This window comes from Schistocerca serialis, chromosome 2 (genome assembly GCF_023864345.2).
Source record: "Schistocerca serialis cubense isolate TAMUIC-IGC-003099 chromosome 2, iqSchSeri2.2, whole genome shotgun sequence".
In the NCBI taxonomy this organism is placed as follows: Eukaryota; Metazoa; Arthropoda; class Insecta; order Orthoptera; family Acrididae; genus Schistocerca; species Schistocerca serialis.
The window spans coordinates 1,054,518,488-1,054,590,576 of NC_064639.1; the positions used below are offsets into that span (position 1 = coordinate 1,054,518,488).

Below are 72,089 nucleotides of genomic sequence, written 5' to 3' on the forward strand. Positions count from 1 at the left end.
GTGTACAGCTGTGACTCCTGCAATGGCGGAGCTTGCGAACACACTCGTTCGAGATGATCGACGGATCACCATCAAACAACTCAGTGCTCAACTTGACATCTCTGTTGGTAGTGCTGTCACAATTGTTCACCAGTTGGGATATTCAAAGGTTTGTTCCCGCTGGGTCCCTCGTTGTCTAACCGAACACCATAAAGAGCAAAGGAGAACCATCTGTGCGGAATTGCTTGCTCGTCATGTGGCTGAGGGTGACAATTTCTTGTCAAAGATTGTTACAGGCGATGAAACATGGCTTCATCACTTCGAACCTGAAACAAAACGGCAATCAATGGAGTGGCGCCACACCCACTCCCCTACCAAGAAAAAGTTTAAAGCAATACCCTCAGCCGGTAAAGTCATGGTTACAGTCTTCTGGGACGCTGAAGGGGCTATTCTGTTCGATGTCCTTCCCCATGGTCAAACGATCAACTCTGAAGTGTATTGTGCTACTCTTCAGAAATTGAAGAAACGACTTCAGCGTGTTCGTAGGCACAAAAATCAAAACGAAGTTCTCCTTCTTCATGACAACGCAAGACCTCACACAAGTCTTCGCACCCGAGAGGAGCTCACAAAACTTCAGTGGACTGTTCTTCCTCATGCACCCTACAGCCCCGATCTCGCACCGTCGGATTTCCATATGTTTGGCCCAATGAAGGACGCAATCCGTGGGACGCACTACGTGGATGATGAAGAAGTTATTGATGCAGTACGACGTTGGCTCCGACATCGACCAGTGGAATGGTACCGTGCAGGCATACAGGCCCTCATTTCAAGGTGGCGTAAGGCCGTAGCATTGAATGGAGATTACGTTGAAAAATAGTGTTGTGTAGCTAAAAGATTGGGGAATAACCTGGTGTATTTCAATGCTGAATAAAACAACCCCTGTTTCAGAAAAAAATGTGTTGCATTACTTATTGAACTGCCCTCGTAGAAATATCGTAAAGTCTACATCCTACTTCGACAGAAAAGTAGCTACTAGTGGTCATAATCTATGTGGTTTTGTCAAATCCGGGTGGGTTTTGCACCTTCCCTCTGTTCAGGGACATGGGCGGTTTCCGACCGTCACGGCGATCAGCCAGTCCAAGCCCTGGCGGAATGGGATAAGTGCGAGGAATATCACGCCAACTCCTACCAATTACTAGTTCTTCCTTCTGTATTCTCGCAGGACTTTTGATGTGACCTCGCTGACGAGACTATCGATGATTCTGAAAGTGTTTCGCTCTCTAATCAGGTGATAAGTGTCCTTGTTTGGCAATTGCTGTCTAAGTTCGACGGCTACATCGTCAATCAGCGGACACTCGTAGATCACGTGGTCTGGAGGGCCTTCTTCGGCGCCACAGTCACACTAGGGGGCAGCCCTCTTCATAAAACGACAAGATATGTTGAATACGGTCCATGCCCCGTGAGGAAGTGGCCGTAAATATTACTTAAATTTACTTGGTTTGAAATATGAGAGTCTTAATCGTTCATTGATGTTAGGCAGCAGCTAGTAAGTCCTTCGTGCAGTATATTCGCTATCCCAATACTCTTGCCATAGTTTTTCCCGCCATCTTTTAATTGCAATATTATCCCCTACGCGAACCTGTAGAATTTGTTTGGTCTTTTGGAATTTGCCTTTCTTGACCCAATACCAAGCTGTCTGTTCCCTTATTTTTACGTCCAAGGGACAAAGCCCCATGAGCACCAGCAGTGCCCCACCTGGGAGTTGTTCTGTAAGCATACACTGCACTCTCCTCACGGCCATGGTAGGCATGACCCTCGTGAGCCTGTGTGCCCAGACTCCAGACCCGTAACCCACGATGGAGGTTAGAATAGTGTTATGGTATAGCTTAATTGAGTCTGTGGGCAGGTAGAACCTTTTATGCCCAATCACAATTAAGTTATTTAATACTTCTAACTACTTCTGGGTCACTACATCGATGTGCTGGGCAAAACTCCGTTTTTCATCTATGACAACACCCAAATATCGGGCCTCTCGGTGCCGAATAAGCGGTGAGCCCTCAATCTGTGCTGTTGAATTCCTAGCCAATTGGCCTTTTAAAAATAACAAGTATGTTGAATTGTTAGGTGCTATTTTATTTTAGTTGTTTGGCACCATTGTGTCAAGATGGTCATTACCCTTTCTACCTTAGGCCCTAGATCTTCATGGCTTTGGCCGCCCGCCAACAGGAGGAGGTCGTCCACGTAAGCTATCGCCTCTAGCATATCTCTACTGCTCTCCAGGCTGTCCAGGAGAGGCTCCATGTTTATATCCCAAAAGAGTGGCCTCAGGCCTTTTGCCAACACTCCCACTAGGGGACGATAACCAGACCTCCCTTCCCATACAATAGCTCCTCAGACAGCCATATAGCGACCCTGGACAATCTTTCTCCCACAAGCAGGAGAAGAGTGAAAGCCACCACAGGTTCTCAAAGGCTCCACTGAGGACATCCATGATGTCAACTACGTACTTGTGTGGGGACGACCCACACACCTCGGCCGCCAGGGCAATTGCATCAGATACAGATTGCTGATAGCCGAATTGCCTGTCGCTCAACCCATACAGTACTTGCTGTGCCGTCAGTCTGTCAGCCAGTAATCACTCTAGCACTTTGCGGAACAGGTCCAACAGACAAATCGGCCTGTAGGATTTAGCTTCTTTCTGGTCTTTGTCCTGGCTTTTCTTAATGATGACAACATTGGAGTCAAACAAATAACACACCTTACATTGACTTCCTGAAACAATTCTCGTTAAATCCATATGTCACATGAAATTGCAAGAATTTTACTGATATGCAGATTTAATAAATAAGCCAGCATTTTGTGAATATAAACAGCTAACACTCACACTAGCAATTGCATGCAAGTAATTCCTCCAACCCAAGCTACGAGACGCATTTCTGAGGGAAGGAGAATTTTGCGACAGCACAGACGTCCCACGGAACTGAAACCTCACAGTGGGACACCTAGCTGACACAGTGAGACGCCATTGTCACTGCGTAGGCCACCAGGAAGCATCCCTCGTTCCTGCTTTTAACAACAACCCTTCGGAAAGCCTTTCTACGGGGACACGGCCGGAGAATGCAGACAAAACGTCCCGAGTAACCCAATTCAAAACATTCATGACTCACCATAGCCATCTGTGTTAAAACTGGCACGAAAGAAAAAGCTGTTTATATCAGTGTCACATAGCAGAAGTTAAACTCTGCCCTATGAAACAAACAACGCCCGTGAAATGCTACAAAAACTCTAGTGGGTGGAGTTATAAGAAGTACAAAGACTCTGATTGGCCAGAAAGAAAACATGTGACCACCAGCTATGATATTGGCAAATTACAGACAGAGTAATTCGCTTCTTCTCTTGTAGAAAATGGTCGAGTGTTTGTGCAAGGCGTCTTGTACTGCGCTGAGACGACTGCGAGAGTCATTATGTGAACACGTATTCACAACAGGCTCGTCTTAACTCATGAGGAGCTAAACTGCAAAGTCTCCTAGTATAGAGAATAGCACCGAGCACTTACAGTTAACGCCTGCAAGCCGTTTTAGGGCAAAGACGTACGCACTATTACAGCCAAATAGCGGGTACCATGCCAATTAACTTATCTAGGGAATAACTAGGAGTCTCGGCTTCACCGAACATGTAGGAAATGTATCCGACTGGTGTATAACAGTCGAGAGAGATTTGGCACAGATTCTCAGGTTCACAGCTCGCGGCGACAGCCGCTACTGCCACCGCCGATCGAAGGTAAACATGTGTACTCGCGCTACGCTAGCAACTGATATTCAATTGACACTCAGAACTGCAGTCCTCTCCGTTTCTCGTATTTTTCCGTAGTTTCAGCCACCAATTGAGATGCAAAGCATCATCATCGACTATGGTAGAAAAGGCACGCGGAAGTAACACCGTGGTCGTGAAAGCGTATTATAGGAACGACGTTCAGATGTGTTACTTATTTGTAGCAATGAATATGATCTCGACAGGCTAGGAACAGCTTCATTCTAATTGCTGTATTAATTAATATTGGTCATTTATTCACTGAGCATCTTCAATACCAGCATGTGTTTGAATACTGCTGTCGGCACCGACGGAAAACATAATGAAGTATAGTCGACTACCGATTTGTACTGATATGTTGCTAGCAGGCCTTGGGGACAAGGCGACACAGCTACGGTGACAGACCGCATTGACAAAGTCTTTGGTCGACGTCGATGTAATGTTTGTGCTTGAATATGTAGCAGTGCTGTCCTTCAAAGCAACCACTGTTACTACTCGGGCCTGACTTGCAGCGCATTCCGAAGGGCAGAATCTGCAAATTTTTTCAGTGGGATCTCCATTTATAATCTTTGGGTCTGTCACATCGTTACTGCTGGTAAGGTTTTGTGCGTCTACGTGTAAGATGACACGGTAATTAGGAGTAAATGTCGTTGTGTTGGCGGGGTGAGCCGCAGAAACAAACTTCAAGGGCCTCGAGTTTGACATCCTTGCCTTAAGAGCAGGTTCTTCAAATGTTTCTATATTTTCCTTAAATGCTTCAAAGTGGAAGACATTAAAGTTCCGGAACAATTCTAGACTCCTGTGGATAATGCCAGAGAAATTACTGGCTTAGGTTTCCAACAACAATAGTTGCAGAGGTATCCTGGGACAAACGCTATGTCGTCCGCGACCCTCGTAAGTCTGAGTCCACGTAAGCGTAACCGTACCTACATCTGAAACGTCCCCTTCGAAAAATTAGGAATGACTGTTCTGGTAAGCCTCTTACGTTATTTGATTTTCAAACAGCTGAGCAAAACTGAACGCACTCAGACATTTCTCTCTTTACTTATTCTGATCATCACTAAACTGACACACAATATTTTTAGCGCAACGCAATGTGACTTTCAATAATCCTTAAAAAGAATGGCCCTGACTAACAATAACCTATACCTTTCAAGAATCACATACCTCACAAAAATCTTTGCAATACAGCGAGCGCCAATACTGCCAGCTAAATAAATGATTCTAACTACGGAAGGCACTTACTACTGGTAGGCATAGTTAACAAATGAACGATTTTGATAGAGAACAAACAATGTATTTACCTTAATAATGTTCAAAAGTCATCATATATATATCAGTTCATGATATCCAGTCTTACAAATTTCCTTTCTGACGAACACATGTCCAGACCGTCTGCTCTCAAAACTCTGGCATCTCTGTCTCCACATCCACCACTGCTGGCGGCTCACCTCCAACTGCGCAACGCTGCGCGCTGTTCACATCCAACTGCCCATCACTACAATAGCGAATATTCCAACAATGCGTCCAACCAGCCACAGACTGCACACAGCACAGTTGGTGATTTTCATACAGAGCGCTACGTGGCATTACCAACACAAAAACCTGAGCAGCCTACTTACACATCCTACATACAACAATCATTAGAGATCTCCCTCTGCTCATAAAACTGGTAGCGGATCCCAAGAGGGTTCCTGTGTGAGGACAGTTTTGTCTACTATTTGAAAAACAATGACTGTGAGTTCGTGTATTGCATACATCGTATTATTCATGCGAAAATGAAATGGACTTGGTATAGTGACTAACTTTAATTAACGTCATTTGCGTTGTAACTACATATTTACAATATCAAAAAAGTCTGCTCTTAGATGTGAAATCATCTGTAATATAATGACAGGGGACTGAAAATCCCTTTATAACTCTTGAAGCGTATGGGAAAATGCCTTAAAGTACTAGTCATCCAAACTCTACCGAATAATTTGGAGGTTTTCATTTGGATGTGATTCGTTAGTATTAATTGCTGATTTTAACAGTATCCATGCGGCTCATTTTTGCTGTGGTACAGCAATTTAAAGCGCCCTGAAGGACGAATCAACTGTAAAGATGGCTCTATTATTCCTGGAAAAACAGCTTCCGTCCTTCAACCACATAATACCATACAATAGTCAATTAACGGAGGGAACGTAATGAGCGGATGTTTTCTTTCTGGTTGCCCGCTGTTTCTGACTGGAGTGTTAATTAAGAAAGACAGCACAAACTCGTAAAGAAGGCTTATTCAAGAACGTGAAGGCCACGTCTTTGCATTTACGCAAATGACTAGCCTTGTTCCTTCCAGGAATTGGTTGTGGTTTATTTACCTTTATTTTGGAGAGAAGAAACGTCATATTACATTCTTCGTATCATTATATTACACTACGAAGTGGACATATCTGCAAGTAAAGAAATGAAAATGAGTTACTTCTCACTGATATAGGAAGAAAACACTTCTAATTTCTAAAAGTTCTTGTCAGTCTGAATCTATGAGTGACAGCTCTCATACTTCCTGAAGGAAAAGTTCCATTGTATGCGAAGAAAGAAAGCGTTTCCATTTAGATGGTAGAACCTACTCCGAAGGATATCCCAACCTTCTACGTTATTTCCCACTTTTGGTTGAGCCTTACAATTACTGTGTACCTTTGCAGAGATATTAATAGGTCCATTGAATAATATCACGAACAGAATGTAAACTTATTGTTAAGATTAGCACAGCGCCATCTATGCATAAAAATATGTAAATATTAAGCTTCACTGTTCTGTTATTTTAAAAGTATACCAAGTATTGTAAATATTGATCGTTAAGTTAACAAAATAAGTTAAAACTGTCTTTATTTCATTGTTGATGTTGTCAGAGAACGGGAGATATTTTTTCATTACTCTATTGTCGCTTACGCTCGAGTATAGACTCATGTTTACACTGCGGCTCTTAAATGTGTTAATTTATGGAATGTAGACTGTAATAAAACAAAGTTCTACTAATGTTGACTGACTTTCAGAATGATGCCAATAAATGTGGTTATTTGCTTAGTAATTCCGTGTGTAGCTGTTTTGATGATCAACTGCGGCATTTCAACAAGTAACACCCTCAAGCTAAATTAATTACATGAGGCGGCTGCCGACGGAAGAGAATGGCATCCTACACACATGCTAAGTGACATTACAGTTACAGTAATGAATATCAGAAAATTACTGTTATGTATTTGTGTTGTAAGAGAAATATCTAAAGGCGTCGACAGACGCAACTATCCACATCAACAGCTGCAAAACAAATGAGTGAACCTAATTATGCATCAATGTTTCAAGTAACCTCTATGTATGAGTTTTGATCCCTAAAATAGTCTGTAATGTGCAAGTCTCTTAATCTCTTTACAAGTACTGCGACCTACATTCGTGTTAATCCTCCATTCAAGCTTTGCTCTTTCACTACAAGCTTAACTCCTGCCCCCACACTTTCTGCAATTAACGCGTTAAGCGTTACCAGATGTCTCGGGATGAGTTCCGTCAACATTGATCGTCTTTTAAATAAACTTGTCTCCTATACTCGATCAATAGTTCTGTATTAGTTAGCTAGCCTTCCCATCCTTTTATTTTATTTTATTTACTTATTTATTTATTTTTTGGGGGAACACCTTATTTCAAAAGCTTCTATTCTCTTTTTGCCTACATTGTTCATCGTCTACGTTCCATTTCCATATAATGCTACACTCTAAAGATCTTTAGAAGACACTTAATAAAAGTTACTTTCGTTGTCAACAAATATCTCTTAAGCAAACAATCTTTTATTACTGTTTATATGTCTAAGCAGCTAAAGTCATTAACGACGTTTAGCATCCGAGTTCCAGATTTATTTGCCACAAAGTCATGTAACTTAATTCAAATAGACGTCATTATTCTTATTTTGCTTTTTTAAAAATGTAAATGTCGTGTGACTAGAGCCTCCTGTCGGAAAGACCGTTCTTTCGATTTTACGCCACTTCGGCGACTTGCGCGTCGATGAGGGATGAAACGATGATGATTAGGACAACACAACACCCAGTCCCTGAGCGGAGAAAATCCCCGACCCATCCCGGAATCGACCCCGGGCCCTTAGGATGGACATGTTGTCGCGCTGACCACGCAGCTACCGGGTTCGGACTGCTTTTTTTGATTGATCTTACATCTGTTTTCAGGGCATTACATGTTCTGTTCCACTGGTATTCCAAGTCTTTTGATGCTTCTGACGGATTATTATGTCACCAGGAAGCCTTAAAGAGTGCTGTATTAATGCTGCTACAAAAAAAAGTTATGAAAATTATAGATAAATCGTTAGTCAAAAATGAGCTGTGAAAACTGGTTCAGTTTCAGCAGAACTACACTAGTCTACACGCTGAACGTAGTCAAGAAAAGAATGCATTCTTCCAGAACAGGACATCGGAAACATTAGAGAATTACAGGGCGTGGCATAAGAAGGGGCTATCTTGTTTAGTCTCTGAAAGTGGAGTGGTATTATTGGCAGCACTGCATGTTTGAAATATCTTTCCAGTACGTACGTCTTTTGCTGAGATGCTGCGCTGGAGCTGGCCTGGATGTCTATGAAGGTGTTTTACAAAAACGGTGACTGTATAAGCTGCTATTAGACAGCAGTTCCGTCGTCATTTCAAACCTAGGAGGACTGATCCAGTACCTTTGGCACATGCACTCAGGTAATCGGTGAACATTTCTGAAGCTTCAGGAAGTGATCTTAAGCTGAAATCGCCGATAAGACCCAAAAGTTGTCGCTCATAGGACGAAATAGAGAACGTTATTATAGTCCAAACCGTTCTGTGAAACTAATAGTGGCAGTAGTGGTAATATGTAGTCGTAGTGTACACAGAACTTTACGGAATGATTTAAAGTTGCAACTGTACAGGATATAGCTTGCGCAACAGTTAAATTACGGTTGTTATGTTATATATAACAATTGTATATATTTTATTTTTTATTTATAATTTATCATGCGAATTTTTCTTCTATTAGAGCATGATTCTTTCTCTCAGGGATATTATCTCTACTTATCACTTTTACTTACGTGCATAAGTAAATATGAAACGGGTTCTTGAAGGGCCGCTGTTATTCATGTACCAACTTTAGATTTTGAACGTGGTGACTAAAATGTAGTTGCCGTTAACTGAACTGAATGTAATTTTGTTAATTTATTTATTGATTGCAAAGCAAGGCTGAGAGAATTTCGATTGTTGCCGTTGAGCGGCCAAGATAAAACTTACTGAACTCATGGAATCTGTATAATTTAAAAAATGAACTTTAACGTAAAGTATCTGTTGCAATTTAGAAAGGTTCTTACAACGAAAACTCTCGCATTTACAGTTACTGTTAACACTTTGAAAAATAAATTAGTAGTTCGGCGCGTAATGGCCGACCAGAGGCTGCAACGGAAGATGAGCTTTGTAACATTATGTGATTGCCTTATCATTTTAAATCATTCACTAATCGAGCAGTCGCTCGGCAACAGCTACAGTTAGCAAATAATGTTGCGAGAATGTAAAAGGTGAACGACCTGTGACGTAACTTGTTTATTGTCGAAGCGCCGTCAGAGATGCAGTGAGTTATTGACTTTGAAAACCGCGGCGCGAAAAACGGGGAGAAGAAGAACACTTTTACACATTTTTTCTTATGTACGAGATATTCTCGATGAACTCATTCTTCTCTTGTCTCTTGTAACTTTAGTGTAGAATCTATGTCTCACTCCTTCATGAAGTTATTTAGTTTTCTTTATGTTTCTGTCAAATAGAGAGTTCACAGTCACGAATTCTTTCGTCGAAATCGGACGGAAGTTGTATGCGGCGAAATATTTTCTCCGCGCCATATTCTACTGGTAAATGCATGATAAACTACGGTCCCTTAGGAAATTCATGTTGAGCTATCCAAAATAGCTATATTTTGAATAGGCATTTACTCTCCTCTGCAATGCAACTTCCGACTGATCAAACGATCCAACAAGAAACAGCGCACACGGTCGGTGTTCGCAAATATATTTCCACCGATGATTATAGCTATATGTTACAGCACAAAAGTAAACATATTGTTATAATTAGCGACTAAAACTGGGACATTTATAACTGTATGTTTATGTATACACATTACGTAAACATATCGTTATAGCTTCCCGCAGCGCAAATTACTGAAAAAAATACTTATTAAAAATAGTTAACCGCTGAGACCATTTCAGGTGACAACTATTACAAAGAAATTCATTTTGTGATAACAATAATTAGTTTATTTTAGCAGAATACCGAATAATTTACATAAAATGTGTGTAGCTGCTCAATGGCTGCCTTCCGTATCGCGAAACAAAACAGTGTGAGTACCATAAAGTACGTCCTTCATCCTCGGCCGTACAGTCGCGTCTCTTCACGATCCCTTTTTATTTTCATAGACATGTTTTAAATAAAGATGCTACTTTTAAACTATCGCTGCATATCAGTTGTTTCAAGATCATTAACTGTATCTTTTATACTAATTATGTTAATCAAGTACGCTAAGTGTTTACAAAAAATGTTTAGTTCACCCTTAACACTTCACAATATTGTTCGTTGTTTACAACCGATAAAAATGTCAATATTTATGTGACCTACCGTCACACGGTGATCACGAAAAGCGAATGATTCTCTCTGTCCAACTGTTGACTAAAATTAGGGACAATGACAGTTTCGTAAATTTGCTATGGATGAGTGACGAGCGTATTTTCGTCTGTGTGGTTATGTCATAAAACAAAACTGCTGTTACTCGTACGAGACTAATCCTCACGAACTACATCAAGCGCCCCTTACATAGCCACAAAGTCACAATGTAATGCGCTCTCTCTTCAGTGGACATAATCAGACCTTTCTTTTTTGCGAACGAACATGGACGAGCGACCACAGTCGCATCTCAGCGGTATGGTTGAGACATTCCTCGTACCTGAACTTGAACAACTTCCTGTAAATGAGTATTGGTATCAGTAAGATGGTGCCACGTCTCACTGTGATCGAATTTATCCGGCAGCAGTGCGCTGTGTGTTAGGTAAACACATCACTTCAAGGAATGGGGACATTTTCTGGCCTTTCAGATCCCCCAACTTACCGGTTTGTGATTAATTCGTTTGGGGTTTCTTGAAACACAGGATGTATGCCAGACATCCATCCATAATTGGAAAACTGAAAGACATCATTCGTGCAGAAATCGGAAACATTTCTATACAGATGCTTCAACGTGCCGTGAACAATTTACATCGCAGGTTTTCTGCCAACGGAACAATGGTATTTTCAAAACCAAACAGTGCGTGAAAAGACTACAGGCGAGGATTTCGTTGTTGCGATTGAAAATGTTTTACGATATAATCCACGGCCTGTTTCTCTATATACAGATCAGTCCGTTTTTCGACCACACCCTGTATTTCAAATGCAGGGTGTTTCAAAATGAACATACCGGTTTTAAGGCATTGCAGCACTTATTACGTTCAACTTACAATTGTAGATAATGCACCAAATGAAAGAGCAGCTCAAACAGTTTTGTTTGTATACCTGTGCTCAATGGGAAGAGTACGGAATGACAAAGAGTGACTGAAAAACGTGTTGAACGAGTGCGAGTCTTTGAGCTTAGCCCCAAGAAATATCCCCGCGGAAAATTTATGGGCCTTCCTTTTTCGGCGAATCGACGGTAACTGATGTTTCTTATCTAGTTGTGCTACAGCTACGGCCCGTGCCACAATGGGAAGAAGCTGAAAACACATGTTTATTTGGGAGCAAGATGGTGTGCCATCTCACTGCCATAACTCAGCACGCGACTGGTTAAACGACGTCGTATCCGGCCGGTGGATTGGGCGCAAGGGGCCGGTTGACACAGTATTTTATGCCTGACCTCCACGTCCACACACGATCTGACGCGATCATGTGCATGTGCCTCGATACCTGCTGATCTATCCGACTTCAGAAACAGTATTATTCCAACAGTTACTACTGCCACATTGATCAAGGTTTCGGAACAAATCGCCATCGACTCGATGTGTGATAGGTGTTCACACTGAATAATTGTAAGACGAACTGTTTGTGTTTTTCTCTAATTTGGTGTATTATTTATAGTTGTAAGGTGAATGTAATAGGTTCTACAAAGCCTTAAAACCCGTATATTCATTTTGAAACGCCCTGTATAAGCACTCTTTGACTGTGATTTTCTCCACTACTACATAACACTATATACACTCCTGGAAATGGAAAAAAGAACACATTGACACCGGTGTGTCAGACCCACCATACTTGCTTCAGACACTGCGAGAGGGCTGTACAAGCAATGATCACACGCACGGCACAGCGGACACACCAGGAACCGCGGTGTTGGCCGTCGAATGGCGCTAGCTGCGCAGCATTTGTGCACCGCCGCCGTCAGTGTCAGCCAGTTTGCCGTGGCATACGGAGCTCCATCGGAGTCTTTAACACTGGTAGCATGCCGCGACAGCGTGGACGTGAACCGTATGTGCAGTTGACGGACTTTGAGCGAGGGCGTATAGTGGGCATGCGGGAGGCCGGGTGGACGTACCGCCGAATTGCTCAACACGTAGTGCGTGAGGTCTCCACAGTACATCGATGTTGTCGCCAGTGATCGGCGGAAGGTGCACGTGCCCGTCGACCTGGGACCGGACCGCAGCGACGCACGGATGCACGCCAAGACCGTAGGATCCTACGCAGTGCCGTAGGGGACCGCACCGCCACTTCCCAGCAAATTAGGGACACTGTTGCTCCTGGGGTATCGGCGAGGACCATTCGCAACCGTCTCCATGAAGCTGGGCTACGGTCCCGCACACCGTTAGGCCGTCTTCCGCTCACGCCCCAACATCGTGCAGCCCGCCTCCAGTGGTGTCGCGACAGGCGTCAATGGAGGGACGAATGGAGCCGTGTCGTCTTCAGCGATGAGAGTCGCTTCTGCCTTGGTGCCAATGATGGTCGTATGCGTGTTTGGCGCCGTGCAGGTGAGCGCCACAATCAGGACTGCATACGACCGAGGCACACAGGGCCAACACCCGGCATCATGGTGTGGGGAGCGATCTCCTACACTGGCCGTACACCACTGGTGATCGTCTAGGGGACACTGAATAGTGCACGGTACATCCAAACCGTCATATAACCCATCGTTCTACCATTCGTAGACCGGCAAGGGAACTTGCTGTTCCAACAGGACAATGCACGTCCGCATGTATCCCGTGCCACCCAACGTGCTCTAGAAGGTGTAAGTCAACTACCCTGGCCAGCAAGATCTCCGGATCTGTCCCCCATTGAGCATGTTTGGGACTGGATGAAGCGTCGTCTCACGCGGTCTGCACGTCCAGCACGAACGCTGGTCCAACTGAGGCGCCAGGTGGAAATGGCATGGCAAGCCGTTCCACAGGACTACATCCAGCATCTCTACGATCGTCTCCATGGGAGAATAGCAGCCTGCATTGCTGCGAAAGGTGGATATAGATTGTACTAGTGCCGACATTGTGCATGCTCTGTTGCCTGTGTCTATGTGCCTGTGGTTCTGTCAGTGTGATCATGTGATGTATCTGACCCCAGGAATGTGTCAACAAAGTTTCCCCTTCCTGGGACAATGAATTCACGGTGTTCTTATTTCAATTTCCAGGAGTGTACTTTTAGTAGTAGACGTTGAACGCAACATTCATTTGATGTAGCCTGTAACTCATTAATGTTTGTGTCTATTTATGTATACATTGACGCAAATTTAAAGAAACTGCAATGTAAGTGTACCTCTCAAGTTTTATTTGATTTGCGTGTAACATTGGTGAAAATTTGTCTTTGTAATTTTTATTAAGATTGAAAGGTGGCTACACTGAGCCACAGCGCCAGAAATTGCGCCAAAGGGTATTATTCCGCCGCCTCCACTGGCAGTGCTTTTTGAGAAGTAGCAGTAGGCAGTGTTGGTTGAGATGTGGTAGTGGAGAGTGCTTGCTGGGAAGTCGTAGTGGAGAGTGCTTGTTGAGAAGTAGCAGTAGGCAGTGCTTGTTGAGATGTGGTAGTGAAGAGTCGTTGTAGAGAAGTTCCCATGGAGAGTGCATGTTCAGATGTTGTCATATTGTTTTGATGGGCTAGACACCAGATATTGTTGGATTGGGGATGCTGTAATGATCAGAGTGTGCTTTTCGTCAATATATATGAAGGTAAAAAATTCCTTTTTTTTTTTCATTATTTCAATGTCTTACACAATAATGCCTCTTGGTCACAGGTTCAGTCAACAAAGCATCTGGCTCGTGTTCTTGTATTAGACTGTATTTCTGGTTTCTATGTGCAATTATAGTATTTCTGTTTATTTTTTTTATTACTTCAGTATAAATGGTATTTAAAATATCTTGTCGTATTGAGGAAGAACCGTGCCAGATGTGTACGTTGAATCACACTTCCACACACAGAACAGCGACACTTGTGCCTTGTTGTTTCGTAGCTTTCATAGTTGCTGGGGACTTAATTAATTAATTGTGTTAACGGAAATTTCGTTTCATTCTTTGTTGTTGTTCTATGCAGTCAGATTGCGTACAAATACTAGTCAGGACCAACCGTTTACGAGACTGCGTAACCGGACAGTCGGCTACTAAAATTAAAAATATTTGCATTTTATATTTAATTAAGCCCCCATGCAAGATGGAAGGGACAATTGAAGATTGGTAGTTGAAGATAGGCAGCTGTGTTGTAAAGGCAGACAGAGAAGACGAGACAGATTAGTAATGTTGAAAAGAGTGATGTTTTGTGGAGAGAAGCCATTTACTTGTGGTAATAATTGGAAGATATAATATGGAGAATTAAGTCGAAGTAATAAAACAGCGGACTCAGTTTTCAGAGTCCAGAGCCGAGGGGGCATGAAGAAGGGCGCTCTTCACGGCATCATTATCGCAATGAATCACCCAGTTTTAAATAGACACATCGAGATCTGAAAATGCACTGTGGATAAGAGGGCCTGGAGAGAGGAGACGCACGACAAAAGTTCCAAGAACCAAAGATTTACCAACAAGTTCCACGCAAATGACAACAGAAAGTCAAAGATTACAAGATGGCGGAAAGCAGAAAAGCGTGGGCGGTTTTGGGCACTAAATGCGAGTATAGGGTGTTTTAACAGAGACTGTGTAGAAAACAGCTATTCTGGGGAAGAAAAAGGGAGAAACTGTGAACTACAATGGAGATGTGGACTCAGTTATAGAAAGTTACTGTCTGCCGACGTTCTGTGTTTAGAGAAAATGGACTGTCAACTGGTTTGAGTCATCAGTCTTCTGACTGGTTTTATGCGGCCCTCCACGAATTCCTCTCTGGCACCAACCTCTTCATCTCAGAGTAGCTCTTGTAACCTACGTCCTCAATTACTTGCTGGATGGTGAATGTATCCCAGTCTGTGTTCCTCTACAGTTTTTATCCTCTAGCGCTCTCTTTACTACCATATAAATTATTCAGTGATGTCTTAACAGATGTCCTATCATCCTGTCTCTTCTTATTATCAGTGTTTCCCATATTCCTTTCCTCACCGATTCTGCAGAGAACCTCCTCACTCCTTACCTTATCAGTCTACCTACTTTTTCAACATTCTTCTGTAGCCCCACATCTCCAATGCCTCTGTTCTCTTCTGTTCCAAAAAAAATTGTTCAAATGGCTCTGAGCACTATGGGACTCAACCTCTGAGGTCATCAGTCCCCTAAAACTTAGAACTACTTAAATCTAACTAACCTAAGGACATCACACACATCCATGCCCGAGGCAGGATTCGAACCTGCGACCGTAGCGGTCGTGCGGTTCCTGACTGTAGCGCCTAGAACAGCTTGGCCACCCCGGCCGGCTCTTCTGTTCCAGTTTTCCCATGGTCCATATCTCATTGTCTTAAAATGCTGTTCTCCAAACGTACACTCTCAGAAATTTCTTCCTCAGATTAAGGCCTGTGTTTGATACTAGTAGACTTCTCTTGGCCAAGAATGCTTTTTTCCAGGGGTAGTGTGCTTTTTGTTCTCCTTGCTACGTCCGTCGTCGGTTATTTTGCTGCCTGGGTAGCAGAATTCCTTAATTTCGTCTATTTCGTGGTCACCGGTTATGATATGTTTATTACTGTCATCATTTCTGCTAAGTGTCATTACTTTTGTCTTTCTTCGATCTACTCTCAATCCATATTCTGTTCTCATTAGACTGTTCATTCCATTCAACAGATCCTGTAATTCTTTCTTCACTTTCACTGAGGAGAGCAATGTCACCAGCGAATCTTAACACTGGTCTCCTTGTGAATGGATCAACTGTAACACTTATAGTGAAGACCAAAGCATAGGTGTAGACGGATAGCGAGAGTTTTAAATACATTAAAAGCCGTGCCAGTCCAGCATTTTATTCGGTCCATTGTTGTATTAGAAAACAATGTGTCTGTGAATCACTTAAGTCAGTTCCATGTATATATCTTTTTTAAAAGTTTGAAAAGAGGATTTGACAATAAGATGGTGGTGTGAGGCGGCAGCTGGAGTTATTAGCATTTTGCAATTAAGTTTTGTATTAACAAGGTAGCCGCCCAGCGGCATTTTTACAAGTTTTCTGTTACATCAGAACATTTGCCGAGGCTGCGGTGTCACAGATTTAAGTCTTCTCTGGCCAACGCAGTCACTGCAGACTCAGGTGATAAAGAAAGAAATCGCGGTGACACATCTTTGGAGGTGGCCATTAAGGTGGCCATTACTTCTCCACAAGTCAATGGATGCTTTCATTGAAATTTAACATTAGCTATGGACGTTACTTAGACATAGCTAACAGTAGAAGGACGTCGTTATCAGGAGAAAGAAAACTGGCGTTCTACGGATCGGAGCGTGGAATGTCAGATCCCTTAATCGGGCAGGTAGGTTAGAAAATTTAAAAAGGGAAATGGATAGGTTAAAGTTAGATATAGTGGGAATTAGTGAAGTTCGGTGGCAGGAGGATCAAGACTTTTGGTCAGGTGAATACAGGGTTATAAATACAAAATCAATTAGGGGTAATGCAGGAGTAGGTTTAATAATGAATAAAAAAATAGGAGTGCGGGTAAGCTACTACCAACAGCATAGTGAACGCATTATTGTGGCCAAGATAGAGACGAAGTCCATGCCTACTACAGTAGCACAAGTTTATATGCCAACTAGCTCTGCAGATGATGAAGAAATTGATGAAATGTTTGATGAGATAAAAGAAATTATTCAGATAGTGAAGGGAGGCGAAAATTTAATAGTCATGGGTGATTGGAATTCGAGAGTGGGAGAAGGGAGAGAAGGAAACATAGTGGGTGAATATGGATCGGGGGAGAAAAATGAAAGAGGAAGCCGTCTGGTGGAATTTTGCACAGAGCATAACTTAATCATAGCTAACACTTGGTTCAAGAATCATAAAAGAAGGTTGTATACATGGAAAAATCCTGGAGATACTAGAGGGTATCAGATAGATTATATAATGGTAAGACAGAGATTTAGGAACCAGATTTTAAATTGTAAGACATTTCCAGGGGCAGATGTGGACTCTGACCACAATCTATTGGTTATGAACTGTAGATTCAAACTGAAGAAACTGCAAAAAGGTGGGAATTCAAGGAGATGGGACCTGGATAAACTGAAAGAAATAGAGGTTGTACAGAGTTTCAGGGACAGCATAAGGGGACAATTGACAGGAATGAGGGAAATAAATACAGTAGAAGAAGAATGGGTAGCTCTGAGGGATGAAGTAGTGAAGGCAGCAGACGATCAAGTAGGTAAAAAGACAAGAGCTAGTAGAAATCCTTGGGTAACAGAAGAAATATTGAATTTAATTGATGAAAGGAGAAAATATATATAAACGCAGTAAATGAAGCAGGCAAAAAGGAATACAAACGTCTCAAAAATGAGATCGACAGGAAGTGCAAAATGGCTAAGCAGGAATGACTAGAGGACAAATGTAAGGATGTAGAGGCTTATCTCACTGGGGGTAAGATAGATACTGCCTACAGGAAAATGAAAGAGACCTTTGGAGAAAAGAGAACCACTTGTATGAATATCAAGAGCTCAGATGGAAACCCAGTTCCAAGCAAAGAAGGGAAAGCAGAAAGGTGGAAGGAGCATATAGAGGGTCTATACAAGGGCGACGTACTTGAGGACAATATTATGGAAATAGAAGAGGATGTAGATGAAGATGAAATGGGAGATACGATAGTGCGTGAAGAGTTTGACAGAGTACTGAAAGACCTGAGTCGAAACAAGGCCCCGGGAGTATACAACACTCCATTGGAACTACTGACGGCCTTGGGAGAGCCAGTCCTGAGAAAACTCTACCATCTGGTGAGCAAGATGTATGAGAGAGGCGAAATACCCTCAGACTTCAAGAAGAATATAATAATTCCAATCCCAAAGAAAGCAGGTGTTGACAGATGTGAAAATTACCGAGCTATCAGTTTAATAAGTCACAGCTGCAAAATACTAACGCGAATTCTTTACAGACGAATGGAAAAACTGGTAGACGCCGATCTCGGCTAAGTTCAGTTTGGATTCCGCAGAAATGTTGGAACATGTGAGGCAATACTAACCCTACGACTTATCTTAGAAAACAGATTAAGGAAAGGCAAACCTACATTTCTAGCATTTGTAGACTTAGAGAAAGCTTTTGACAATGTTGACTGGAATACTCTCTTTCAAATTCTAAAGGTGGCAGGGCTAAAATACAGGGTTCGAAAGGCAATTTACAATTTGTACAGAAACCAGATGGCAGTTATAACAGTCGAGGGGCATGAAAGGGAAGCAGCAGTTGGGAAGGGAGTGAGACAGGGTTGTAGCCTCTCCCCGATGTTATTCAATCTGTATATTGAGCAAGCAGTAAAGGAAACAAAATAAAAATTCGGATTAGGTATTAAAGTCCATGGAGAAGAAATAAAATCATTGAGGTTCGCCGATGACATTGTAATTCTGTCAGAGACAGCAAAGGACTTGGAAGAGCAGTTGAATAGAATGATCAGTGTCTTGAAAGGAGGATATAAGATGAACATCAACAAAAGAACCTTTAGAAGCAAAACGAGGATAATGGAATGTAGTCGAATTAAGTCGGGTGATGCTGAGGGAATTAGATTAGGAAATGAGACATTTAAAGCAGTAAACGAGTTTTGCTATTTGGGGAGCATAATAACTGATGATGGTCGAAGTAGAGAGGATATAAAATGTAGACTGGCAATGGCAAGGAAAGCGTTTCTGAAGACGAGAAATTTGTTAACATAGGGTATAGATTTAAGTGTCAGGACGTTGTTTCTGAAAGTATTTGTATGGAGTGTAGCAATGTATGGAAGTGAAACATGGACGATAACTAGTTTGGACAAGAAGAGAATAGAAGCTTTCGAAATGTGGTGCTATAGAAGAATGCTGAAGATTAGATTGGTAGATCACATAACTAATGAGGAGGTATTGAATAGAATTGGGGAGAACAGGAGTTTGTGGCACAACTTGACAAGAAGAAGGGACCGGTTGGTAGGACATGTTCTGAGGCATAAAGGGATCACAAATTTAGCATTGGAGGGTAGGGTGGAGTGTAAAAATCGTAGAGGGAGACCAAGAGATGAATACACTAAGCAGATTCAGAAGGATGTAGGTTGCAGTAAGTACTGGGAGTTGAAGAAGCTTCCACAGGATAGAGTAGCATGGAGAGCTGCATCAAACCAGTCTCAGGACTGAAGACAACAACAACAACAAACAGTAGAAGACGGTGAAATCGTAAAGTTATTCAAAATAATAAAAACAAAACAAAATTCAGTTCTATAGTGAAACATAGATTGTTTCTCGCAGCCGAATATTTTGCATCACTCAGATTGAGAAAACATTATGCCAAATGTTTCTAAATTTAGGCTCTTCAGCATAACAGCATTGTTTTAGGGCGTTGTGGAATTCGAGAACTGTGATTGTTATAGTGGAAGGTGTAAGTCATGGGATACCTCTTAATATCGTGTCGGACCTGTTTTTGGGCTGCGTGGTGCAGCATCTCTACTTGGCATGGACATTTCGTATTACAGTTCCTTTCTGGTTATCACTATTTACATACAGAATGTTCAAAAGATTCAGTAAAATCTTAACTGTTTAAGCATTCCTCATTTTGCGTAACAAAATTCATACCAGCAACGGTAATACCCTTTCGCTCCATCTAAATTGGGACGTATCTCGCCTACCTAAATAGATTTACAGATATTATTGTAATTTTGTTATTTTGTTTGTATCTCTTGACATACGTAATGTGTATTTGCAAATATAAAATAACGATGTGCTGTTTCGATATAGGCGTTTACTTTGTTCTGGTTTATTCTGAAGAAACACTAGCGAGTGGGAATGTAGTATTGTAGTATTGCGAGTGTTCGTCATTGACAGTGACAGCAATCCATCAGTCACTTCTTCATACCTGTATTCGTGAAGGATCAGTATTCAGTATTATTTAGCCGGTCAGACAGGTGAATTTATAACCATTTCAGCACCATATTTTGCGCGTAGTTATACCCTTACTCGTTTACTCAGTAATGTTCTTAAAGAGAAAGCATAATTTTATTTAATTTGTCCGCTCAGAAACTATGTTCTTCTGCAACAACACAATTATTACGGGATGCCGTATTGGTAATGCCATGATACGTTCTCTATAATTTAATTTCAGAACGCTATTGGCAATAGGGCCAACGGCCTTGCTGCAGTGGTAACACCGGTTCCCGTCAGATCACCGAAGTTAAGCACTGTCTGGCTGGGATAGCACTTGGATGGGTAACCATCGGGTCTGCCGAGCGCTGGTGGTAGCAAGTGGAGTTCACTCAGCCCTTGTGAGGCAAACTGAGGAGCTACTTGATTCGGAAGTGGCGGCTCCGGGTTCGGAAACTGACGTACGGCCGGGGGAGCGGTGTGCTGACCACACACCCCTCCATGTGATGCCTGTGGGCTGAGGATGACATGGCGTCTGGTCGGTACCGTTGGGCCTTCCAAGGCCTTTTCGGACGGAGTTTAGTTTATTGACAATAGGTTCCATTCCTGAGAAACAACTGTGTAGAGGTGTGGAAGAATGCCTTGTGCCAGCTAAGGAGCAGTCGCTTATCTCTCCAATGTACCACAGACATGTTCTACAGCGATCTCGCTCGTCAGTACATATTTCTGTCATGTATATCAGAGGAAAGTCCATCCTACATAACAGCTCTGTGGGGACTGCAATATTATCCATCAAGAGGAACAACTGCACCTCTTACAAATATGTTACTGTCTAGTGACTGTACCTGTGAATGTTAACGACATTTCTCCAACTTTCAAGGATACTGTGAAGCTCTGTATGCGCGGTCGAACATGAGGCCTCTCTGCACTAGAAGTCTCTGAGCGCGACGATTGTACGAGGTAGCCGGCCGAAGTGGCCGTGCGGTTAAAGGCGCTGCAGTCTGGAACCGCAAGACCGCTACGGTCGCAGGTTCGAATCCTGCCTCGGGCATGGATGTTTGTGATGTCCTTAGGTTAGTTAGGTTTAACTAGTTCTAAGTTCTAGGGGACTAATGACCTCAGCAGTTGAGTCCCATAGTGCTCAGAGCCATTTGAACCATTTTTTTGATTGTACGAGGTGCATTCAAGTTCTAAGGCCTCCGATTTTTTTTCTCCGGACTGGAAAGAGATAGAAACATGCCCATTGTTTTAAAATGAGGCCGCGTTCATTGTCAATACGTCCCAGAGATGGCAGCACCGTATGGCAGATGGAATTTTACCGCCAGCGGCGAGAATGAGGTTTTAAATACTTAAAATGGCGACGTTTTCCTTACTTGACTAGCGTGTAATCATTCGTTTTCTGAAATTGCGTGGTGTGAAACCAATTGAAATTCATCGACAGTTGAAGGAGACATGTGATGATGCAGTTATGGATGTGTCGAAAGTGCGTTCGTGGGTGCGACAGTTTAATGAAGGCAGAACATCGTGTGACAACAAACCAAAACAACCTCGGGCTCGCACAAGCCAGTCTGACGACATGATCGAGAAAGTGGAGAGAATTGTTTTGGGGGATCGCCGAATGACTGTTGAACAGATCGCCTCCAGAGTTGGCATTTCTGTGGGTTCTGTGCACACAATCCTGCATGACGACCTGAAAATGCGAAAAGTGTCATCCAGGTGGGTGCAACGAATGCTGACGGACGACCACATGGCTGCCTGTGTGGCATGTTGCCAAGCAATGTTGACGCACAACGACAGCATGAATGGGACTTTCTTTTCGTCGGTTGTGACAATGGATGAGACGTGGATGCCATTTTTCAATCCAGAAACAAAGCGCCAGTCAGCTCAATGGAAGCACACAGATTCACCGCCACCAAAAAAATTTCGGGTAACCGGCAGTGCTGAAAAAATGATGCTGTCCATGTTCTGGGACAGCGAGGGCGTAATCCTTGCCCATTGCGTTCCAAAGGGCATTACGGTAACAGGTGCATCCTACGAAAATGTTTTGAAGAACAAATTCCTTGCTGCACTGCAACAAAAACGTCCGGGAAGGGCTGCGTGTGTGCTGTTTCACCAAGACAACGCACCCGCACATCGAGCTAACGTTACGCGACAGTTTCTTCGTGATAACAACTTTGAAGTGATTCCTCATGCTCCCTACTCACCTGACCTGGCTCCTAGTGACTTTTGGCTTTTTCCAACAATGAAAGACACTCTCCGTGGCCGCACATTCACCAGCCGTGCTGCTATTGCCTTAGCGATTTTCCAGTGGTCAAAACAGACTCCTAAAGAAGCCTTCGCCGTTGCCATGGAATCATGGCGTCAGCATTGTGAAAAATGTGTACGTCTGCAGGGCGATTACGCCGAGAAGTAACGCCAGTTTCATCGATTTCGGGTGAGTAGTTAATTAGAAAAAAAATCGGAGGCCTTAGAACTTGAATGCACCTCGTACTAGCTATTTCTTTACACGGATCACGACGAGAAGGGACTTGTAATCTAAACCGACATTTATGCGTGAAGTGCAGAACTGCAATTCATTCGCACTCCAACAGCGATGTCGCTGTATCCATCCCGTCTCAGTGCTGGCATTAGACGACACACACCCTTTTAACGTCATAATCTGTACCAACAACATGCCGATACACAGGTTATCAGTAAACTGCAAATATTTAGAGAGCTGTAAGCTCTGTAAATGAGTGTCTAAAACTATTCATTAGATGTCATCTCGCACTGAAAGCTAGATGTAGCTACCGCTGTAGAGCTGTTGCTGTCGGTCGACCTGGACTGAAGTACGACCAATTCACGTATCCAAAACTCGTCGCCAGAGCCGTCCAGTTACAATTTCAGATAGATTCAGCACTGCTAAAACAGTTGTCTTTGATCTGATTCTGAGTCCTCAGTCTCCAGTTGGTGTCTCTGTGGCAATACGTTGTAATGCTCTCCAAGACACCAAGAGCTGCTGACAACTAAAGTGCAGACGCCACTGTGACACTGTGAGTCCAACGCACAGCTTTCCGTTTTCTGTGAGTCATGTACGTGTTCGGTGCAATGAGTAATCTGTTGCTCTACTGACAGAAAAATTACGATTTACGGCGTGACAGTGGATTTTCATCTTTTTTGTGGTATAAATAACATAACGTAGGTATCGTCTACAAGAGAAACATGTGCTGTTACTTTTATTAACAAAAAGAACCATTCCTGTGTCTCTTCAAGGAGCTTATGAAATTCACGCCTTCAGTACTGCAATGAAGGTCACGAATGGAATTCGTAATTAACTCTACTACCTGTCATATTCGTCCTACTATTTGCTGTAGAAACAGGCAGTTATTTCAATGCCTACTCAGCGATTTTTATTCAAATGAAGATCCCTTAGGAATAAACGAACTATTGTACTGCTTGCTATTAGTAACAAGAATACCACAATACTAGCAGTTCAGCCAATTCATCAAATCTCTAATAATCGTGAGACAGCAGTATCAAAGCACGTAGCACATTGTTAAATACACTGCCAGAAAAAAAATGCGACATCCTCAAAATCGTTTTTTAACAAGTGATGTGACGGGTAGTTGATCACCTTAGGAGTGTATGATAACAAATTTAGACAAATTGAAATACACGCCACTGTAATGGGAATCTAAACAGTCGAATTAATACACGGTGAACACCCTCTGGCGGCAATCCATGCATGTATTCACGCAAAAAACGATCATGCAGTTTCCTAACGGCATCCTGCGGTAGATCGTCCCAAGCATCTTGCATCCTTGTTACAATTCGACATTGGTTCTTGCAGGCTACGGAGCACAAGTAAGTTCGCTCGTACTGTGTCCTGTACGCGTTCAGAGAGATGTGGTGGTCTTGCTGGCGTAGGCTGCTGAACAGCAAGAAGAGCACGTTGCGTCCCAGCAAGCGTACATGGACGTTAGGTATTCTACTGAAGGAGCACATCACCTCCTTCTCGAAGAAAAGGCAGGCAAGGGGTTTGTTCACCCTGCAGAGACACCAAATGAGAGCGCGAGTTGTAACTGAAGGCTCCCCCCACCATGAAGCCTGCGTATCGTGGACGCAGGCGCTACGGAATAGGCAACTCACTAGATCTAGGTTGTACATGTGGACGTCCGTCACTCACATACTGACAGAACATACTCTCATCACTGAAGACGACAGAGCGTCATTCCACACTCCAATAGACTCTTTCCCAACACTAGAATAGCCGCGCTTGGCGGTGTAATGTTGTCGGAGGCTGCTTCGCCAGAGACACACGTGATCTTATTCCTGCTGCAAGCAGACGGTTCTCAATGGTTCTCGGTGAGTCAGCAGGTGCTACACGTCCCTGGACGATGTTCCGTTGACCACCACAGCTCAAACAATGCATCGATCTTGACGTGCATTCACACCCATGCAATAATCCTCGATTTGCAGGACGATTTTTGAACATATACCGTGCTCGAACATTATGAATCACCTCGAAGAAAACGATTTATTGACGAATAGCCGACACGGATTCAGAAAGTGTCGTTCTTGTGAAACGCAACTACCTCTTTATTCTCAGAAAGTAATGAGTGCTATCGACATGGGACGTCAAACTGACTCCATATTTTTAGATTTACAGAAAGCTTCTGACACCGTTCCTCACAAGCGACTTCTAATTAAATTGCTTGGCTATGGAGTATCATCTCAATTGTGTGACGAGATTCGTGTTTTCCTGTCAGAAAGGTCAAAGTTCGTAATAACTGATGGAAAATCGTCGAGTAAAATGGAAGTAACATCTGGCATTCTCCAAGTAAGTTTTATAGGCCCTCTGTTGTTCCTGATGTACACAAACGATTTAGGGGACAATCGGAGCAGCCCTTTTAGATTGTTTGCAGATGATACTGTCATTTACCATTATGGAAAGTCATCAGATGATCAAAACGATTTGTAAGATGATTTAGAAGAAATGTCTTTACTGTGACTCCTCACAGTTAAAAGTATGAAGTCATCCACATGAGCACTGAAAGAACTCCGCTAAATTTCAGTTACACGATAAATCACATAAATCTAAAGACTGTAAACTTAACTAAATACATAGGAATTAGGATTATGATTAACTTAAATTGGAACAATCACATAGATGATGTTGTGGGAAAAGTCCAAAGACTGCGTTTTAGTGGCACAACACTTAGAAAATGTAGCAGATCTACTGATGAGACTGCTTACACTACGCATGTCCTCTCTATTATAGAGTGTTGCTGTGCGGTGTGGAAACCGCATCAAATGGATTGATGGAGGATACCGAAAAAGTTCAAAAGAAGGAAGCTCGTTTTGTATTGTGGCGAAATAAAGGAGTGAGTGCAACGGATGTGATCACCATAGCAGAATTTAAAAACAAAGGGGTTTTTCGCTGCACCAAATTTCTCCTTAGAGTGTGAAAACATTTTTTTGGTACCCACCTAAATCGGGAGGAGTGATTATCATAACAAAATAAGAGAAAGCAGAGCTCGCACGGAATGATTTAAGGTTCATTTTTCCTGCACGCTGATCGAGAGCGGAACAGTAGAGAAGTAGCCTAAAGGTTGTTCGATGAACCCTGTGCCAGGCACTCAGTTCTGAATTGCAGCGTAATCATGTAGATGCAGGTGTAGAATGTAGGGTCCTGAAGAGTTTTAAAGTAAAGGGATTTGTTTTTACAACGGGAGTTACCTTGGAGATCAGTCCGTTTTATCTGCAAGTGCACAGAGGGGCCTTCAGTTTGGACGGCAAACTGTCTTGAAAACAGCTCGAAAACAGACGTAAAATCGGCAACGTCTTCAAAACTTTGTGGAAACTAGCCTTGTAAATTTTTCAAGGCCACAGTGAATATTCAAACTTCTCATTTTCTTTAAGACCAGTGAGTTTAGAGAACTCGACTGTGTATGTCACAATGTGTCTCTTCTACAATGCGATTTTCTTTCAAAATGCATCCCCATTAATTCAGAAATTTGTTCTCATCTTCCAGAGTCTTACTGCGGGCAGTGTACAGTCAAGTCCACTTACTTAAAGTGCAAGGTCGGCTATCCATTCCGAATGTTCTAATTTCATTCCTGCACTCCTTTCTCCTTCATACATTCAATAACAGCGAGTTTTAAGCTGAAAAATCGTCCCAGGGATGGCCGTTGATTTTACCAAAGTTCTTAGTAGTAATATATATATTGAGGCGACAAGTCGTGAGATACGTCCTAACATCGTGTCGAACCTCCTTTTCCCCATCGTAGTGCAGCAGCTCGACGTAGCATGGACTCAACAAGTCGTTGGAAGTCCTCTGGAAAATATTGACCCATGCTGCCTCTACAGCTGTCCACAATTGCGAAAGTGTTGCCAGTATCGGATTTTGTGCACGAAGTGACCTCTCCATTATGTCCCGTAAATGTTAGATGGAATACGTGTCTGGCGATCTGATTGGCCAAATCATTCGCTCTAATTGCACAGAATCACTCTCGAACAATTGTGGCCCAGCGACATGGCGCACTGTAATCCATAAAAATTTCATCCTTGTTTGAGGGTATGAAGTCCATGAAATGGTCTCCACGTAGCCGAACATAACCATTCCCAATCAATGACCAGTTCAGTTGAACCTGAGGACCAGGTCCATTCCAGATAAACACAGCCTAGACCAGCTTGCACAGTGCCTTGTTGACAACCGGGGAGCCGGCCGCTGTGGCCAAGCGGTTCTAGGCGCTTCTGTCCGAAACCGCGCTGCTGCTTCGGGCGCAGGTTCGAATCCCGCCTCGGGCATGGATGTGTGTCATGTCCTTAGGTTAGTCAGGTTGAAGTAGTTCTAAGTCTAGGGGACTGATGACCTCAGATGTTAAGTCCCATACTGCTTAGAGCAATTTGAACCATTTTTTTGAGAACCGGGGTTCATAGCTTCGTGGGGATTGCGCCACACTCGAACAATACCACCAGCTCTTATCAACTGAAATCGGGACTCATCTGACCAGACCACGGTTTTCCAGTCGTCTACGTTCCAACCGATGAAGTCATTAGCGTAAGAGAGGCGCTGGAGGCGATGTCGTGTTGTTAGCAAAGGAACTCGCGTTGCTCGTATGCTGCCATAGCCTATTAACCCCAAATTTTGACGCACTATCCTAGTGGATATGTCGTACGTCACACACTGATTTTTGTGGCTATTTCAAGCAGTGTTACTTGTCTTTAAACACTGACAACTCTATGCAAACGCCGCTGCTCTCAGTCTTTGAGTGAAGGCCGCCGACCACTGCATTGTCCGTGGTGAGATGTAATACCTGAAATTTGGTATTCTCTGCACACTATCGACGCAGTGGATTTCGGGATACTAAGCCCTAACGACATGCGAAATAGAATGTCAAGTGCGTCTAGCTACAACTACTGTTCTGCGTCCAAAGTCTATTAATTTTCATCGTGTGGCCATAAACACGTCAGAAACCCTTTCAGACGAACCACCTGAGTACAAATGACAAATGGTTCAAATGCCTCTGAGCACTATGAGACATAACTTCTGAGGTCATCAGTCCCCTAAACTTAGAACTACTTAAACCTAACTAACCTAACGACAGCACAAATGGCAGGTGCGCCAATGCTCTACCCTTTTATACCTTGTGTACGAGGTACTACCGCCATCATTTTTTTTTTTTTTTTTTTTTTTAAATAGAGGTGGAGCCCCTCCACGCCCACACCGGCATGATGGCCAACACAAAAGGTCTACTGCCATCTCTGCATAAGGGTTAGTATTCACTAAAGTGAGGTGTCGCAGGATGTGGGTACTGCGATGTCTGCGTACGTCTGGTTAGGATTAACCATTAATACGCGCTCATCTGGAGATAGATTGGTCGAAATCTGACGAAGGGTAGCGGTTTGAAGGGCAGAGGAAAAAAAGTGCCAAAGCAAGAGCCAAGGGAAAAAAACCTCTGCGAAAGTTAGGTCGGGCGGCAAGAGCAGTAGCGGTTGTCTTGCTGCCTGCGATAGGTTGTGTAAGGATAGGCTTTGTTAGTAGTGGGTATCATGCATGTCGATACCTTGACGTTGTGCGTTTGTGCTGCTCGGCGGCTGGCGCTGGGTGCTGGTACAGAGTCCTCGTTCAGAGTCCTGCAACCTGCAACAGTTAGGTTTGTTATCGGTCTTGTGTCCGATAGGTCATATACCGGAGGCACAGTGTGAGGGAGTGTTGGCAGATTGTTCGTGCGTCTGTGGGCGAGCTCGTCGGTGTCCCTGCTGTGGCCTGTTGGTTGGCTCTAATAGCAGCTGGTAGTTGCCAGTCAGTGTTGCTGATATGCAGGGGCTTACCGGCGTTTGTCGCTGTTTGCGTATGTTAGTTTACCATAGGTGGTTATGCCCTAGCTAGCAGTGTCTTTGGCCGCTTGTGTTTCCACCTGTGGTTGTGATCGTAGTTTCCCAGAGTGAGGATGAAAGGATTGTTCGAGTGTCTCGAGTTCCTGTATAGTCGTGTGGCGTGTTTCTTGAATACTTCCTTGAGGGTATCAAGGCGGTATTCATGGTGAAGATCCACGGTGCGTGTGTAGCGTGGAGCGTTGCTAGTGATTCGTAGCACCTTGTTCTGTATGATTTGCAGGCGGCGCAGTCGTGTAGGAGGTGCATATCCGCAGACGGGAGCTGCGTACGTCATCAGAGGTCTAATCAGTGTCATGTATAAGGACCTCGACACCCTCCTATTCAGTGTGCTTGCCCTGTTGAGCATTGGGTAGAGCTGTTTGAGCCTCGCGTGCGCTCGGTTGGCAACGTATTCGATGTGGTCCCCCCATGTAAGTTTCCGGTCCAGCCAGACACCAAGGTATCTGACTTTCTCTCGGAAACGTATTGGGCGTGTATGTAGTGTTATCGGTCTACAGTGTTGGTGTTTTGCGCAGTAGTTTCAGTCTGCGTGTGAACAGAACTGCTTCGCACTTGTCGACGTTTACTTTAATACGCCATCGCTCCAGCCAAGGCTCAGCTGTTCTGAGTGCTGTCTGTATTCGTGAGTTGATGTTCGACGGTTTCCAGTCTTGCGCGAGGATGGCTGTGTCATCCGCGTAGACGGCTAACGTCGTGTTTCGTGTCGCTGGGAAGTCATTAATGTACAGGTTAAACAAGATGGGCCCTAGGATGCTTCCTTGGGGTACTCCAGCTTGGATACCGTGTTGTGTTGATTGTTTATCCTGCACGTTAGTGTTGAAACATCTGTTCGTGAGATATGAGTGTATGAGACGCACGAGTCCGTCCGGGAAACCAGCTTCGCTTAGTTTGCGTATGAGTCCGTTGTGCCAGAGACGATCGAAAGCCTTTTCGATGTCTAGGAACACGGCCCCTGTGGCTTTGTTCATGTTGTAGCCGTGTGTTATATGTTCGACTACGCGGAGGAGTTGTTGTGTTGTCGAGTGGTGATTCCTAAAGCCGAATTGCTCCGGTCTTAGGGTGTCGTTGGCGATGCAATGCCTAGTGATACGTTTTAGTATTACCTTCTCAACAATCTTGCTGAGCGAGCACAGCAGACTGATAGGTCGGTAATTTTGTGGGAGGGAGTGGTCTTTCCCTGGCTTCCTGAACATCAGGACCTTGGCCGCCTTCCAGAAGTCAGGGAAGTGTTGGTGTGTCAGGATGGCATTCGTTAAGTGTGTGAGGTGTTCAACGGCTTTATCCGTGAACTCCTGGAGGACACGGTTTTGAATGCCATCAGGCCCAGGGGCTTTTCTAGCGTTGGTGTGCTTGATAGCCCATGTGACTTCATTTGTGCTAGCACGTCTTATTTCGTTGCGCGAGGGCTGGGCTACAAGTCGTGTAACCTCCTGGTCCGTTTCAAGTGTGAATGCTGGGTCTGAAGGAACCAGATTCGGCATGAAAGACGCTGCAAGTGTTGTGGCCATAAGCTCTGCCTTCTTCGACGCGGAGTAGGCTGGGCCGTCTGGTCCTTGTAACGTGGGAATGTAATGTTTCTCCCTGGTGAAGTGTCTGGCCAGCTGCCACACGCCACGACGTGTGGTATCCAGCCCAGCGAGTTTCTGTCCCCATTGTTCGTTTTTGAATGTTTGAATTTTATTCCGTATTATGCCCTGGAGTCTGTTGACGTGCAGTTTATAGAACGGGCGCCTGGTACGCTGCCAGTATCTCCTGAGGCGGTTCCTCATTGAGATAACGCCCAGGATTTCCTGGGGCAGGGCCGTCGAGTGTTGTCTTGGTGTTGTAAATGGAATGGCGTCAGTCATTCCGTCTTGGGCGGCAGTTGTGAGAGCCTCCACAGCCTCATCAATTTGCTGTGTGTTGTTAATTTCGTGTGTGTCAGGAATGCGACTATCAAGCGTTTCCTTGAACAGTGTCCAATTCGCACGCTTGTAGTTGAGCATCCTGCGTGGTTCGATGTCCTGCAGTGTCTCTTCCATGTGCAGTATTACAGGCATGTGGTCTGAGTCCAGATCGTTTTCAACCGTTAGGTTGAGTGTACATGTGATGCCCTTTATGAGGGCTATGTCTAACACGTCTGGCCTATGTCGGGCCTGTGTAGGCACGAACGTGGGAACGTCCGGTCCAAGTATAATGTAGTTTCGGCCTAGCGCGTGTTCGTACAGTTTCTTGCCGTTGGAGGTTCGTACTCGTGAGTTCCAATCAGTGTGTTTTGCGTTGAGGTCTCCAGCGGCTATTACCCGCGGTGCTATGTTGAGTACTGTGCTGATATCGCGTGTTACTTTGTTATTAGGAGGATTGTATAGCGATACCACTATGGTGTTGGCTCCGTTGAACTTGACCCTGACGGCCGTAGCCTCTAGTCTTTCAAGTGCTGGGAGCTCGATGTTCGTGTGGTCTATGTCTCTGTGTATGATGATTGCCGTGCCGCCTCCCCTCCTGCCATCCGCTCGGTCGGTACGATAGACGTAATAACCTGGGAAGTTTAGTTGTTTCCGAGGCGTAAGCAGTGTTTCGTTCACAAGAGCGATTCGGATACCCTTTCGCTCCATGAACGCGGCCATCTCGGCTTTTTTGCTTGCGATCCCGTTGGCATTCCAAAACAGGATCTGTGTGATTGTGTTTAAGTCTGCGTTTCGGGGCTGGTGTGGTGTATTATCCATGTAGTAGTGTGAAAAGCGGTGTGATAGTGGCTTGGAAGCTAGTCCAGTTGAGCGTCCCCGACATGAACTGCATGAAGAGTTGTGAGACACACCCCATAATCTTCGAGACTATTTCGGTGGTCGTGCGTCCGGGGAATAATGTTTCCATTATTCTCTGGAATGTTGTCGTAATGTTGGTCATGTCGGCCTGCGAGTTATTGGTCGTGTTAGCGGCCGCTTGTTCCAGTGTTGGCGTTTGGTGAGGGCTGGCCTGCGAGTCGGTTGTTCGTGTGGCAGTTGTGGTCGCCTGTGTATTCTCTGTGGGTGTGTAATGTGAGTTGTTGAGTTGGTGTCCGGGATGTGTTCGTGGGTGTTGGTGTTCTGTTGCCTGTGTAGTTGTTGTGGTGTGGTCGTGTTCCTCGTGCTGCGGCTGTTTCTCCTTCTCCTCCTCCTCTGGCGCTGTGGTTGTCCCTGTGTAGGTGCGTTTTCTGTAGCCTGTGGTGGGCTGCAGTTCGCGATCTCAGGGGGTAGGGTGTTGTTGTTGTTGCTTGCTTCGTGTGGTGTGCCCGGTGCGGGTGTGGTGTCAGGCGTTGTGCTTGTCTGTTGTGTGTTTGTTGCTGGGGGTGTTTGCTGAGCGTGTTCTGAGCTCTGGGGCTCCTCTGACCGTCCCGCGCTGCTGGGGCTGCCAGCGACCACTCCAGCGAAGGATATTCCACTTCTTACTGGGCGCGGGGGCGGTTTTGGAACTGTGATGGCGGTAGGTTTCGCATGTTTCGCGATTTTGCGCCTCAGAGCTGCTTTGTAAGCAATGCACCCTCTGTAGTTTGCCGGATGGGCAGCACCACAGTTGGCGCACTTGCGAGGTGCTGTATGGGGGAGTTTGCAGCGTTGGGTTGTGTGACCGCCAGCGCAAATGCGGCAGCGGGGTGCGAGACCGCATCTGATACCCGCGTGCGCATAGCGCTGGCAGTTGTGGCATTGTTGGGGGGTGCGCGGCGTGTTGTAAATTTCTACATTTACGACCATGTGAAGAAATAGCTTTAACTTCAGCAGGTCGCGGGATTTGGCCGTGTCGGCCAACTCCGCCATGTAGTTATGAGATGGTCTCGCTGTGCCGAACTCTGACATTCGGTTTACCCGAATGCACTCCCACCCGAGAGCAGTGAGTTCATTGTGTACTGTGTCGGTCGGGGTTCGTGAGTCTATCCCCTTTATCACGTACTGCTGAGTTTTTTCCAGGACTGTCCTGTACGTGAAGTGTTCTACCTTCCTTTTTTTTGAGAAAGTCCAGTAGATTCGTGTAGTCTTCTTTGTTCGCCACGTACAGTGCGGCGTGTTCCCCGGTGAGCTTGGAGTAGTATGTTGTGGGATTGTGCTGATTGTTAAATTCCTTGTTTAGGAGACTTAGGTCTCCGTAGTTGTGGATGATGACCGGTGGGAAGCCAGTCGCGGTGTTGTTTGTGTTCTGCGTAGCTGCTTGTATATTTGTGGTTGCTGCAGTCGCAGGGTTGTTTGTGTGTCCCTGTGTTGTTATTGTTGTTTGTACGTGATGTAGATGGTGTTGGCAGCAGCGCTCGGCCGTTGCCTCGTGAGTTTGTGGGCTCACTTGTTTGCGTATTTGGCTGCTGTTTGCGCCTTGGGCCGACCTGCTGCCACGGCCCGTCTTCATCTGTGTTTGTTGTGTCCTCTGTCGGCTCTGGATCCGGTTCCGTCGGTGCCTGGGCCGCCAGAGGTGAGATAGGGGGCATGTCCTTCTGTTGTTCAGCAGGTGTCTGTGTGTGTGGTGTGGGTGTTTCTTTTTGTGTGTTTTCACTGCCCATCAGCTCTGCGATCAGCTCCAGCTGTTCCGCGATCTGTTTGTCCTTCAAGGCAACCTGCTCTTGGAAGGTGGACAGTGGGACGGAAACGATGGCGGGAGTAGCCGGCATCACCGCCTCTTGTGCTGCAGCTTTGCTGCGGGTGAGTGGTGGGGAAGCACAGGAAAGATCGGACATCTTTGCTGTTTCGGGATTATTTATTTATTTGGATAGGGAAGGATGGATGCACGACAATTTTGCTATTTTTCAAGAAGCGACAATATTTGCTTTTTAGCGAAAGCGCTGTGTACCTTGTTCCTACAGAAGAGGGGTGTCCCTACGACCTATCTGCGCGGAGTGCAATGCGCGGCGCAAGAGAGCGCGGGTTGAAGAGAGCGGCCTACAGTGCGCGGGGTTATCCGACGTGAACGGGCCCCTGACACTGAGATAACCCTACCAAAGAACGGGAGAGTCCCGCTGGGGAGATTTGCAACCGAAGTTGCAGGAAGTTGAGCCGAAGCTCTTGCCACTTAGCGCCCGAAAGCGTTAAGCGGCTTGCGCGGGTTCGTGCCGCTCAGTAGAGCGTCACTGGCAGCTACGCCAGTTGCAGCTTGTTAGAGACCACTCCGAGGAGCTATCAGCGGGCAGCTACGCCAGGTGCAGAGAGCAGCGTTCCGCTCGGGTCGGCTGCTCGACTCACTACATCATTGTATATATATATATCACTATCCCGTGACTTGTGCACCTCAGTGTAAAGTCTTCATACTGTTAATTCAGTTCTATCGAAAGCCGTTGGCCGGCCTTTGTGGCCGAGCGGTTCTAGGCACTTCAGTCCGGAACCGCGCTGCTGCAACGATCGCAGGTTCGAATCCCGCCTCGGGTATGGATGTGTGTGATGTCCTTAGGTCACTTAGGTTTAAGTAGTTCTAAGTTCTAGGGGACTGATGACCACAGCAGTTGAGTCCCATGGTGCTCAGAGCCATTTGAACCAATTTTTTTTTATTGTACTACAGTTTCATAGCAAATCTACAGTAGCCGTTGCTTGTGCGACTGCATAATATATATTGGGAAGCCTGATCCCTCTCCTGTGTCATTCCCATACATTTTAAGGCTTGTGATGATTTACCGCTGGACTACCTCTTTTTGTGCAGACAGCCACTGGACCTGTGAATGACCTTCATATCACGAAAAAGTAGCGAACGGAAAACAGTGCCGACTCCACGATTCTGCAGAACCGAAGAGCGTTCTGCCGGGCGATAAAAGCCACACCGTAGAACTAAATGAAATGTCGAGCTGTACCGGGTAGTCCCGACAGGGACCAGGCAAAGCATACACAGACCGGACGTTGCCCAATACGCGACCAGCACACTCGGTCCGCGTAAGAATGCTAGAGTTATCTGTCACATCTAGTGTCATTATGTAGTGCTCAGCAATGTCACGCTTCTGTTTATGGCGGTCAGATAGACGCAAACGTCTACGTAATCGAACTGATGTCACAGAAGGCACCTATTCTCCTATCTATACCTCTTCAACTCTTGGAATCGTGGTGTAGGGAGCTACTGATTATGACAGTAGGCCATATTTGGTAATTGCTGAAGACAGGCTAAACGCTTACCAGTAAGTGACAAGAATGGTAAAATCTGATGTCACACACTTCACAAATACAGTTTCAAATGGCATATACCAACAGGATACTGCAGGACCCTGATCTGCTTTTCATACCATAAGCCCTTGAGGAGTGTGCGGATCCTCGGCTGGTCGGCCTGGTCCACTGATTCGTCACCTATTAAGCATATATGCGCATGGATGCGATGGAAAGATGTATACTCTGATAGCAACCTCCAGCCAGCAATGTTCAAGAAATAACACAGCATGTGTTGCAGGCGTGACAAGAAATTCCTCGAGATGACAACAGAACGATATTTTATTCCACGCCACAGTGACTACAAGAGTCTATACGTACCTCTGGAGATCACGACTTATTATCATGTCGATGATTGACATCAATTCCGAATGGAATGAAATTTTAACAATTTAATACTCATTATTTGAGGTACACCTCAAACGAGGTTGTTAAATATGACGCTTCATGATGTAACAACTTCCATTTCCTTCAGAGTAACTGAAATAGTCCAAGAATGATCGTTAAAGTAAGAGCTGTAGAGTGCTGACGATGTGACGAAGTCTCTCGCAGACGTACACTAGAGATCATTGCACCGACAGGGGTATGGTCTATACTGTATAGTGTTGGCGAAAGCATCTTTTTAATCAGAGGAGAAACTCTTTCAAGCTTGACGATCGTAATGTTTCAATTGCAAATTAAATGATTTCAACAGGAAGTCGAGACAGGTATGAGAAAATTTAGTATGATGACTCAGTACTTACGACGTATTGTACCCACAGTTGATTCCCAGTGGGATGTAAAAAGTTAAATGAAAGTCAGTTTTGTTTTCTGCAAGTACCTGATGATGGTCCATGAAAACCATTGTACACGAGTCTAGTTCAAAATTATTCTTACAGTATTGCTTTATGGAGAAACTTACTGGGATTAATTCTATTACGGTTAAAAAAAAGATGTAAGTCGTTTTCACAATAGACTCCATGAATAAGGATAATCCGCCCTAAACGCTGGGGCTAAGCCGTTAATCTACCGTATACAGGACACAACTTTTGCATGTATCAATCACCACAGATCACTATGTAGCTGATTATACAGGGTGAAAAGTATTTAAACCGACAAACTCTGGGAGGTTGTAGGGGACATCAAAATAAATATTTTTCCCTAATGTCATTTTTCCTATGAGGAGTATTTAAACCGGTAGAGGACGCTCTCTCTCGCGGCAAATTAATTAAACCTACAAACACTTTTCCATTTTGTATGACCAAGAGACAACAGATTAACACAACCCAATTTCAGTTACAGTAGATTTTCAGAAATGCCTCCATTGACACGTAAACAAAGGTTACACCGTCGGATAATGTTCTGTCTGACACGGGCAAAAACCGCAGCAGTATCCTGAATTGTTCCTGCTGCTGCTATTATCCGGGCAACCAGATCCTCTTCTGATGCGACAGGAGTTGCGTAAACAAGGTTGCGCATCTCTCCCCACACAAAAAAGTCCAGAGGGGACATATCTGGGGATAGAGCAGGCCATGGTACAGGACCACCTCTGCCAGTCCACGTTTCTGGGAACCGTCGGTCCAGGAATCGACGCACACGACTACTGAAATGTGCCGGCGCCCCGTCATGTTGGAACCACATGCGTTGTCTTGTAGGGAGCGGGACGTCTTCTAGCAATTCTGGCAATGCTCTGGCGAGAAAATTGTAATAGTGCCTGCCATTTAATGGCCTACGCAGCAGATACGGCCTAATTAAACAGTCCTCAACAACACCGACCCACACATTAACGAAGAACCGCACTTGATGAGCGCCAGTAACTGTGGTACCACTCCAAACATGCGAATTGTGCATGTTGAAGACTCCATCTCGCCCGAACGTTGCTTTATCGATAAACAACACAGAGGATGGAAATGTAGGATGCATTTCACACTGTTTCAGGAACCACTGCGAAAACTTTGCTCTGGGTGGATAATCAACTGGTTCCAGGTTGTGGACACGCTGTAAGTGAAATGGACGTAACAGTTGCTCTCGAAGGAGTGTTCTAACATTCGTCTGATTCGTCCCCATGTTACGTGCAATTGCACGAGTGCTGATTGAAGGATCCCGCTCCACATGCTGCAAGACAGCTTCGTCAAATTGCAGTGATCTCACCGTGCGACGGCGTCCCTGTCCAGGTAATCTGCTAAATGACCCGGTCTCAAGCAGACGTTGCTACACAGCAGCAAAGGTCGTATGATGCGGGACACAGCGATTAGGATATTGTTGTTGATAAACCCGCTGTGCAGCTCGTCCGTTGTGGTGCGCTACGTAGTACTCACAAACCATATCAGTGTACTCACTCCAGGTGTATCGCTCCATTAGTAAACAGAGACAATGCACTACTAAACTGGTGGACAGCAGTTGCCTAGAACTGAAGAGCGTAATACGGCCTCCAACGGTTCAAATAATCCTCATAGGAAAAAATGACATTAGGGAAAAATATTTGTTTTGATGTCCCCTACAACCTCCCAGAGTTTGACAGTTTAAATACTTTTCACCCTGTATGTCACCTTTGTTTTCAGTACGTTTCTGATGACGGAATTATTAGTCTTGAAATCGGTGACAGAAGAACAAAGCAGATTGTGTGATGCAACTATATGGCGGAATTGACATCGTTACTGGATACAGAAGAAGATATGCAGTAAACTTAGCTTATAATCTAGTGCAGAAACGCTGGATAACACGAACAGAATATTCTGTTTCAGGATACAGCAGTATTGTGACGTTTGAGAAATACGCTTATGAACGCACACGATATGTATTCAGTCTCAAGAGTTCTCACGTGGTCCGTCGTCTCTCATCAGAGACTCTTACGAGAGATGAGAGCCTGGAGTGATTGGCGTTTGTTTGTCTTGCGAGGCGAGCGCGGCTGCGTAATGACGGTGTGACGTAATCGTGAACGAAAAAGTGGCTAGTTCCGCCTACCTCGTGACAGTGGCTTTGTGCCTGCTGCCGAGGTCAAGGGCTGGAGCTCGCTTCTTCTGCTGGCGCAGTGACGTACGAGGCGAATATTTCAGCATTTGCTGTTGCAACGTTTTGTAAGGTGGGAGACACGCCAGGGCCTAAATAATAACCAAGAATTTACGTAGATGTTAAGGATATTGCGGATAGTTCGGAGAGATTATTTTACGAAACACCTTTCTCCCAAAGGCCTGTAATGTACCTACAAAGCACTTAAAAACGATTTTAAAAAATCATGGCTACGAAACCATTAGAGATCAAGCGTTGCGGTTTATTGTAAAACGTTTGGCAACTCTCAAAGTTTCTATCTGCTACGGCAGAGTTTCGGTGTGTGCCCCACTCGCAAAACATCAAGGTGATAATCGAATTCTACCAATGTACGGGTCAGAATTGCGACACCAGAAGTTCTGATTGCTTCATTGATTCGTGCAAGATGGATAGCATTGTACCCTGTAACACTAATTATTTGCTCTCCTATTCCACTCGCTAATAGACCGAGGAAACAACGATTGTCTGTACGCCTGCGTTGTTGTTGTTGTTTTGGTCTTCAGTCCTGAGATTGGTTTGATGCAGCTCTCCATGATACTCTATCCTGTGCAAGCTTCATCATCTCCCAGTACTTACTGCAACCTACATCCTTCTGAATCTGCTTATTCATCTCTAGGTCTCCCTCTACGATTTTTACCCTCCACGCTGCCCTCCAATGCTAAATTTGTGATCCCTTGATGCCTCAGAACATGTCCTACCAACCGATCCCTTCTTCTTGTCAAGATGTGCCACAAACTCCTCTTCTACCCAATCCTATTCAATACCTCCTCATTAGTTACGTGATCCACCCACCTAATCTTCAGCATTCTTCTGTAGCACCACATTTCGAAAGCTTCTATTCTCTTCTTGTCTAAACTGTTTATCGTCCATGTTTCACTTCCATACATGGCTACACTCCATACAAATACTTTCAGGAACAACTGACACTTAAATCTGTACTCGATGTTAACAAATGTCTCTTTTTCAGAAACGCTTTCCTTGCCATTGCCAGTCTACATTTTATATCCTCTCTACTTCGACCATTATCAGTTATTTTGCTCCCCAAATAACAAAACTCCTTTACTACTTTAAATGTCTCATTTCCTAATCTAATTCCCTCAGCATCACCCGACTTAATTTGACTACATTTCATTATCCTCGTTTTGCTTTTGTTGATGTTCATCTTATACCCTCCTTTCAAGACACTGTCCATTCCGTTCAACTTCTCTTCCAAGTTCTTTGCTGTCTCTGACAGAATTACAATGTCATCGCCGAACCTTAAAGTTTTTATTTCTTCTCGATGGATTTTAATACCTACTCCGAATTTTTCTTTTGTTTCCTGCGCTGCTTGCTCAATATACAGATTGAATAGCATTGGGGAGAGGCTACAATCCTGTCTTACTCCCTTCCCAACCACTGCTTCCTTTTCATGTCCCTCGACTCTTATAACTGCCATCTGGTTTCTGTACAAGTTGTAAATAGCCTTTCGCTCCCTGTATTTTACCCCTGCCTCCTTTAGGATTTGAAAGAGAGTATTCCAGTCAACATTGTCAAAAGCTTTCTCTAAGTCTACAAATGCTAGAAAGTAGTTTTGCCTTTGCTTAATCTTTATTCTAAGATAAGTTGTAAGGTCAGTATTGCCTCACGTGTTCCAACATTTCTACGGAATCCAAACTGATCTTCCCAGAGGTCGGATTCTACCAGTTTTTCCATTCGTCTGTCAAGAATTCGCGTTAGTATTTTGCAGCTGTGACTTATTAAACTGATAGTTCGGTAATTTTCACATCTGTCAACACCTGCTTTCTTTGGCATCGGAATTATTATATTCTTCTTGAAGTCTGAGGGTATTTCACCTGTCTCATACATCTTGGTCACCATATGGTAGAGTTTTGTCAGGGCTGGGTCTCCCAAGGCCGTCAGTAGTTCCAATGGGATGTTGTCTACTCCCGGGGCCTTGTTTCGACTCAGGTCTTTCAGTGTTCTGTCAAACTCTTCACGCAGTATCGTATCTCCCATTTCAGCTTCATCTACATCCTCTTCCATTTCCGTAATATTGTCCTCAACTACATCGCCCTTGTATAGACCCTCTATATACGCCTCTATATACGCGTACGTATGAACCCTAATTAATCGTCTCTTATGTTCGTCGTCCTCACGCGCGATGTACGTTGGCGGGAGCAGAATCGTTCGTAGTGGGCTTCAAATGCCTGTTCTCTAAATTTCCTCAACAGTGTTTCCCGAAAAGTGCGGCGCCTTCCCTCCAGCGATTCCCATTTGAGTTCCCGAAGCATCAGCGTAACACTTAGGTTTTGTTCGAACCTACCGGTAGCAAATCTCTCAACTGCTTCGATGTCTTCCTTCATTCCGACCTGGTACGGGTACCAAACATTCGAGCAGTACTCAATAATAGGTCGCACCAGCGTCCTATATGTGTTCTCCTTTGCAGGTGAACCATTCTTTCCAAAAATTCTCCCAATAAATCGAAGTCGACCATTTGCCTTCCCTACCACAGTTTTCACCTGCTCGTTCCATCTTATATCGGTTTGTAGCGTTACGTCCAGATATTTAAACGACTTGAGTGTGTCAAGTGAGACACTAGTAATACTGTATCCGAACATTACAGGTTTGTTCTTCCTACTCATCCGCATTAACTTACCTTTTTTCACATTTAGGGCTACTTGCCACTCGTAACACCAACTGGAAATTTTGTCTAACTCGTCTTATATCTTCCTACATTTACTCAACTTCGACACCTTACCGTACACCATGGCATCATCAGCAAACAACCATAAACTTCTGCCAATTCCGTCCGCCAAATCATTTATGCGTACGGAGAACAACAGTTGTCCTATCACACTTTCCTGGGGCACTCCTGACGATACCCTTGCTCTGATGAACACTCACCTTCGAGGACAACATACTATGTTCTATCACTTAAGAAGTCTTCGAGCCACTCATATATCTCTGAGCTTATTCCATATGCTTGTGCCTTTGTTGGCAGTCTGCAATGGGGCAATGTGTTACATGCTTTTCGGAAATCTAGAACTACGGAATCTGCCTGTTGGCCTCCATCCATTGTTCTCAGTATATCATGTGAGAAAAGGGCAAGCTGAGTTTCTCACTAGCGATGCTTTCTAAAACCTGATTCGTGGACATACGCTGCTTAGCCTCAAGAAAGTCTATTATATTCAAACTGAGTTTTTGTTCGAGGTTTCTGCACCAAACAGAAGTTAGGTATGGAGCTACCCTCATTTTACCAATGGGCACTGTCAAAGAGGAAGGAATTTCGGGACAAATTGTTGCTCTTGGGATGAGAAACTGCCACTAAAGGTCGGAAGAATCAGCAAAGATCAACGGTATGACGATACCTAAGGCAATGCAAACTGCTACATTAAAGTGACCTGGAATTGAAAAAGTGTTATGATGACCTTTCCATTGGCAAAGGATTCCCTATTAATTCCCAATTCGGATCTCCTGAAGGGGATTGCCGAGGAGGAGATAACAATAAGAAAAATACTGAATTACGAGCTAATGGGCAACATTATACAAGTCGGATCATAGAATGTCAGAAATTTGATCGTTGTCGGAAAACTAGAAAATCTGAAAAGAGGAATGCAAAGGATCACTATAGATATAGCGGAAGTCAATGAAGTGAAGTGGGAAATTACAGGACTTCTGGTCAAATGGATATACGGTAATATCAACAGCAGCAAAAATGAGCAGGTGAACAGGCAGGGTATGAGGTACTGTGAACAGTTTCGAGTGACAGGGTTGTTCTCATCAGATCCATAGTAATCCAACGCCAACAGCAATCGTTCAGGTATATATGGCGACGCGACCTCGTAAGCAGAAGATGAGGAGATAGAGACTATGTGAGAATATTGAACTGATAATTCAGTATGTAAGAGCATGGATGATAGAATACACGGTGGAGATCATGAGATGAATGCACAGTACCAAGCGTCCCCCTTGATGTGAGAATGCACCCACCCACCCACGTTCATTAGCCCGCTATTTCCATAACGTATTATGTTGTAATTGCGTTTACGTGCGATAACAAGGTTGTTGACAGCAGTGTGAACTTTTATTAGTGACTTGCGGTTAAGTCCGGCTTCACCCCAGAATTATCAGTGTATTTAGAGATTTCTTCGAGTAAGTATTTAAGTGAAAACAATCGTTTGCAGCGCGCACGCCACGTGTAATAACCACAGCACACAAGCAAGTAAGTTAGGAATTAAGTTTTATATAATTACTGAAAACAGTGACACGAAACGGAAATGAATAAATGCCTGTAAACATGCAGATTCGTTTTCAGTTGAAAATGCTCAGCACTGCTCAAGATATTTTATAGATTCGTATTATGAAAGGATTCTGAAAAGTGAGGTGTTGATCTTTCCTACAAAATGCAACTTTAAGACTGATGCTGTTCCAGTTCTAAATCTACCATCCTCCGCTGCTAATAACGAGAGAAATATTCGAGCATAAAAACGAAGCTACAGTAAAGAAGTAAAAGATGTTTTATAGAGAAATATACTACCATCAAAGGAAGAAATTACTGCTAGGCAAAACGTTAACTGTGAAAACAAACACTGTTTACATTTTCAAAATGTAATCTCAGAAATTTAAATTTTATTCATGTGTGGGTTTTTTCGGTTAGTAAATTATGATAAACTGGTTTTCAATAATTTATATGTTCAGTTAAAATTTATAATTTTTGTGATTTTTATTATTTTACATTCAGTGAAAACTTAAAAATTTATGTGATTGTTTTATTTGTATTTTTTTTCATGAAATTCGGTCCTTTATGTTATTTTTGTTGAAACAAAAATGGTGTGCTTAAAATTGTTTTGGATTTCAGTTGGTTGTAGAAAGAACGTGTGTGTTGGTTGCCCCATTTTCTTTCTACTGGTGGTGGCATGCAAGGACTTGCAAAGATTCTCAATAGTTCTCTTTATTTGAAAAAGTAGCTGTCATGAATATCTTGAGTGCATCTAGAAGACATGACATACTTACCAGTGTTAACTCCTTAAACAACTCTTCGTAAACATCAAAAACCCTTTCTGAAATGGAAGAATATCATCATTAAGTTCGTTTTATTTTATTTTTTGGGTTTATTCCTTTCTCCTTTCCTTTTGTTACAACACAGAGATGCTGGTAAATTTTTTCTTCTTTTTTCCCTCCCTCTTTTTCTGATTACTCTCATTGTGAGAATGAGTTCATACATGTAATCTTGTTCTAGTAAATAATAACCATATCTACTTTTCAACTTGTACCCATCAACAGAAGTTCTGTAGTTCAGTACATCAAATCCATTGTTAATGCCATTTACAGCCTCGCCAACGTAACTCAGGCAGGTTGTGGCACATGACTTGCCCTGCAAGAGAAAACAGCTTGGTTGCTTTTCTTAAGTTTTGCCTTTCGGGGCCAGTAACTGGCAAATGGGTTCATGGTTGCTTTATGGGCACATTGTAGTTCTATACCAGTATTTTGAAATTCAACTAACTTAATGAATGGGTCTTTCATGGCTAAACTACGAGATTTTAGTCGTTAACCATCGTCAATCAGACGATTCTGTAACAACTTTAAGTCATGAGGCACGTCACAAAAACCCCATATTTTCCAGTTTTGATTTTATGGATTCTCGAATCCAGTATTATCAAATGTAACCTTCAGATTCCTTTTAAGTTTCCAGTTGATTGGCTCTCACTTTAAAGTTAACCTTTCCTATTACTTCAATGGTTTTAGTCAGCAAGTCCCTAAAGTGGATTTGTCAAAGCTATAAAAAATCGGCTGCTTCAATTTTCCTACCAAACTTCTGATGACCATGACTTGAGCATTATTGTGTGGTATTCTGATAACCTCCTCTATCTGATCAAAACCTAAATCACTGTTTACTTCAATTTCATCAAATGTAAGAACCATGTCTTTTACAACTTTTGTTAATTACTTCATTTGAGTTTTCAATACTCAAAGGATTAAACAAAGAAAACAGTTTTTAAATTTAATTTAGATGGACATGTAGTTAAATCAATAATTCCTTGTGTATTAGATTCTAATGTGCAAACAATTACCGCTATTAAACAAATTACTAATAAAGATATGAAAATTATTAAGCAAAATTATAAAAATCCTAATGCTATTCCTTATAAAACAGATACAGCAGATGTTAAATTTGATATTTATTAAAAGACAGCCCAAAATTTTAAAAGAACTGAAGAAAGAACGTTGGTATTTATTGTATACACAGGAATTTTTAACAAAGAAGAAATGTGTGCTTACTTAACAAAATATTTTAATTTTCAGATACAATGGGAATATAAAGAAGAATGTAATGTAATATTTCACAACAATAATTCTATTGGAAAACACCTATTTAACTTCGATAAGTTCTAATTCTAGAGTAAAAATCTAAAACAAATTTAATTGTCAATTAACAAGACCAGGAAATAATAAATAGCTTAGCAACCACATATTAGCTCTTCTAAATGGTTCAGACAGCAGATTAAAAGCAATAAGTGGGAGGAATGAACAAGTATGAAAAATTTTAAACGACTATTGATAGATTCTGCTGCAAGTGGAGTTTATAAAAGTTATATTTTTGTTGCAAACGATAAAAATAAGTTTACATATGTTGGCAGTTTGCGTGAAGCATATGGGGAAAAAAGCTACAGAAAGGTTCCAATAAGAATAAATTTATAGAATTGAAAAAAATTAAAATTTTCTTAAAAATGAAGTATTTATTTGTATTCCTTATAGTTGTCTACAACAGGAATTAGAAATTTTTTATTATCCTAAAGAAGAACCATTTATGGAAATAAAAAATAGATGGTTTTCCTACTTATAATGGCAGTTATTGCTCCAGAATAATTACTTAAAAGCACAGGCAATTTTCGATATCAAAGAGAGTTTATTGTATAAAGAAGAAGATAAAGAAACGATCGAAAATATAAAAATGGGAAAAATATTAGGAAATATAAAAATTAAAAACAGTAAATTACCTGGAGATGTATAAGAAGGATTAATTCTCGATATTTCTAATATTGCCATTGGAGATTACAGGAGGAAGATTATATATATACGAGGATAATCCCAAAAGTAAGGTCCTCTGTTTTTTATAAGAACATAGACCTGTTTTTTTCTACAATGGTTTACTTCAGTTTACAGCTTGAACATTTAGCTTTTTTTCGACATAATCACCATTTCTGTCGATGCATTTTTGTAGATGCTGTGGCAGTTTTAGTATGCCCATGTCATACCAGCTCGCCGCCATGCTGTTCAGAAAGTTATGAACCTCTTCTTTCACCTCGTCGTCGGTGCTGAATCGCTTTCTGGCCAAATGTTCTTTTAATCTGGGAACAGGTGATAGTCACTGGGCATCAAGTCAGAACCATAGGGCGGGTGGGTGATTATGTTCCATTGAAACTGTTGCAGGAGAGCAACGGTTTGCCGAGCGATGTGTGGGTGAGCATTGTCACGGAGAATGTGTATGACCTTGCTCAACATTCCTCTTCTCCGGTTCGGAATTGCCCGTTTGAGTTTTTTCAGAGTCTCACAGTACCTGTCAGCATTAATTGTGGTCCCAGCGATTCAGCTCCTACAACGAGGTGAAAGAAGAGGTCCATAACTTTCTGAACAGCATGGCGGCGAGCTGGTATGACATGGGCATACAAAAACTGCCACAACGTCTACAAAAATGCATCGACGGAAATGGTGATTATGTCGAAAAATAGTTAAATGTTCAACCTGTAAACTGATGTAAACCATTGTAGAAATAAACAGGTCTATGTACTTATAAAAAAAACAGGAGACCTTACTTTTGGGATTACCCTAATATATTTAAATTCGAAAATATACAACATCCATTCTGCTCTAGTTATTAGCTGAAGAAAGAGATTCAAATCAAAAAAATAGATTTAAATTACGAGATTAAGGCCAAATTAGATAGAATAAAACAAAACCAAACAAGCACAAAGAAAGACTTGTGTCTGTTGTTTTCTTTTTATGTATTTATTTTAAATGCTTCGAGTTTTTCTTGAATAACTATATTGAAACGTCCCCTTAGAAAAATTATACATCACTGTGCTTAAACTAACACACAATATTTTTTAGCGCAACGCAATCTGTCTTTCAATAATCCCTACAAGAGATTGGCCCAGACTAAATTATCCTATACGTTTCACAAATCACTTACCTCACAAAAATCTTCGTTACTCAAACTACTGCAATACAGCGAGCGCCACTACTGCCAGCTAAATAAAAGATTCAAACTGCTGAAGGCACTAACTACTGATAGGCATAGTTAGCAAAAGAAAGATTTTGATAGAGAACAAACAATTTATTTAGCTTAATAGTGCTCAAAAGTCATAATATATATATCATTCCATGATATCCAATATTAAAAATTTACTCTTTCTGATGGACACACGTCCAGATCGTCCGCTCTCAAAATTCCGCCATCTCTCTCCCCACATCCACCACTGCTGGCGGCTCATCTCCAATTGCGCAACGCTATGCGCTGTTAACAGCCACCTGCTCAACACTACAATAGTAAATTCCAACAATGCAAACCAGCCACAGACTGCCCACAGCACAGTCAGTGATTTTCATACAGAGCGCTACGTGACGGCGGCGTTAGCAATATAAGAACCTAAACAGCCTACTTACAATATTATCCAGTTAAAAAATTTAACATTAATGTTGGATATTCTGTATCAATTCGATCTAAACTTCCTACATGTTTACAAATATAAAAATCTCCAAATATTTAATAAGGATCATTTCAATTTCTATCTTCTGCATAATAAATATGGTAAACAGTGTATCCTAAATAACAACAGAAACCATTACCTTTCTACAACTTCCTTGATTTATAAACACATAGATCCACTTCCCAAGGTACTATTTCTTTAGCATTAATTAGTGGTACCAGTTATTTCAATTAACATTACCTATGATGAAAATTTGTACTAATAAATGGTGGACGATAAAATGCTAAAATTTTATATCTATTATACAAGAATAAAAGGCATTACCAAGATACACTAGAGAAATTAAATAGTTTAACAGATAAAGAATATCAAGTGGAATTTTTGGAGGTAATTTTACTTAAAAATGGTTGTAGAAAAAATAGTGTTTACAATAAAGAAAAAGATGTATTTTTAGAATTAAAAGAGTTAAATAAACATTGTAGAGAGAAATATACAAAAAAATTCTTAAGGCAATTAATAACAGTTATTTGAAAGAAAATGATTCAAATTCTAGTGAAGAAACGGATGCAGATAGTGATAAATTTGTACAAGAAGATGCTGTAAAAGACTAAACCGATAGTCGAATTCACAAAAGAAGGATTGAATTTTTATTTATTTTTAATCTGTAATTCTTTAAGACATTTATTTTTGTTCACACTAAAATTTGTAACACAAAATTCAGAGCATTCAAATTAATTTTGTTTTAATTAAATATAAAAATAAAACTTAATTTCAGTAACAAAATGGAAAAATATTTACACAATGTTGTTGTTATTTTAATAATTATATCAGCTATAGTGAATTTTCCTTTTTGTTTCTTAAATTGGAGCCCATCTGGCTGATTGGTTACATTGATGCAATGATATGAGGTACTGAAGTATTGACAAATTATTACACACATTTGAATTTCTGAGAGGCTATATATACTGCAATGATGAATACCGGTATAGGCACTTCAGTTGAAGAGGAGTGGACATCTCTAAAATGGACATTTATGAAGCTTGAACAGACAAAGAAGCATATGTACAAAGAAGATCAAATGAGGCAGTAGGGGTAGATAAAATTCATGTGGAAATTCCAAAATCGTTTAGGAAGGTGGCAACCAAACGGTTACTGGAAATGATATGCAGACTATATGAGTCTGGAAACACATCTTCAGATTTTGGTAAAAATAACATCCACATAGTCCCAAGGGTAGCAAGTGCAGGGAGAACTATTGCACCATCAACTGAATGGCTTATGCATTCAAGTTTCTGACAAGAAAAATGACAGAAGAATGGAAAAGAAAATTGAGGATCTGTTAGGTGACTATCAGTTTGTATTTTGGAAAGATAAAGGCACCAGAGAGGCCGTTCTAAGTTGCGATTGATAATGGAGCAAGAGTGAACAAAAGTCGAGAGAGGTTCATAGGATCTGTCTGTTTTCCATATCTGAGAAAAGCATTCAAATTGTAACATGTTGTACATTCTGAGGAAAATAGGAATAGGCCATAGGGACAGATTAAAATAATGAGAAATAGCAAAAATGATTTTAGCGATAATCCTAGCGATAAACACGAAGAAGACGAAGTTACGAAAATCTGCTACCTTCGAGGAGAAATAGCATGTGACGGAAGAAGTAAGGAGGACAGCAAAAGCAGACCTAAACAGGCAAAGAGGGCATTTCTGGCCAAGACAAGTCTACTGGTGTCACACATTGCCCTTCATTTGAGGAAGACATTTTAGAGTGTATCTTTTAGAGCATAACATATATGGTAGGGAGCCATGGGCTGTGAGACAACTGGAAAGGAAGAGAATCGATGCGTCTGCGATGTGGTGCTACAGAATAATGTTGAAAATTAGATGTACTGAGGAATGAGGAGGCTCTTGTATGAATTGGTGAAAAAAGTAAGATATGGAAAACACTGACAACAAGAAGGGACAGAATGATAGGACGTGTGTGAAGATATGAGGAAATAACTTCCATTGTGTTATAGGGAGCGGCAGAGGTAAAACTCTAGGAGGAAACAGGGATCGGAATACATCTAGCAAATAACTGAGAATGTGGCGTGCAAGTGCTCCTCTGGGATGAAGATGTTGGTACAAGAGGAGAAATCCTGGCGGGTTTTACAAGCCAAGCCTTTACAGCTCGTAGTTCTGAACGGAATACAATTATCCAACCATTCTAGAATAGGCTTAGTTTGGAAACCTTTAATTCGCCACAAAAAGCTTCAAACATCTTAAAATTTACAGTTGGTTGATACAAGACTAATTAGCTGCTACGGAGGTCGCCGTTGTGTATGGACGTTTCTAGTCATAAGAAAGTTTATTTATTTGCATCTGTCATTCCCTGCTCACAAGAATAGTGCAGTCTGTTTTCTGCAAGATACCAGAGTGTAAAATACGTCAGAAGTAACCATTCAGAAATGTAACCTTTCACGATGGACAGCCTGGCGATTACTGTCACCCCGACAGGAAGAACGCAAATAGTAGTATCGTTCGACGAAGGAAGAATAATGTTCGTCGAAATGTCGTGTAAATAAGAATATTTAATCGCATAGTAGAAAGATTACCTAGATCACTTCAGTGCAGAACTACTTAATACGCTCTACATTTTTTGGAAAAAGTGTAGGAAGAATGGTATATTTTTATTACTGCCACAAGAGACGAGGACGTCATCACTATAAACCCGGAAACATGGCAGTATCTGTTTTCTGAAAGCCCACCTTCGTTCCAGATGGCCTCCTTACCTGTGCAGGCGACCTTGGTGCCCCAGTGTCTCTCACTCTTGTGTGATATCGATCAACAAGACAGGAAAAGCGGGAGATCCAGATTGTTCGCAGCATTCGACGAACCTTCAGTTCAGCCCGCAGTCAGACTTGTTTCTTGGAGTACGTCGGAGCACACAACATATAATTCACACGCTTGACGTGTCTAACTGAACTGCAGACATTCTTCAGAATAATAGCCATCACGAACTTAAAACTGTAATTTCGCGTAATTAGCCGACATAAGCTTTCAGAAATGTTCGATAAACCCCACTACGTTTGACATAAAGTCTTTCATTCGGTCTGCGACCATGTTTGGCTAAATAATAAGGAGAGAAATAATTGTTTCACATTAAAATTTATGTGAGAAATTATATTCGTTTACTACAGCAATCTGGTGGCCGAACTGTGTAAACTGCTAGTTTAGCTTTTGATGTCGAGTAAGATGTTTAACTCCGACTAGAACTTACGCGTCACCGCATTTACCTTAAATAATTGTTCTATAAAAGTTTGTTCCATCTGTCTAATGTTATTTCTCTGTACCGCAAATTTGATCTGATGACGCAGTTAGAGCGAAACGCGTAATCAGATGCTATAATAAACACATTGCAGTGACCAAGTCAGATGTGTATTATTTTGTTAGATACGAGATGTCTTAATTCAGTTCAGTTTATTGCCATGAGTTTGAGGTATATTACCTTCAACAGGTCGTACTTGTTCATTGCCCATGATAATATACAATGCTTTATAATTGATGCATAAATGTATATACACTCCTGGAAATGGAAAAAAGAACACATTGACACCGGTGTGTCAGACCCACCATACTTGCTCCGGACACTGCGAGAGGGCTGTACAAGCAATGATCACATGCACGGCACAGCGGACACACCAGGAACCGCGGTGTTGGCCGTCGAATGGCGCTAGCTACGCAGCATTTGTGCCGCCGTCAGTGTCAGCCAGTTTGCCGTGGCATACGGAGCTCCATCGCAGTCTTTAACACTGGTAGCATGCCGCGACAGCGTGGACGTGAACCGTATGCGCAGTTGACGGACTTTGAGCGAGGGCGTATAGTGGGCATGCGGGAGGCCGGGTGGACGTACCGCCGAATTGCTCAACACGTGGGGCGTGAGGTCTCCACAGTACATCGATGTTGTCGCCAGTGGTCGGCGGAAGGTGCACGTGCCCGTCGACCTTGGACCGGACCGCAGCGACGCACGGATGCATGCCAAGACCGTAGGATCCTACGCAGTGCCGTAGGGGACCGCACCGCCACTTCCCAGCAAATTAGGGACACTGTTGCTCCTGGGGTATCGGCGAGGACCATTCGCAACCGTCTCCATGAAGCTGGGCTACGGTCCCGCACACCGTTAGGCCGTCTCCCGCTCACGCCCCAACATCGTGCAGCCCGCCTCCAATGGTGTCGCGACAGGCGTGAATGGAGGGACGAATGGAGACGTGTCGTCTTCAGCGATGAGAGTCTCTTCTGGCTTGGTGCCAATGATGGTCGTATGCGTGTTTGGCGCCGTGCAGGTGAGCGCCACAACCAGGACTGCATACGACCGAGGCACACAGGGCCAACACCCGGCATCATGGTGTGGGGAGCGATCTCCTACACTGGCCGTACACCACTGGTGATCGTCGAGGGGACACTAAATAGTGCACGGTACATCCAAACCGTCATCGAACCCATCGCTCTACCATTCCTAGACCGGCAAGGGAACTTGCTGTTCCAACAGGACAATGCACGTCCGCATGTATCCCGTGCCACCCAACGTGCTCTAGAAGGTGTAAGTCAACTACCCTGGCCAGCAAGATCTCCGGATCTGTCCTCCATTGAGCATGTTTGGGACTGGATGAAGCGTCGTCTCACGCGGTCTGCGCGTCCAGCACGAACGCTGGTCCAACTGAGGCGCTAGGTGGAAATGGCATGGCAAGCCGTTCCACAGGACTACATCCAGCATCTCTACGATCGTCTCCATGGGAGAATAGCAGCCTGCATTGCTGCGAAAGGTGGATATACACTGTACTAGTGCCGACATTGTGCATGCTCTGTTGCCTGTGCCTATGTGCCTGTGGTTCTGTCAGTGTGATCATGTGATGTATCTGACCCCAGGAATGTGTCAATAAAGTTTCCCCTTCCTGGGACAATGAATTCACGGTGTTCTTATTTCAGTTTCCAGGAGTGTAGAAAATATTGTTAATATCAATGCACAAATAAATCAGAATATTGAGAATGCACTCAATTAAAAACTGCATGAATTACAGGAATTTGATTACAGTTCTAAATTAATAACTTCGAGCTTATGTTTCTAGATGAGTTGCTGCCAGTCTCGGAAGAGCTCGAGATATGCCCAACTACCCACAACTATGTCTAAACCTAAATATATCGTTATTAATTACTCTTACATTGACCGCGCTGGTATGAGCGAACCTCTGCAATCCTCGAGTCTACGCATGAATTTTTGGGTGGCCATTGCATTTCATTTCTACTTGATTTTTATTCTTTTACTAGCGGAGAAACTCGGCTTTGCCCAGGTATTTACTCATAACTGTGCGTCCACGCCCGCACCATGTAGCATCTAGCCTTGTGCGTAATGTTTATGATGTCATGTCTCCCGAACTACTGTAGCACAATGACGTAATACTGTAGGTACATTCATCGGCATATGTGGATATTGCCTGTGAAGTTTTTTGCGAACAGAGTTAGTAGCAAAGAAGTAATACATTTAAACGTCACCCTTGATGCGGAAGTTTTTCACGCATCTCATTCTTTACGACGTCATATCTCCTGAACAATGAGTCTTACAATGATATAATTTTGTATTCACATTTAGCAGTACATGTGCATACTGCTTCTAAAATGTGTTGCGAATAAAATTAGTAGTAAGGAAATAATAAATTATAATGTCATGCCTCAGGCGGTAATTTTACTGCATGCACAGAGGAAAATTAGTAAGCAATAAACATGTTTCCTTTCTGATTTGAAAAATATGTAAAAATCATCCAACCGGTTGCATAGGTTTTCTATATACCTTTACCAGGTTTCGTCACCGCTAAGGGTGACTTCATCAGAAGATAAGGTAATTACCTGAAATGAATATGTCAGATTAAATACTTATCTGATAAAAGTTACATTAATGTAAACGAGTGTAAAACAAATAGTTCTTACACGAAGGACATATCATCAAAGATGTACAGTGATTTACAAGCTGGGTTGCTCATGTCATACATTAAAATATAAAACATAATGTTCTTCAAAAGGTCAAACATTAAAACATAAGTTACTCAATAATTTGTAAAATTAATTTTTGTTAAAAGCTATATTGGCTATACGTATGATTTACTTCAGAAAATGTGTAATATATGAAATTGTTTTGCTCACGTTACTAGTGGCCCGCTTGTGGCGCGCCCTACATTACGTTTACTTGGCAGCGTGACTAGTTGCCACACAGTCTCCTCACACCACACCGGTGTTACTTATGTTTTAACGTTTGACCTTTTGAAGAACATTATGTCTTATATTTTAATGTATGACTTGAGCAACTCAGCTCGTAAATCAAGGTACATCTTTGACGATATGTTCTTCATGTAAGTACTATTTGTTTTTCACTCGTTTACATTAATGTAACCTTTATTAGTTAAGAATTTAATCTGACATATTCGTTTTAGGAAATTACCTTACCTTCTGATGAAGTCACCCTTAGAGGTGACGAAACCTGGTCAAGGCATATAGAAAACCTATGCGGCCGGGTGGCCGATTTTTACATATTTTTCAAATTTGTGTATGCGCTTGCTGCAAACGACAGCCATGTTCAAAGTTGTATGTTTCCTTTCATCATTTTGTACCAGGTGTAGAAGTGTGAAAGCGGAATTTGGTTGCACTAATTACACGGCTGTTTTTTGAAATTGATAAACAATATTTATACATTTCTACCACCTCTCTGGCGGGCTATCAATGCACCGCCAAGAAAACAATTCTTCTGAAGTGACCAGTCAGCAAGCCATTTTCGTACATTTTCTTACGAACTGAATCGTTTCCAGCGAGAGCGTGTGACAGTGATGCAAATACATGACAATCGGACGGAGCTAGGTCTGGAGAATCAGCCACATGCCTTAGTATTTTCCAATTGAACGCCTCGATCGTTTCTCTGACCCGTTTTGCTGTGTAAGATGGTGGGATATCATGGAGCAATATGACTTTGTGTTGCATTTTTCCATATTCCGGTCGTTTTTCACGTAATGATCGCTTTAAATCGGTCATTTGCCTTTGGTAGTGATCAGTGTTAACGGTTTCACCAAGTTTTAGCAGCTCATAACAGATGACGCCCTTCTGATCCCACCAAACACAGAGCATTGTCTACTCTCCAAAGCGATTCGGTCTTGTAGTGGATGTCGATGGTTTGCTTGGATTCACCCATGATTTACGACGCTTAGGGCTCTAAAAATATATCCATATTTCATCACCTGTCGCTCTTCGACGGAGGAGCTATTTTCTTTTGCATCTGGCGAGCAGAATTTCACAAGTGGTCTTTCGATTTGCTTGATGTCTTTCATTCAATTCATGCGGAACACAGTTTCACAATTTCTTCACCTTTCCCATAGCTTTCAACCGGAGAGAAACGGCTTTCTGCGTCACATTCAAATGTTCCGCTAGTTCCTGTTGAGTTTTAGTATCATCTTCACCCTATAAGGCCCGCAATTCGTTGTCTTCGAACTTTTTCGGTGGTTTCCCGCGCTCGTTCTTTCTCAGGTCAAAATTACCACTTTTGAATTTTTTGAGGTACTCGAAACACTGTGTTTTCTCAATAGCATGTTCGTCGAAAGCTTCGACAAGCATTCGAAGCGATTCTGCAGCAGTTTTCTTCAAATAATAGCAGAAAACCAATGGTGTCCGCAAATCGTAGTTCGTAGCCGCAAAACTCCACATGTTTACAGGTTTGAAACAGATACCAGTGTATGGAACTTCGGTTACTCTGTGTTTACATTCGTCGTCAGCCGTTACAGAAAGCAGATGGCGTTGCAGACGTGGTCTCACGGGCGCTACACTGATGGCTGGTACATCTACATGGAAATTCCGGTTTCATAAGTCTACACCTGGTAGAGGTTGTCAGCCAAAAAGTTTTCGTAAGGGTTTCAAATTATGTGTATGTTTGTTGCAAGACGCTAAGTGGTCTCATTCAAAAATATTGGATGTATAAAGTCTGCGCATCGTAGGTTATGCTTCTTTTTTAATTCCACCCCTTTCATAGGTATGTGTTTCTGACCACACAGCGATTGTTGCCTGACAATAAGGTATATGTGTACCAAGTTTGGTTAAAATAGGTCCAGTGGTTTAGGAGCAGCTGTTGAAAACACACACACACACACACACACACACACACACACACACACACACACGCACACACACACACACACACACACACATATATATATATATATATATATATATATATATATATATATATACATTCTTATAACATGTATAGATTTTGTTTTTACGGTTCTCGTGATTATCTTCATTCTTGGCTGTCAGTCTCTATTATGGAGGAAACATTTATTCTTTGTTCTGTTGTCGTTATTTTGGTATTCAGAGCGTCAATTTAATCTTAAAGACTGAAAGTTGAGCTATTCCCTTTCAGATATTCGGTTATCAATATGTTAGCGGTAGTCTATAAATCTTGTTCATTTATAATTGTTTTCAGATCGCAATCTAATTACGCGCAGTCTCTCTTTATCTGCAAATGGGGCAACAGATACCACATAATCAGCGACAACTTCGTCTCCACTACCACAGATTCGTGAGTTCTTACATCCGACACGATACAGGTCTTTCAGATATGCTCCATGCCCTGTGACTAGATGCACCATACCTTGAGTAAGTGCAGTATCACACACACTGGGCCTATTCCTATTACACACATCAAACAAAAATTTTGCATCATCTAGGTTCCGAGAGTTCTGGAACCTGTACAAAAAATTGAAATACAGATCAATATAAACATCATTCCGTCCTTTTTATTGCTCATGAAAAACACACATTGCATGTTGTACCAACATACAGCAAGACCTTCAGAGATGGTGGCTCAGTTTGCTGTACACACTGGCACCTCTAATACGGTCCAGATTGTCCCACTCCTCAACGGCGATTGGGCGTAGATCCCTCAGAGTGGTTGGTGGGTCACGTCGTCCATAAACAGCCCTTATCAATCCATTCCAGGCATGATCGATAGGGTTCATGTCTGGAGAAATGCTACTCATGTCGAGAGATGTCGTTATCCTTTAGGAAGTCATTCACAAGATGTGCTCGATGTGGGCACGAATTGTCGTCCATGAAGACGAATGCCTCGCCAATATGCTGTCGAAAGGGTTGCACTGTCGGTCGGATGATGGCATTCACGTATCGCACAGCCGTTACGGCGCCTTCCATGACAACTAGCGGCGTACGTCCGCCCCACATAATGCCACCCCAAAACAGCAGGAAGCCTCCACCTTGCTGCACTCGCTCGACAGTGTGTCTAAGGCGTTCAGCGTGACCGGATTGCCTCCAAACATTTCCAATGACTGTCCGTTTGAAGGCATACGCGGCACTCATCGGTGAAGAGAAATTGATGCCAATCCTGAGCGGTCCATTCGGCATGTTGTTGGGCCCATCTGTATCGTGCTGCTTGGTGTCGTGGTTGCAAAGATGGACGTCGCCATGGACGTCGGGAGTGAAGTAGAGCATCATGCAGCCTATTGTTCACAGTTTGAGTCGTAACGCGACGCCCTGTGGCTGCACGAAAAGTATTATTCTACATGGTGGCGTTGTCGTCAGGGTTCCCCGGAGCCATAATCCGTAGGCAGCGGTCATCCACTGCCGTAGTAGCCCTTGGGCGGCCTGAGCAAGGCATTTCATCGACTGTTCCTGTCTCTCTGTGTCTCCTCCATGTCCGAACAACATCGCTTTGGTTCATCCCGAGACGCCTGGACACTTCCCTTGTTGAGAGCCCTTCCTGGCACAAAGTAACAACCGCGGTATTGACCGTCTAGGCATGGTTAAACTACAGCCAACACGAGCCGTGTACCTCCGTCCTGGTGGAATGACTGGAATTGATCGGTTGTCGGGCCCCCTCTGTCTAATAGGCACTGCTCATGCATGGTTGTTTACATCTTTGGGCGGATTTAGTGACATCTAACATTCAAAACATTCAAATGGAACTGTATCTGTAATACAATATCCACAGTCAAGGTCTATCTTCAGAAGTTCTGGGAACCGAGGTGATGCAAAACTTTGTTTGATGTGTGTAATTGGGAATATGCTGTATACCCGTCTTGCGATGCTTCTAGTCCATCCGAGACAGACTGCCAAGTGTCGTCTTCCAAGCTCGTAAGTGTCTTTCATACAAATACGACTTTCTGTCATCTCGTACACCCGATTCTATTGTTCACGCCACAACCAATACAACTGTACAACAGTATCCACCGATATATTCCGAGAATCACCACTAAGAACGAAAGGTGTAGCATGAAAAGTAGCGGTCGGATTTTGCATCTCCTAGCAAATTGAAAAATGCCTAGATACGTGTAAACAGTGCTGCCTTTTGTAGGAAACAAGTCAAGCCTCAGGGAAGGATTTCTGGGGAGAGAGAATGTCTTCCCTTCTTAAATAGTTATGTGGTTTCATGGATGGCTACTGCGAGTTTGTCTCCAGTACACCACAGCTGCATATGGAGAAGCACATTATTCGTCTTTTCCTCGTGTCTCGCAATTGAATCTGTCATCCATATATGCAACACGCTCAACGTTACCTGCCTCACCTAACAGATGTAATATAGGCTCAATAGAAAGGTCCTGGAACAATGAAACCGTTAAAGAACTTCGTGGACGGGCTTTGGTAACCTTTTTGATTACCTTGCTCCGTTCTGTAAGCCACAGGACGCTACGTCCAATTCAAAAACATGTTGTACAGACATTTGGGGACCTCGAGAGCTCGCAGGTGTGCACTTGTGACGTCAATTGTAAGTCCAACTGCATATTTAGGAGTCGAATTTTCTAGAATCTGGAGAGAGCTATTAACCGCATCAGCAGTAGACTTACCTTTGCTGAATTAATATTGGCACTAGTTCAACCCCAGTGGCAGTCTGTACGCCTGCAGTCAGTCACACCTGAACTCTGGTCAAGAGGTGTAACAAGTAAATCGCTCTGTAGCTTTTCAGAGACGCTGGGTCTTTATCCTTTCCCTTTTTAAATACAACGACCTAAACAGCAGTGTGCCTGTCTATACGCAACGCTTCATTCAATAACATTGTAAAAGAAGGCACTATCAGTGGACCTATCAACCGCACATACTCACTGTAGACGCCATGCCGACTTGGTGTCTTTCCAATTTTGAGCTTGGAAATTGGGACAGCAACTTTTTAGGAGGAGAAAGGAAGTCAAAATATGGAATGGGGATGTAGGAAATGCGACTAAGATGTACAGTATGTAATCAAAAGTATCCGAAAATTCCCAAAAACATCGTTTTTCATATTAGGTGCATTGTGCTGCCATCTGCTGACAGGTACTCTGTATCACCGACCTCAGTAGTCTTTAGACATCGTGAGAGAGCAGAATGGTGCGCTCCGCGGAAGTCGCTGACTTCGAACGTGGTAAGGAGACTGGTGTCACTCGTGACATCCGTCATGTGATAGTGAGGTGGAAACGTGAAGGGACACGTACAGCACAAAAGCGTACAGGCCGACCTCGTATGTTGACTGCCAGAGACCGCCGACAGTTGAAGAGGGTCGTAATGTGTAATAGGCAGACATCTATGCAGATCATCACACAGGAATTCCAAACTGCATCAGCATCCACTGCAAGTACCATGACAGTTAAGCGCGAGATGAGGAAACTTGGATTTCATGGACGAGCGGCTGCTCATAAGCCACACATCAGCCGGTAAATGCCAAACGACGCCTCGCTTGGTGTAAGGAGCGTAAACATTGGACAAATGAACAGTGGAAAAACGTTGTGTGGAGTGACGAATCACGGTACACAATGAGGCGATCCGATGGCAGGGTGTGGGTATGGTGAATGCCCGGTGAATGTCATCCGCCAGCGTGTGTAGTACCAACTTACTTCAGAGGTGGTGGCGTTATGGTGAGGTCTTGTTTTTCATGGATGGGTCTTGTACCCTTTCTTGTTTTGCGTGGCATCATCACAGCACAGGCCTGCATTGATGTTTTAAGCACCTTCTTGATTCTACTGTTGAAGAGCAGTTATGGTATGGCGATTGCTTCCTTCAACACGATCATAATGCACAGCTTGTAGTGGAGTGGTTACAGGACAATAACATCTCTGTAATGGACTGGCCTGCACAGAGTCCTGACTGAACGCTGACTTCTTGCCAGGCCTCACCGACCGACATCGGTACTTCTCCTCAGTGAAGCACTCCCTGAAGAATGGGCTGCCATTCCGCAAGAAATCTTCCAGCACCTGATTGAACGTACGCCTGCGAGAGTGGAAGCTGTCATCAAGGCTAAGGGTGGGCCAACACCATACTGAATTCCAACATTATCGATGGAGGGCACCACGAATGTGTAATTCAACCAGGTGTGCAGATACTTTCGATCACGTAGTATAGATCTAAAGCACAATGTAGAAGAATTGTAAACGCAGTATCGGTATAAAGATAGACGTAACTATGCTAAGAAATATAGTGAGAGAATCACATCAAAACTCTTCGGTTAGAATGATATCAAACACTGAAAATAATCTGCATGATAGCCAAGAACTGCTTATAAACTTCTTAAATAGCTTAACAAACAGGATAAAGATTCTGTAGCATTACACGTCATAGACAAAAAACTTGTATAAAACGCTGTCAAGGATTAGAAAACAATGACAAAATGAAAGTAACAAAAACTGACCAGGAGAAAAAAACCAAACGATAAAATACATCAAGGAGACAATATTACAATGGAGGAGATGGAAAAAGCACTAAAGCAGATGGAGAACAGAAACAGAGCTGGACCCCATAATATTAATACAGAAGTTATCAAATATGAAGGATTAGTCTTACAACTCAGGCTGTCGCATTTATTAAGTGAGTGAAAGAAACGGAAGATGATACCTGACTCTTGGAAAGTGGCAGAAGTATTTTTCAAACTATAAAAAAGGAACTAGAAATGCTTGTGAATATTACAGAGGAATAAATTTGATGAATACTCGCTAGAAATTATATACGCGAATAATGTAACAGACTGAAAATAATTATTAGAGCAGTAACAAAAAGGTTTTAAAAAACTACGAACAAGCAGAGGCAATATTACAATACTGCAGAGATATATTGTAGCAGAGAAGAATATAATTAATATGAAGACTCATACTGGAGTTGTAGACTATGAAAAAGTCTTCGATAAAGTGAATAGATGGATATTGAGGCGTGTGTTGTAAAGACGAGGTTATGCTTCACATTCGAAACAAATATTAATAATTTTATATTTAAATAACGAAATTTTAATTAATTTAGACAAAGAGAGAGCAATAGCAGTTATAGAGGAATACGTCAAGGGTGCACTATCCCACTCATTTTATTTGATTTGTATATTGATGACATTGTTAGACAATGGAAACGAGAAGTCAACACAGAAATAAAATTAATTTAAAGAAAAAGACATTTAAATAATGTACTGCTTGTCGATGACCAAATTAATTCTGCAAAATACGGAGGAAGATTTACAATTAGCTTTGCATAACCTGGAGTTAATAGGCAAGCTCTATAACACGAAAATATTGGAAAATAAAACTAAAGTAATGGCTTTTAAACAGAAATATCTAGTATATTCGAAAATAAATGGTAAATTGAGAATCAGTTGAGCACGTACCTAACTTTCAACAATTAGGATGTGATATAACTTATGAAGTAATAATCACATCCCTAAAAAGTTAAACAAACTTGTAATGCTAATTGGCATTATACACAAAGCATTAGCCAGGAAAGACAGAAAGACAAAATTCTTCCAAGTAATAGCAACACCTATGCTTACACACAGTAATGAGACCTGGACAGTAACGTAATGAGACCTGGACAGTAACGAAGGACTAGAGCAGAATACAGTCAGCTGCAATGATATTTTAATGAAAGTAAAAGGATGTACTATGAGGGATCAAATAAAGTCCTGAAATAAGGAAAGAATTAAATATATTTTGCATGAATAAAAGAATAAAAAACGGAATAATAAAATGGATAAAGCATATTTAACGAATGGAGCCAAAAATAACAATTATTCATGTGACATACCATATACCTAAAGGAAAGAGAGATACAGGAAGATCAAGGAATACATTGGTTTTGTGAACAAGGAGCAGGTTATAACCCTACTTCTTGAAGCGAAGAAAAAATATAAGAAGAAGAGGAAGAACTCATTCCTGAGCAAAAACTAACGTAACATCTGAATGTCATATTCGTTCTTTAATTCATTCCTAGTTCTGCATGTATTTCAGTATATGTGTTTATATTGCCATCAGGAAATTGGGTGGCTAGAGGACATTCTGCTGTCTCCTTCCATCCGGCCATTATTTGGCCAACTTCTCTACGAATTGTGCAGATGACAGTAGATCCCTTAACCTTTTCAGTTAATAGCTCTCCACCATGTGACAAATTGTAGTTGCCGTAGAAGAAACTTCTCCCACTGAATATTGTAGTGCATTTTAAGTGTACCGTATTCATGGAGCCTCGCAGTACACGCTGACTTGAAGAGCGTTTATAAACTTTTCTTCTTGATTTTACTCTTCGCCTCAACATGGAAATTTCTGGTCTCCATGGAATTGTAACCTAACCACTTACGTTTTTCTCGGGGATACAAATATTCTGTGCTCTTTGCAAGAGTACAGTTAGAAGCTGCTCACCAAAGAGTACGTGTACCAGAATCGATTACATTGGAAATGCTATAATATAGCAAATTGTACAGTTGAAACCCGATTCTGTGATATGTAGCCCAAACATTGTCTCCTCTGCTTGTGTCTCTCTATCGGTACCACTTTCTCTTTCCATAACAACTGCGTTATGATACTAGATGTCAAGTATTGGAGTAGTGGCCAGCTGCTAATCTTGCTGCTTCCATCTGGTTTCCTAAAGTGACTGTAGTAGAAACATTATAAAGCAGCATACACTGCTTCCCAAGTTCTGGAAAAATGTTGTGAATATCTGTAGCAGAAGTGAAATCTGTGTAAGGTTTTCGTTACTACACGTATCTTTTTCTTTCTAGCATCTCTCCTGTCTGCATAGAAAGCAGAAGGTGATGTTGTATAATTTGCTTAAGCTCTGTGTAACTCAGATTAATTATATCTGATTCAAACCTATAATCCATTATTCAATATTAGCATTATTTCTTGACCTAACCCGACTTCAAACCTTTTTACAATTCTGCATCGGTGAACAACGCACCAAGTTGGGAGTTCGTAATAGGGTGATGCTACTGATCTGCCGCCATTGCTGTAGTCTTGAATGCATATTGCATGGTCAATAAAAGAAACAGCATTTATTATCGATTGGTTTTTCAAAGTTTGATGCCTTTTAAAGAAGTTTTTACAGTTTTTCAGCGGTGAGCAAAGCACGAAGTTGGGAGTTGCTAATAGGGTGATGCTACGGACCTCCTCGCAGTATCTTGTCTCCCATCTCATCTTCATGTAAGGTATCTTCCATTTCTATAAGCTTGCCTACAAGTTCATCTCCTTCTACACAACCTCTATATACTCCTTCCACCCTTCAGCTTTCCAGTCTTTGATGAGTACTGGTTTTCCATCTGAGTTCCTCATATTCTTAAAGCAGCTTCTCTTTTCTCCAGACGCCTGTATGCAGTATATGTCTTGTTACATAAGCTGTTAACTCCTTACATTTGTCATCTAGCCATTCCTGATTAGCCATTTTTCAATGTTTAGAAGTTTATATTGCTTTTCACCTTCTTCATTTGCTGCATTTTCGTAGTTCTTCTTTTCATCAATCACCTTCAATATGTCCTGTGATGTCCAAGGATTTTTACTAGGCCTTTTCTTTTTACCCACATGCTACCTTCACTATTCCATCTCTCAAAGCTACCCACTCGTCTTCTACTGTATTCCTGTCCTCTGTTCTAGTCAATCGTTGCCTAATGCTGCCTCTAAAACTTTGAACAACCTCTAGTTCTGTCAACTTATCTAAGTCCCGTCTACTTAATTTCCTACCTTTATGCAATTTCTTCAGTTTAATCTACAGATCATAACCAGTAAATTGTGGTCAGACCCCGCATCTACCACTGGAAATGTCTTACAGTTGAAAATATAGTTCCGAAATCTATGTCTTGTCATGATATAATCAGTCTGAAACCGTCGGATGTCTTCTGGTCTCTTCCACGTACAGAACCTTCTTCATTATCCTTAAACCAAGTGTCAGCGATAATGAAATCATGCTCTGTGCAAAATTCTAAGAGGCAGCTTCCTCTTTTATCCCTCCCTCCCCCTCCCCCCCCCCCCCCACTCCGTCCATATTCATCTATTATTTTTCCTCCTCTTCTTTTTCCTACGATCGAATTCCTGCCACCCACCACAATGAAGTTTTCGTATTCCTTGAGCATCTCAATGGTTTCTTATATCTTATCATATATTTCCTCCAGCTCTTCATCAACTGCGGCGCAAGTTGTCATATAAACTTTTAGTGTTGTGGTAGGTGGGCTTGGTGTCTATCTTGGGTACGATAATGCGTTCCTGTTTTCTTATTCATTATCAAACCTACGCCTTCAAATCACCTATTTCATTTTGTTTTTTATAGTCTTGTATTTATCTGACCAAAAGTCACGTTCCTCTGCTTCCTAACTTCAGTAAGTCCCACTATATCAAATTTCAACCTATCCATTTCCCTTTCGAATTTTGTCATCTACCTGCGCGATTAAGCGATCTAAGATTCCAAGCTCCTACCCGTAGAACGGCAGTTTTCTTCTGAAAACGAGATCCTTCTGAGTAGTCCCGGCCCGAGGATCCGAATGGTGGACTATTTTACCTCCGGAATATTTAACCGAAGAGGACGCCATCATCATCCTTATCCATATAGTAAAAATGCATTTCCACGGGAGAAATTATTGCTGTAATTTCCACTTGCTTTCAACGTTCACAGTAGCAGCACACTAGGCCCATGATGATTGATGTTACAAGGCTAGATCAGTCAGTCACCCACACTGTTACCACTGCAACTGCTGAAAAGGCTGCTGACCTCCTTCATGGGCCACTGTCTACCCAACAGATACCTCTCTGTTAATGTTTTACCGGCGGTACGGTTACCTGTATCGCTGAGGCATGAAAAAGCCACCCCCACAGCTAAGGTCCATGGCTCATTAGGTGTGTGTGTGTGTCGGGGAAAAGGGGAAGGCGATTCATTGATTATTATCTCCATGTGTCGGAAGTTTAATAGGTCAGTGAAGGCTGCTTCTGCCATGTGCCTGTAAATTCCGGAAGAGTATATCTTTCCATTCAACATAGTTCTGTTAATTCAGATAAAAGCCCATTTTGTGTTAAAAGATTAATGTTTTTGTATGTAAGTAAGTTTCAGAGTTGATTCAGATTATACAAATTTCATACCTGTGTGCATTGCAAGGAGAACCCCATATAAGACAATCTCCATTCACTAAGAGTTCATAGTCCTTGCACCACCTTAGTTTCACTTATCCCCTCTTGTTGTAATGACTAATCGTTTACTCCTGAGAATCTCGAGTCTGTTTACCGTTGCGCTTGTGGAGGATAATTGTTTTCGCCACATAAATTTTAGTGACACGCATTTTCACTAGGGGTTTCCGGAAAAATTGTTGTAATTAGTTACAAGTAATTAAAAATTTAGGTTTGAATGGTTAAATAAATGAAAACGATTGTTGGCTTTCAAATGTATATTATGATAAAGTAATGAATGTAATCATACGTTTGTAAATGTAACTTTTCTCTGTATTCTATATGACTGTGTTGCTTGTTTAAATAACAGTTGAAATGAAGCATATATACAAAGAAAAGCCAGGTAAGTTACTATGAGTTTAAAGTGCGGTCACTTACTTAATCGAAAAGGATTCGCTTTGAGTGGTATGAAAGAGAAATTATAACAGATTATTCATTGGTTTATTTGCCATTTAAGTTTTGACATTCAGGAAAAGAAGCAGTCAAGTCAATTGTTCCAAAGAAAAAAAAACATGTAACTCATCTGCTCGTTCATCTGTGGAATTTGAAACGATGAACTGAAACCCAAATGTCTTCATGAACGTGGCTGAAGATACAAGAATCAAACCATCGCCTTTTATTGCGCCGACAGTCTGTCAGTAAATGATGTGTTATATGACACACTTCTGATATAAGAAGTATGAACTGAAATTTTATTTTAAAACCTTGCTCATGATGGAAAATGACTCCTCATTTGTCTACTCTCATCTACTGATCTTCATAGGTACATATAATGGAACCATGGTATCCAGCATAATGACAAACCTAACGAATAAACTTTATACACAAGACAAGATGATTCGAGCCACATACTTTGTACTGCTCGGGTAATTTTAAGTAGATATGGTAATACTTTCATTTTCAGTTACGACTGAGTATGTGCAAAAATATACTACTAATCTCTCTAGTGTCCTCAGGTCTCCCACATGTTTCCAGAGCAAAGTGCCGCGATACTATGAGGCTCACAACGTTATGTGGCCAGTGAGCAGTAAAGTTGGACTTGTACATCACAACCTGTGAAATAATTGATAGTTTTCATGATTGTAATAATAATTAATAATATTAATTATGAGAATAATAATAACAGATTGTTACAATCATATAAAGAAACGATAGAGTAGCTTACATGCCTGGTTCTCTTCCTGTTTCAGGAGAATTATACGCTTTTTTTTCACGGAAAAGTTGCCATTTGAGTGAAATTTTTATTTTGTTTCGTATTATTCATGTTAGAGACATTAAGCACCATTTCGTTTGGTTCAGTATAAACAAGACTTCAATATTTCACCATTTTTGTAAGAATTACCCTGTGTGAGAACAATGTATTGGTTTTGAAATAAAAAATTATTTTTCCGGGCTTCATGACAAATAGTAAATCAGCTTTCCAGACTCTAATGGATGTAAGTATGCCAGAGCTACGTTTTTGGGTGTGAAAGTTTTGATGTTTTAAGTGTTTCTGCTATGATGAAGCGCTGTATAGGTAGCCTATGTTTTGTAAAAGGGTTTATGACAACGGAAAATCTGGAAATTTGTTGTATGTTGTTATGGGACCAAAGTGCTGAGGTCATCGGTCCCTAAGCTTACACAGTATTTAGTATTTAACCCAACAACCAAGGGGGGGGGGGGGGAAGCCGTGCGGAACGTGACAAGGCGCCTTAGAAGGCGCGGCTATGATAATATTATTCGAGTTCAGGACACGAACTCGAAAATAGTTACATCACCTGACAGAAAATGAGAAGCTCCAAGAAGGGGACGGAAAACGAAATAAAACAGCACGTGTTGGGAGAGTATATGAACTTATTACAGTGATTAGAAATTCAAGTCAGATTGACAAAGAACTTGCAGTATGACGTTGATCAGCCCCCGCCCAACGCCGTGCTCCACTTTCCCCCGTGGCCCGAATTCATTAATGATTGGATTGAGAAGAGCGTCATAAAGCCGTTGTATCCTTTGCTGAAGCAAACTTGTCCACAAGTGTTGTCACTGGTCCTTGATATCCTGGGTACTAACACTAGGACGAATCTGACGTCCGACGTGGTCCCACAAATCTTCTATTGGGGACAGATCTGGGGATCACGCTGGCCACGAAAGTACCTCAGCATCAGACAAACTATAGGGACAAGTGTGGACGAGCTTTGTCCTGCGCCACAGCATTTCCGCGTGAGAAGTAACACGTGATGACGCATGATGTAGGTGACGTACCGCTGTGCGTCTGAGGAACCTGGATCACTGCAAGCCCTGACCTGAAGTCAAAGCCGATGGCTCCCCGTACCATGACGACCAGAATAACACCGCTGTGGCTCCCCCAAACATTGGAAGAATGGGACCTCTCCCCCAGTTCGCCGCCCTATTCGTCAGTGATGGTCATCAGGGGTAATACAAAACAGCGATTCATTACTGAGCACAATGTGATGACATTTATCAGCAGTCCACTACTACATCATAACCGTTTGTGTTGTGTTAATGACAGCCTATTCATGGAACGATAATTCCTTAGTCTGGCTGCTGGCAGTCTTTGACCAATGGTCTGGGATAACACAGAGTGTAGCAGGGAGTCCACTACTTGTTCTCAGATGGCCGGCGCAGATGTGAAGTGGTTACGATGATCTTGGTACACCATACGGCGGTCCTCCCTTGTGGCGGTCAGACATGTCCCACCAGAACCTTGACGACGAGTACGCCGGCCCCACGTTCTCACACAGCCCAGCATCGGGCCATTGTCACGGTCGAATGCGCCACAAATATGGATATTGCACGATTCGACCAGCCGGCGAAATGGAGACTTATTATGAGGCCACATTCAAACTCTTACAGGTACTGATAACACTGTCTCACACGAGTACATAATTTCCGTGTCCTTCACAGGGATCACTCGACATCTGACGCTGTTCACACGCCTTATGTACCGTACCAGGCCTGGTAGCAGCACTAAACACTACGAACACACTAACTTATTCTAGTGGCTGCTCTCTTTGTCACACGGAATTTCAACTCCAATGATTTGTCAGTTGAGCTGTTAGTTAATGCCCGTTTGGATACAGGTTTCAACCGTGTTTCGCAAGTTCAACGTTTTTAATGTCTGATTATGGCAGCAGCCGAAACGTCGCAGTAATTAAATTTTAGTTAACAATCTAGGCGGTTCTATTCACAGAATATCCGTGATGATCGTGGACTCATACCAGAAGTTTGTTTCCTTTGTTAATGAAAATTACGTTAGCATCCGACCGTTTCTTCTCGGTGCATCACTTTTTTTTTTATCAGGCAGGGTGGTCTGAGGCACATGTGTGGCATGGAAGACTTGGCGGAAAGCAGATAAAGCAAATGGCACGTTGGAACATTGAGTCGATCTGTGTTGTGTAAATAGCTGCTCACTACCACGAAAGGCGGGAATCTGGGTTAGGGACACGGACGGCGACATAATTTTAAATTTCCGAAGTTGTTCATTAACTGTGAGTTGGTTGATCAGATTTTGTTAAGGAACTCATAAAACACTGGATATATGCTTTGAGACAAATTTTCTGAAAACACTGTTGATACAACTGTTACTCTTTGCGTGATGTTTCAGTTACTCGGAAAAAGCTGGTGCTAAGATAGACCTCGTGGGAGAGAGATGGAAACACACGTTGACGGCCGCTGTCAACCGGAAAAACACCGCCCTGGCTGTCTGGATATCCATCACAACGATGCTAATGTAATGTCCGTAACGACGTGCACGAAGGCAGTGGAAAAGACAAGTAAGATGTTGGCCACTTAAAAAACAATGCGGTCATGAGTATTCATGTTGAGTGGCACGTAGAGACGCCCAAAACCCTTACGCGACATAAAGTAATACTGCATAAACAGTGAACTTTTCAGTAGACATCCACTGCAAAAGACAGTAGCGACGTAACAGCAATGGTAGAGGGTATCTTCCTGGGAAAATCTTAGATAACTGCCAGGCAATGAGGTTTTCTGTTAATAAGAGAGTAGGTGTGATGAGAACAGTAATGAGTACCGTGTATGAGAGAGAAAAAGAAGAAATCACGTCACGGGAATTTCTTACGGATGAATTAATTTCAGATTATTGCAATACCGCACTTTCATTACAAGGAAATCAGTCTTCAATCGTGAATACCGTTATTGTGTGCTTATGGCCGGTTTTTGTAATTTGTACTCTAATCACGGTGAGAGCTTTCGGCTTTCTCCCCTCCCCCCATAATTGTGTCTATTAAGTAAAAAATGGCCATTAGTCAGTAGCCATACTGCATATTACGTTGCAATCGGCATTCCCACTATATAGCGGGCTGTCGCCTCGCTTATTACTGCCATGACCAGTGGATAATTGCGTGTTTGTTGGTGAGGCGTATTAGTACATCACATATGAATATCACGACAGTTGTCATCGTGACAAAGCCCAGGATATGCCTTCGCACAGTGATGGATCAATTACAGTGGTGGTCTTGCTGATACGCTCATTTTATTCCATAAGAGTTTGATTGCTGCACGTCGAAGTACATTTGACAAAACCACAACGGTTATAGCATTGCACTGACCTCCATTCAGTTCCACAGTCTTTCTCTGTGCATTAAAGAAACCACTAGGTTGCTCTCACTTTTATTATTATTTGCTTCCGAGAAAAGTAGCCGTTAGCCAAATATCTCAGTCACTTCCCCTCCTGTATTCTCAGAACATCGTTACCAGTTTCAATCTCTTTGGTTGAAAAATTCTAGATTTTTATCTGGCACCCATGAATCGAGGAATTTTCTCGAATTAGCTCACTTCGCCTCTAACTTTTCCTGGTTATCTCAGTCTCCGTTAATAATCCACTGAGACCTGAATAGTTTTAAACTTTATGGGAACAGCTGAAGAGTTCATAGGAGATGATTTCTTTTAAACCGTTCTCATACCGTCAAAGTGATGCTTATATTACTTTGCAAGCCTGAAAATTTTAGACTGCGCAGCTATTTATCAGAAGCAGCAGATTCATAACCTAGCTATGTGACGAGCTATACATTACTTCCGCATTTAAATAAAATGTGTTGTAGAGGACATAAGCGGACGTATACGATTTATTTAAAGAGAGAATTTTAGTGTTGTTGCACATCTACAGCTGTGAGCTTTACAATAAATTAGTTTATGTTCAAAGTCAAGTGATGGCAACTGAAAGTAGCAGTATGTCTACAGTAGACAATGGGAAAATTCGCATTTGATTTCTTGGTCTGATACTTGAAACAACGTAGATGACGTTTTGGTCAATCTTCACGATATTATTCCATCCGCCAAATCCGTAATAAAGGCATCCAGCTTAAACGAATTCTGTGGTATGATGGGTAGAGTTCCTAATTTATTCCTATAGAACTTTTATGCACTTTCTTGACATTTTCCTTGAGATCAAAATGTTTCATTGTCAAACGAGGACGCGAAGTAAATACCGTTATCGGAGGAATGTGACTGCAAATGGAAACAATACAAAGATTCAGGGCTACGAGCGAAGGAAAGAGTCAGATGGTGGGAAGCTTCTGCGTTTCATTTTTCTTATCGAATGCATAGTGTTATTCTCGTGTGATACGGAGGCTTCTCTGTTGCCAAGACTGCAGCGTCCAGATACGAAATTCCAGCAAACTGCGCGACTAGTCATTTCCCATTTACAAATCGACCGTCCAGTCGCGATCATTTTAGGTTTTGGTGAATCAAGACGCCCTGAGCTGAGCAGAATTATACCTTACCTCCACTCCGGCCATTCTGTCAGCGTGAGTGTTCTCGAGAAGACGGAAGACTCAGTTGACGTAGGTTTCCTGGCCGGCGCTTACGTATTCTTCCAGGCTCATTGTGACGTGCAGGATTTCAACAACACTTTCACCGCCGCGCTTCGCGACAGATACTGGTCTCCGCTGTCGAAGACGTTGGTCCTCGTCGCTGGCGACTGCGCGGCGGCCGAGCTGGAAGGCGTGTTCGGCGTGCTGGGGGCGGCTGACGTGCTGGAGGCGTGCGTCGTGCTCGCCGGCGGCCGGGCGGCGACGTACGACCCGCTGGAGTGCGGGCCCCGCGCCCTCAGGAGGGCGGCGCGCTGCTCCAGGCGGGTCCCCGCGGCGCTGCTGCAGAGCCCTGGGGCTGGAGGGCAGCAGCGGCTCTTCCCCGGCCGGGCGGGCAGCCTCCGCGGGGCTCGCCTCCGCGCGGGCATCACGCCCTTCGGCAGCCGCGTGTCGCGCGCGCCCGCCGGCGGCTACCGCGGTCTGGACGCCGCCGTGCTCCACCTGCTGGCCACCGCCCTCGACGCCACGCTCGTGGTGAGCGAGCCGCGCGACGGCGCCGGCTTCGGCTTCAGGCGGCCCGACGGCTCCTTCACCGGCCTCAGCGGCGAGGTGGCCGCCGGCCGCGTCGACTTCGCCGCCAACCTGCGCTACTTCAAGCCGGACGCGCTACACGTCATCAGGTGATTCGGATTCCCCTCAACACTACTTAGCTTGAGGTTCCGGCACGTTACTTCACGATCTGTGCCAACTAATCTGATTTTTCGGGAGGTGGGTCTTGAGACTTAGTCTTCAGGCCCTTTGCTGGAACCAGATGAAACTGCTACCGTCGGGCCATAGCTGGGAGAAAACTCATCAAACCAGAACGCATGACATATTACTTCACTTTGTTACACTACTGGACATTAAAATTGCTACAAAACGAAGATGAGATGCTACAGACGCGACATGAAGGAGATGCTGTGATATGCGAATGATTAGCTTTTCAGAGGATTCACACAAGGTTGGCGCCGGTGGAGACACCTACAACCTGCTGACATGAGGAAAGTTTCCAACCGATTTCTCAGACACAAACAGCGAATGACCGGCGTTGCCTGGTGAAACGCCGTTGTGATGCCTCGTGTAAGGAGGAGAAATGCGTACCATCACGTTTCCGACTTTGATAAAGGTCGGATTGTAGCCTATCGCAGTTGCGGTTGATCGTATCGCGATTTTGCTGCTCGCGTCGGTCGAGATCCAATGACTGTTAGCAGAATATGGAGTCAGTGGGTTCAGGAGGGTAATACGGAACTCCGTGCTCGATCCCAACGGCCTCGTATCACTAGCAGTCGAGATGACAGGCATCTTTTCCGCATGGCTGTAACGGATCGTGTAGCCACGTCTCGATCCCTGAGTCAACAGAAGGGGACGTTTGCAAGTCAAGAACCATCTGCGCCGGCCAGAGTGGCCGTGCGGTTCTAGGCGCTTCAGTCTGGAACCGCGTGACCGCTACGGTCGCAGGTTCGAATCCTGCCTCGGGCATGGATGTGTGTGATGTAATTAGGTTAGTTAGGTTTCTAAGTTCTAGGGGACTGATGACCGCAGATGTTAAGTCCCATAGTGCTCAGAGCCATTTCAAAAGCCATCTGCACGAACAGTTCGACGACGTTTGCAGCAGCATGGACTATCAGCTCGGAGACCATGACTGCGGTTACCCTTGACCCTGCATCACAGACAGGAGCGCCTGCGATGCTCTACTCAGGGACGAACCTGTGTGCACGAATGGCAAAACGTCATTTTTTCGCATGAATCCAGGTTCTGTTTACAGCATCATGATGGTCGCATCCGAGTTTGGCGACATCGCGGTGAACGCACATTGGAAGCGTGTATTCGTCATCACCATACTGGCGCATCACCTGGCGTGATGGTATGGCGTGCCATTGCTTACACGTCTCAGTCCCCTCTTGTTCGCATTGACGGCACTTTGAAAAGTGGACGTTACATTTCAGATGTGTTACGACCCGTGGCTCTACCCTTCATTCGATCCCTGCGAAACCCTACATTTCAGCAGGATAATGCACAGGATAATGCACGACCGCATGTTGCAGGTCCCGTACGGGCCTTTCTGGATATACAAAATGTTCGACTGCTGCCCTGGCCATCACATTCACCAGATCTCTCGTCAGTTGAAAACGTCTGCTCAATGGAGGCCGAACAAGTGGCTCGTCACAATACGCCAGTCACTACTCTTGATGAACTGTGGTATCGCGTGGAAGCTGCATGGGCAGCTGTACCTGTACATGCCATCCACGCTCTGTTTGACTCAATGCCCAGGCGTATCAAAGCCGTTATTACGGACAGAGGTGGTTGTTCTGGGTACTGATTTGTGAGGATCTATGCACCCAAATTGCGTGAAAATGTAATCACATGTCAGTTCTAGTATAATATATTTGTCCAATGAATACCCGT

At 43.0% G+C, this 72,089-nt stretch overlaps 1 pseudogene; it reads left to right on the top strand.

Moving 5' to 3' along the window:
• Positions 1 to 20,477: 20,477 nt before the first annotated feature.
• LOC126459162 (5S ribosomal RNA) lies at positions 20,478 to 20,595 on the top strand (annotated as a pseudogene).
• Positions 20,596 to 72,089: the final 51,494 nt, after the last annotated feature.